The 51,901-nt window shown below is 44.9% G+C and overlaps 1 protein-coding gene across 1 annotated transcript; it reads left to right on the top strand.

Moving 5' to 3' along the window:
* The first annotated feature begins 2,168 nt into the window (after positions 1-2,168).
* ADAMTS8 (ADAM metallopeptidase with thrombospondin type 1 motif 8) lies at positions 2,169-36,459 on the top strand. The gene is made up of 9 exons (XM_083714450.1): positions 2,169-3,342; positions 24,143-24,382; positions 25,877-26,009; positions 27,086-27,253; positions 29,061-29,359; positions 29,818-30,001; positions 31,105-31,280; positions 31,965-32,140; positions 33,834-36,459. Exons 1-9 carry the CDS (start codon positions 2,686-2,688, stop codon positions 34,564-34,566), a joined length of 2,766 nt encoding a protein of 921 aa, XP_083570576.1. The 5' UTR covers positions 2,169-2,685; the 3' UTR covers positions 34,567-36,459.
* Positions 36,460-51,901: the final 15,442 nt, after the last annotated feature.

The raw sequence follows: 51,901 nt of genomic DNA on the forward strand, positions 1-51,901 counted from the left end.
TGTCCAGAGTAAACAGCCTTTAAACACTGACCCTCGTCCTCCATCATTTACCATAAAGCTGATTTCCCAGGTTCCCGGGAGGAAGGTATCTGGAACCTCAAAACACTGCTTACATTATCCTTTCAAATAGTTTGAGGATTAAAGCTTTCAAACAGCACATTTTAAGGGGGAGGAAAGGGGATTCCTCTGTGGCGCTTTGAGAAAAAGGAAAGTACTCTGATCCCTGATAACCTACAACTCCCCTAAGAACTAATGGGGCAACTGTGGGTCCCTTTCCACCATGCAAAATGCATCACTTTGGGTGTGTGGGACTTGGACGAGGCTTGGCAGAATTCCATTGTGGAAGTTACTTCCAGTGTGCATGGCATATGGACCTTTTAAAAAGATTTCTCCTTTCCCCACAATTAGCTGTTCCTTATTCAAAGATTTTTCTCCATTATCAATCGGTTCCTTTTGGTCAAGCACAATGGGATTTCCAGAATCTAGACCAATCATGGTGAGTGTAATGCATCATATGTCCTCTACAGTTAAGAAGAGATACCAGCTCAAATGTTTCCAAACAGTCTGCATCCATACATATAAGCCTGCCCAGTTTAAGCTGGGCCTCAGAGGCCCTTGTTCTCTGTTTGTGCTGCTGTCATGATCTATTATATTGACAGTTATCACAGACAGGGACTTTTTAGTGATGGCCCCACATCATTAGACTTCTCTCCCCTAGGGAATAATAGGCACGGCCCCATCAATATTGGCTTTTAAAAGAACCCTGTACTTGGCTAAGGTGCTAATTCTTGAACTTTCTTTGTTGTTGCTGCTCATTAATTAGAGGATAGTTTAGAAAGCTTGTTTTATGCGATTTTTATAAACAAGTTCATTGTAAACTGCCTTGAGGGGCCTATGCATGGGGAAGTTCAGAAAGTTTTTTTTTGGGGGGGGGGGGGGTTGAAGAATATTTACTAAAATGAAATGAAGGGATGGATGATTATACACACGACTATTTCATTCTGCCCAGAGCTGAAGTGTTTGGAATGTGGAGAGCTATGTAGAGAAGCAAAAGTCCACTGAATGAAATGAAAGGCCACTCTTGGTGTTCTGCAGTGTCATGATGTATACAGGAAGCGAGGCTCCTTAAAATAAAGCGTATCTAGCAGCTACATCAACAATACACCGGAATTAAAAACGGAGACTTTTGTGCAGTGGGTGGTTTGTGAGTAATAAAAGACATGTTGTAAATAAAGACAGTCATGAGACAAAAAATGGTTTATGTTTGGGGTGCTTGTTTTTTGTTTTTAAAAAACCAAATAAGCACAAAATCCAGTCTCTATGTTTCCTTTTATTTTTATTTTTCCTTTCCAAGTTTATCACGTATTTGGAGAAGGGGGACAGAGCTGAATTCTGATTAAAACATTCCTTTTTTAAAAAAAGGAAAGAAAACATGACCAGCTATACTTGTGTGGAAGAACTGAATGCATTGCTTTTCTAATCTTCCAAATGGCCCTGTTAATGCTTTCAATTAGGAAACCTCCCTATGCTTTGTTCTGTATCCTCTGAAGAACATTCTCAGATGAAACGCCCAACTCCCTGGCACAATGATAAGATTCCTGATTTTAGGTAGCAGCAGCTCCTTTAGGGATGATGAAGATATCCTTTGGGAGGACCCGGATGTATGCTAGCATCTGATAAAATGGAGTTTTATCTCTTTAGGATTTGGAACTTTTCCCCATGGCAGACTTATTCCCCCTCCCCAAGAGCCCCTAAAAAAGGAAGGAACAAGTGAAAGTCCTCTTCTTCTTCTTTTACGCCGTACAGTGCAGAATTAATGCAAATGATGACCAATCTCTTGGAATGCAGCCTTTTAAAAGTAAATTTTAAGAAGAATGTCTGATTGCCAAAGGGTGATCAAAGTCCTGGAAAGAGTTAACACAAAGAGAATAAGAACGGGGGGGGGGGTGTTTGAGTTGACACTTAAACAAGAGAGGCGTGTCCTCCTAGCTCCTGATTGGCTTCAAGTTCTATCCAAAAACCTCCCCTCCCCCCCCTTTTCATTCCTCCTCCTCCTGCTGCTCTCTAGGTCTCAGGGGAGAATGTGGAATAGTGAGAGAGATCAGAAATAAACCTCTTATGTCAAAGCAAGGGGGGAAGAAAAGTATAAATACCGAGGACTCTGCAGCCAGATTTGGTGCTTCAAAGGCTTGGGGAGAAGCAGCCCAGGGAGAGAGCGCAGCAGCCTAGGGAGAGAGCTAGAGAGCTTCTTAGGAAGGGAAGGGAGGGAAACTCAGAGAGGCAGAGAGAAAGAGAGAAATCAGGATTCCAACACCCACCCAGCCCAAGCCTCTCTCAACTCGACACACTTTTTTCCAAGTGGACAGCCCGCTTTGCTACTGCATCTTTTGCCCGGAAAGGTGCAAGAGCTCCTTTGGAAGCTATTAACAGAAGGAACCCCACAAACCAGCCTTTGGGGAGAAAAAGGATTTTCCCGCCCGCCCCCTCTACGCTGGGCAAGTTGTTGCTGACTAAACCTGGCATTAAAACCCCAAATTCGTTCACTCTCTCCTATCAATTTCAAGCCACAAGTTTTCCCCTGGGGATCGCGGCTTCCCAATTTGCAGCATACACAGCTGGGGACCTTGCTGTTTCTTCAACCGAGCCTGCTCTTCCCATCCCGTCACTGGCTCCCTGATAGCATCAATGCCCCTTTCTCTGCAAGCACCGCAGCCCTCGGCTGGCAGGCTGGCCGCTGCCCGCACGCTCTTCTTCCCTCTGCTGCTGGTCTTGCGACTGCTGGGCAATGCCTGGGCACTGCCCACCCAGGACAGCGATTCCCAGGGGGTGGTGCCAGTCTGGATGGTCCCTCCGGGAAGCGAAGGGCAGGTTTCCTTCTCCATCCGTGCCTTCAGGAAGGAGTTTGTCCTGCAGTTGGAGCCAGATGCCAGCTTCTTGGCACCTGGGCTGAAGATCCAGCACGTGGGTAAGAAGGAGCTCCTTGCTAAGGAGGACGTGGGGCTCCGGAGCTGCTTCTACTCGGGGACTGTGAACTCCCAGCCAGACTCCCTGGTGGCTGTCAGCCTGTGCCAGGGCATCCGTGGCTCCTTCTTGGTGGATGGAGACAAATATGTCATCCACCCACAAGGTCATGAGAATGGAGATCCTCTGCTGCAGGCCCACCAGCTCCAGAAGAGGGGGTGGGCAAAAGAAGCTGGAGAGGACATCCCAGAAGAGGAATCCCAGGTAGCAGAGTCCAACAGCACCAGCAGAACCAAGAGGTTCATCTCAGAAGCCCGCTATGTGGAGACCCTGCTGGTGGCTGATGCCTCCATGCTCCAGTTCTATGGGGAAGACCTGACGGTAAGCAGCACTTCAACTCTCCTTCTCTTCCTTTTAGATGCTCAGAGCAGGTGCAGGTTGGGCGGTGCATGCCAATATGCATGGAATCTTAAGTGGGAATCTTCGAGCTGTGGGTGGGGTGGTAGATCTGGGGTGATGCAGTCAGGGGCAGGTTATGGTAAAAGCATGAACCTTGAGCAGTACTTCTCCAAATCTCGCTTGCCTTCAACTTCTGGCTGCGTAGACACCATACATTTGATGCACATTAAATTCTGGTTGCGTTCACACAACACATACAAAGCACATTTAAAGCACACACATACCCTAAGAATCTTGAGAACTGTAGTTCACCCCACACAGCTACAATCCCCAGCAAACTACCCTTCCCAGAATTCTTGCGGTGTGTGCATGATGTGCTTTAAATGTGTGGTTTGTTCATTGCTGTCTTTCAGCCTCCTGTCTGTAATTTTATGGGGTAAGGGCCATAATAATTCTGATCCACTTTGCAGGGCTACTTACTGGGAAGAACACTTGTGAAGCACTGTGAACACTTTAAGGCACATGGTAGCAAAAATGATCATAGTGGAAAACATCTGGGGGAATGATGCTCCATGCTGGGGTGTGCACGGGGTCGTTGTGGGACAACACACTTCTTTGAGACTGCTAAAGAAGGGCAGACTTGTTAACAAGGAACTTCCGCTAAACAGCATCTCTGGGTAGAGTTATCCCCTGCTCACCGCCCCACACCCATAACACAAAATTAACACATCCCTCGCAATGTGATGTCATCACGTTCTGCATTTCCCCGCCCCAGCTTCACATCACCGAATATTGCACAGTGTGATGAAGTCATGTTCATGGATGTTCCTAGATGTTATGGGTTTGGGGTAGGGAACTCGACACCCAGATGACATTTCTGGCAGCTGCCTGAGTCTGCAGTAACATGTAGTTGCACCTTGTCTGGTGGAGATGAAACGTCTGTATTTTAACTCATTGTTTTCTTTGTACCTGGTAAAGTGCGCTGCAGAACTTGAAAGCTTGAAAAAATATTTTTCAAAGCATAATTTTGCCCAGAGAGAGGTAAAATTGAACTACGTATTTTGGGGGTTTTTTAAAAAAATATATTGTGGGAAACAAGCACAGCATATTTTGCCTATGCTCAGCTGATGACATGAGAACTGTAAAGCAATTTGATATTACAGCCATTAAGCTAATCTGTGTTCCTCATTATTGTAAGGTCTGCCTCTTTGGTATACTAATTTGGTACCTGATACTACCTTTTGGAGACTAATAGGGGGGGGAGTTGGGGCTTTGTTTAGTAGGAGAAGGGGAAGAGGCACAGTCTTCTATTAGTAGCCACATAAGATTAGTAAAAGTTCTAGAAGTCATGTTTTGATGGGAGCTGCCCTCTCTCTTGGGCTGCATCCCCACCCCCACCCCAAGCCGTGGTTGAAGAGAACCACTTGAACCACGAGACCCACAGATTTCACAAGTACCCTTTACATCAGTAAATTTATGTTCACCGTGTGAAAGTCTTACTCAGCTTTGTTAGCTCTAAAAGGGAAGCTTCTATCCTGGAACTTGTGTGCAAGGAAAATCCTAACTTCTGCTAGGACAGCGGCTTTCACAGTGGTGAAATTAAGCAGAAATTATATGAAGGACATTCTCTTAAAAGGAGAGGGGAACAGAGGTGCATGGGCCATTACAAAAGGTTCTGTTAACAGAGTATTTGTGGGGGGCCATGTTCATCGTCAGTCCTTGCATTTCTAGTGGGGAAGTTACAGTATTTTATCTGAGGTGCTAATAGCAGGAATGGGCTCAGTACAAGTCAGGTTTATTCGGGAGATCTCCTTCTTTCAGCACATAGCAGGTGGAACTTCAGAAATGTTAAATGTGAATATTTATTACCCAGTAAGATGTATGAAACATTTCCATGATAGGCAGGGTGCATGTGGAATCGCACTTTGGTCTCTTCCAGAGTTTTGCTCTTTTGGGGTGGGATTCAACCACATGCCAGCAAACTCAGATTGCACAAATAAAGCTGGTTATTGCTCTGTGCAACAAACTATCCTCCCCACTCAAATCAGACGTTTTGTGATGAGGGAAATGATTGGGAAACGCACCCTTAGAAAGCGAGGGATAATAGTTGCTTGGCACAGGTCGATATACCCTTCCAACAAACAAATCTGAATGTGTGCTCAGTGAACAGCTGGCAGAAATGACATGGAACTGCTGAACCAAGGAAACCTCGGCTCTTAGGGCAGGAAGAGAGAAAAGTTTGTAACAGTTAGAGACTTTGCTTCCTATGGTGTCCACACACACACACGGCATACGTACAAGTGTAACTTTCCTTTATCCTACTTTTGCTCTCGATCAAACAGATTTTGCAGATTTTTTTAAACAATGAAAAAAACTTTCCAGCTCTATTTACCTGAGGTGAAAACCGCACGGCTGTACATATGACACAAGCAGCTATCACTTTTTCAAAACGATTTCAATTCTGTGGGGATAAAAATAACACTCTAGTCCTTTGTCTGGAGAAAGACTAGAGCTGAGTCAATTACATCCATCATCTCCCTATAGAAAGGATTTATTTCAAGCCTTTGGCTTAACCCTTTAATCCTTATCCCCAATTGCGAAGAAGGCTATGTACACAGAACTGCATTTTCTTCAGTCGTCCTGCTGCTCTTGCTTCTTCACTTTCTCCCATCCTTTTCCCTCTGCTGTGTCCTCCATTACTGGAGTTAAAATTGCAGGATCCTTAAGGGTAGGGACCTATATTATTATTATTATTATTATTATTATTATTATTATTATTACTTGTAATCGCTTTACCCCCTGTGTGCCCACTCGACAGTTTCAATCTGTAGAACTGGCAGTCTTACGCACAATACCCATTCCAAACATTTCAGAAATTCTTCCTTTAGCTTGCCATAACTTGCACTTTGGAACTCCTTGCCTATCGATATCAGGCAGACACTTCTACTATTTTTCCTTTGTTTGTGTGCCTGCTTAACACATTTTTATTAGGCCTATCGAGATGTGTATATGTTGCTGTGCTTTTAATCAGTTTTTAGTTAACTGCTGGTTTAATTTTTTTACGTTTTACTTATTTTATCCGCTTTCATTGTTTATTTTAATATTTTTTGTCAACTGCTGGGAGGTTTCGTGACAAACGAAAGCGGTATATTAATTTTGCAAAGTAAGTAAGTAAATAAATATATAAAATTGCCATGTCGCTTTGAAAAATGGTAGACGTTGGATGGTGCTATACGAATACATAATACTTCAGTAGACATCTCACTAGGCTGAACTCTGGCTCAGACGATAGACTCCCTGCTACAGTGCCAAACCTCTGTAATACTAATAACCCCCTTATATCCAGACGTCATGCGGATCTGGGAATCTCGCCAACAGCAGTAGAATGTCTAAACTGGGTAAAATATGAATCGTAAATCTGTACAGTAGTAAAGAAATACAATGGATTTCCCAAAATAGGAAGACATTGAGCGACAATTGTTGTTTTTCCCTAGAAGTGATTTATTTTGGATAGTTGTTTGTCTGTTTGCTATGCCTTTAGACACTTCTTAAGATATTGTAACCATATTTGGATGATGACTGGGGAAAACAAGCATCAGGTTTTTGTCTCTGTTTGGGTACAATTGTTTGCCATTTTGAATCAAGATGGCGGGCTGAACCTTTCAAAGCTGCACTGATTTAAACTTCTGGTTTCAAAGCTGCACTTGTTTTTGGTTTTGGTTTTGTTTCTTAGAATCCCTGAGCAGGGCTGGGCACAAGTGTGCTGATTTCTTAAATTTCTTAACAGTATTGCCTTCATAGCTGTCAACTTTTCCCTTCTCTTGTGAGGAATCCTATTCGGAATAAGGGAATTTCCCTTATAAAAAGGGAAACGTTGACAGCTATGATTGCCTTTCAGAGCAGCATACCTCACGTCCCATGCAGCCGCACATCCAAGCAGTGGCCAAACCCATGTGCTTCACAGTATTCCTAGCCTGGGATTCTGATCTCAAAGCAACAAATGGGAACAGTATGTCCATCTGGAAGCTCCCCCCACCCTTACAGTCCTTCACAGTCCATACATAGTCATAGGAATCCTCTGCACACTGGGAATTTTGGATCTTGCTCAGGTGTGTTTCCACCTGTTGGACCTTAAAGACTTGGGATGATGTTAGAGACAGCCTTGGGGCAGATCCGCATCACACACTTAAAGTCACACATTTAAAACACATGACTTCCCCCAATGAACCCTGGGAACTGTAGTTTGTTAAGGGTGCTGGGAATTGTAGTCCTGTGAGGTTAGAAGCTCCCAGGATTCTTTGGAGGAAAGTCATGTGTTTTAAATGTGCACTGGATCTTGGGCACCTGGGGCGGCGTGCCCAGGGGTGGTGAGAACCATCCATAGGAGCCGGGCGAACTGCCCATAGGGACAGCATGGCCTGTACCTTCCCTATGGGCACCACATGACCTGTCCCTATGGGTGCCGCGCAGCATCCATAGGGACGGCACAGAGCGTGGGTGCCCTTAGGGAGGGACTGGGCATGCCGTAGGGTTACAGATGGGGGGTGTTAAGTTGTGGGTGAACATATCAGACGACACAGCGATTCTTCAAACAGCTCTTATTTATTCACAGGCCAGAACTGAACTGAAGGGTTCAGCCAGCCTGCTTATATACAGCTCCACTACAACGCAACTGTAACAACTTTCTGTAACTATCCAATCACTGAACGTCACTTTCAATCCCTTATTTGCATATGTGGACTTGAGTGAAAACTATCTACAGTATCCCCTGCTAGCCCAGGGTGAGAACTTCAGTACCTAACAGGGGGAGGCAGCCAGCAGACAGTGCGGAGCCTGCAGGTGCCAAGACACGTGGCTCATGCGCGCTGCAGGCCCCGTGGTGAGTGCCGCCGGCCCTTTTGTCACCCCTCATCAGGGTGGCACCTGGGGCGTACTGCACCCCCCTTCCTACACCCCTGCACTGGATGTGCTTTAACTTTATAGTGTGGATTGGTTAGGCATTTGCAACAGGTGCTGGGTACCTGCCCCCAGTCTTGCTCCCTCTACCACCCAACTGACACTCAAATACTGTGCTAAGCGGCTGACCTATGGAGTGCAGGTCTGCAGGGCCTGATGCTCTCCAGATGCCTGGGACTATTACTCTCATCAGCCGCTGCTGGGTGGCATCTGGAACGCATCAGGTCAGGGAAGGCTGTTCCAGGCTACAGATGTCAAATGGAGAAGGCTTATCTCTCTCTCTCAAACTACAATTTCCAAGACTGCTTTGTGGAGAAGTCATAACAGCTGAGAAAGCAAAGCTGTGTAGATCCCCATCAGGTTGTGGAGGGCTAGCCTACAACAGCTACAGGGATATATTTTCCAGACTTCCATGAAGGGAATCCATGATAGCTAAGCACATTTAAAGCTAAGCAGGGATAGCCAATGCTGTGCCCTTCAGATGTTGGGCTCTATCGCTCACCAGCCCCAGCCGTCTTGGCCAGTGGTCAGGGATGATGGGAGCTGAAATGCAGCAAACATCTGAAGGGCTCCACGTTGGCTTCCCCTAGTCTATAGTGTTCAATGAAAGCCTTTTGCCATCTTCCTCACATTTCAGGAGGCCTATATTAGCAGCAGTACATCATTCCAATCTCCTGTGGAAGACTAACCAAACAAAAGCATCCATGTATATCACTTGCCCACAGCTGTTTCTGAAGGCACTGGTGGTGGGGTTAGATGGAGGGGAAATATGTGTGTGTCGGTCTGGTCTGCCTGAAAAGGTACACACATGTCGCAGAAACATTGAGTCAGAAGGATCCATGTTTACTTGGCTTCCTTACAATCCTTGCAGCCGCATTTTCATCACTAAACATTAAAAGGTCAGGCGCGTCCTTTGCAAATTGTTTTCCGACATTAATTGTGGTAGAGGAGGCCCCCGAAATAGCTCAGATTCACACAGATGGACAAAGAGGGAGTGGCTTCTGTTTTACCTCCCAAACAACCATCACAAGATACTGTATTTTTTGCTCTATAAGACTCACTTTTTCCCTCCTAAAAAGTAAGGGGAAATGTGTGTGCGTCCTATGGAGCGAATGCAGGCTGTGCAGCTATCCCAGAAGCCAGAACAGGAAGAGGGATCGCTGCTTTCGCTGCACAGTGATCCCTCTTGCTGTTCTGGCTTCTGAGATTCAGAATATTTTTTTTCTTGTTTTCCTCCTCCAAAAACTAGGTGCGTCTTATGGTCTGGTGCGTCTTATAGAGCGAACAATATGGAGTCTTCCTGCTCGGTTTCGTTGCCTAGGCTGCTCTGTCCCCTGCTCTTCGTTGCCTAGGCTGCTCTGCCTAGGCTGCTCTGTCCCCTGAGTCATATGCCAGCTACACTCAGAGAGGACCCAATAATCCATTGCACAAAGGGAAAATGTATGTTTGTCATTGCCCCCACTTTGACTTCTGGCCCTGCCCACCACTGACATGTGGCTCCCAGAGGGGTCAAGCTGCTTAGACAGATAATGCGGAGGGGCACAATCTGCAAGGCTCAGCTCAGGCCGCATCTGGAGTCTGACTACATCCCTGGAAGAAACCCAAAGGATAAGCAAAATGAGGGTCTAGTTCCATTTGGTCAGGGGTGGGGAACCTTTTCCGAACCACTCCCTCCTGGGCAACCTTCTGCCATCATCAAGGTTCCAGGAGTGGGCGGAACAATGAATATACATTTCACCTTTGTGCAGTAGGCTGCTTTCTACACACAGCCCTCTCTGTCCCAGTCTGGTAAGAAAGAGGCATCATCAGAGTTCAAGGACAGCGGCAGAAACACTCCAGGAAGGAAACGGAAGGAAGAAACAGGGGAAGAGAGTGTGACCTGAGGAGAGTCCCATTTTGCCCCTAGGCCTCAAGTTCTGCAATTCTGATTTAGGTATTTGCCCTTCTCTCTTCCAAAGCACCTGACTAGATGTTTGCTCTCATGCAAAGCAGCTTGAACTGTGTTTGGTATCTGCTTGGAGCCATAAGCCTGAGGAGTTAATATGCAGATTCTGAAACGTATCTCCACACAAAAGCTGTAGGGCTCTTTCCAAGTCTGCAACACACACACACACAGTGGACTGCAGGATTCTTCTCCACTTCCTCCTCTACCTTCTATGTAATGCTAAACAGCTGCCACAGTCCTCCTCTAGAGCAAACATTGGCAAAACAACTGCTGATTATGAAGCACTCTGGTATGAAAAACGCGCCACACAAGTGAACATTGTTATTCTGGAGGCGATGGCTGAGGACCCAGCGTGAGTGGCTTCCAAGGGCTGGGAGGAAAGCAGGCCAGCCCTGGAATAGTATTATGGTTATCAGGTTGTCAAACAATTGCTCATGTCCCACGCTGAAAAGAAACAGGTGACGTTGCTTCAGAATTCATTGTGAAATGTCCCCAGTGTGTCAGTGTTTCCTAAGACTTTGATGGAGGACACACACTCCTTCCCCCAACTCCCATAAAAATTGAACCTCCCAAAAAGGATACTCAAAAAGGGGGCAGGAAAGGGGGAACTGAGATTATCAAGGGGGCTGCAGTGTCTGGCCTATGTGGAGAGGCTACAGTAATTGGGACATTTTAGTTCAGAAAAAGAAAGGTAAGAAGCAGGTGATGTAATCAATCTAGTAGAATTATGCATGTGCATTAGAGAGCTTTTTCTCATTCTGCCATAACACCAGAACTCAGAATCACCCAGTGAGATTGATAGGTGGAAGAGATACGTTCAATGAGGAGGTACGTCCAACTAAACACAATTATGGAACTCCCTGCCATCCATTAGTTTGAAAAAGTGATCAGACAAATTCATAGAAGGTGATTCTGGCAGCTCTAGTCAGCCCCAAGGGGTAAACCAGTTGTTGTAAGTGGGGATACTGCTTTCCGTTTTTACTTGTGGGTTTCCCAGCGACATCTGGTTGGCCATTGTGGGGAAAAGATGCTGGATGTAGACAGACCTTTGATTTGATGCATCAAGGTGCTGCATAAGGTCTAATGATGCATGCCTCGTTCTCACCCCAAAACGGCATATGAGTAAGGGCTCATCCAGACTTCCTTTTGCACTGTGCAAACACTGTGCAAACACACTGTGCAGACACAGTTCGGTGCCTGACTCCTGCATATACACACACAGCACACAGCCCCATCTGGGGCTACCTAATATTGTTTCGAGTGACTGAATACACCAGTCTCCTCCCAGTGGGACAGAATTGCCCGCTCCCAACAAATGGCAGGAGGCAAATCCCAAGCAATGGATAGTGCAGAGATAAATCAGGCAGCCGCCCTGTGGGGAAGAGGGTTGTACTTTTTTACACCATACTAGCAACTGGATGGCATCCAGCTTACAAATAGCTGGTCTACATATTTTAAATGGACAGAGTCAGGGACTCCAGGATTCTGCTTGTGGCAGGAAACATGATCTAAAGGAAGGATGCCTAAGTGGAGGGTCAGGACAGAATCCCCAAATGAGTTATGGGGAGCAGCTTCTGTATGTGGCTCACGGGATATGGCAAAGGTCCACTGGACCATGTTGCATACAATGCAGATAGGCAAATAAGCGTAGAGTCCGGATTTAGGTCAGGGAGAATGATGGACAGGTATGCCCCAGTTTCTAAAGACTCACTGGTGATTTCCAGCAAGATTTTTTGAGGAACCAGGGAACCATCGTTGCAGCAAAAAGTTTTGGAACTGGTCCTCCTCTCGCCTGCTCAGCGGGAGATTTTTGCCAAGATATGCTTCCCATTTTGTGCCTCCCTTTATTCCTGCTGTAATAAGATAGCTTTAAATTCCCTTCTAGGACTCTGGGCCAAGCTCAGGCATTGCAGAAGGAAAACACGTAACATTCTCCGAACACTTTTTTTAAAAAAATGAAATCCAATCGCAAGGGACAGACACCGGAAATGGAAAAGCAGCCATAGGGAGGGATGCCACTTTCCTCCCACAAGTGGGGAATTGGCTTGTGAGGAGGTCTATGTTTGAGCCGAAATACTACAAGATGGAATGAGGACTCAATCCATACTGTTGTTTGACACCTGAGACGTGTTTTAAGGACCCACCCTATACCTGTCACCTGTTTTAACTGTTTTTAATTCTAAATTTTAAATTGCTAAAAGCCATGGTGAAGGGCAGGTGTTAAATTTAATTATTTGATTGCTTTCCTCCCCCACAAACAAAGTCTCAAAGTGACACACAGAAAAGAAGATTTATATGAGACTACTGAAGCAAATTAGAATCAATTAAGAATCTGAAGAAGTGTGCATGCACACGAAAGCTCATACCAAGAACTAACTTAGTTGGTCTTTAAGGAATTTTTTTTGTTTTGACTATGGCAGACCAACACGGCTACCTATCTGTAACTAGAATCAATTAAGTTTTTGTTCTAGTGATGTATGGAAGTGAGAGCTGGACCATAAAGAAGGCTGATCGCCGAAGAATTGATGCTTTTGAATTATGGTGCTGGAGGAGACTCTTGAGAGTCCCATGGACTGCAAGAAGATCAAACGCATCCATTCTTAAGGAAATTAGCCCTGAGTGCTCACTGGAAGGACAGATCGTGAAGCTGAGGCTCCAATACTTTGGCCACCCCAAGAGAAGAGAAGAGAAGACTCCCTGGAAAAGACCCTGATGTTGGGAAAGATGGAGGCACAAGGAGAAGGGGACGACAGAGGACGAGATGGTTGGACAGTGTTCTCGAAGCTACAAACATGAGTCTGTCCAAACTGCGGGAGGCAGTAGAAGACAGGAGTGCCTAGCGTGCTCTGGTCCATGGGGTCACGAAGAGTCGGACACGACTAAATGACTAAACAACAACAAAGTTTTTGTTCAGCTATTAACTTAAAAATACTTACTCAGTGATTGCAGGCAGGCCACTCTCCCTTGGTCTTACTCCCCTTGCCCTAATCTGCAACCTGAGAGATAACAATGCTGACATATTCTACAGGGTTGTTGTTTGGATTACAGCTGGGCATTGGCCACAATCATGGCATACATTTAAAGCACTGTGATACCAAATAAAAACAAAATTACAAAAAAAGACCAATTATCAAAACTAAATGCAGCAAATGCTCCTAGAAATCCATTACTTTCCTGCAATTGAACTTTGAACATATCAAAGAGTGTGACTTTGGACCTTGCTAAATCTTACCTTTTCTCCCTCCACTTCTTTCTTCCTAGTAACTTGTCATGGAAAGCTGATCCAGTGCTTCCAGGCACTTGCCCAGGGTTCAGCTTCCTTGGAATAAGGGACAGTGGAGACTTAGGGTAAATGGCTTATTTACACATATATACAACCTGAGCCAAAGATGGAGGGGCTCACAGCATCAACACCCTAGAAGGTTCAGTATTGCTTCTTCCATAGCTACAGCCTTGGCTTCAAGCAGAAATCAAGTATTACTCTCCTTCTCAGGCTTCTGCCTGCAGCCTGCTTAGAGCCCAGCTCTCTCACACACACTGGCTATTGACCTTCTCACTACCAGCCAAGAGAGGGAAAGGGCCCACCCAGAAGCTTTCTAGCTTTCTTATGCTAGCAACTCACACACAGGGGTCATCATGGCCTTTGCCTGGCTCCTTCAATAATGATTTAAACCCTTTTGATTTTAACCTTTGCAGGATCCAGGAATTAGAAGGAACTTGGGCATTGTACAGCCTAATCTACAGCCCAAACTCACGACAATGGAAATCTATCTTATACCATGTAAGACCAGTGGTCCATCTAACTCAGCACTATCTACACCAGGGGTTGTCGACCTGGTCCCTACCACCCACTAGTGGGCGTTTCAGGATTCTAGGTGGGCAGCAGGGGGTTCTAGGGCACAAGCTGAATCCTCCTTCCATTGAGCACTGGTGGGCAGTAAGGAATTTTTACCATCCAGAAAGATGCATTAGTGGGCGGAAGGTATAAAAAGGTTGACTATCCCTGGTCTACACTGACTAGCAGTGGCGCTCCAGGACTTAAGACAAGGAGTCTCTGTCCCCGTCCTACCTGAAGAAGCCAAGGACTGAACCTGGGACCTTTTGCATGCAAAGCTACAGCCCCTCAGTGCAGGTCTGAAATGATCAAAGTTGTAAAGATGAAATGAGAAGGTGAAAGAATGCAGGAGAGAAAGGGAGAAGGGATTTGTTTTAAGAGGCAAGACAAAGAGGTGGAGAAAGATCTTGGGGAAATGAAATGTGGGTGCAGTCCCAATGGGGGAGAAGGGAAGGAGGAAGCCAAGGAGTGGGGTGATTCAGCCCCTCTCCAGCTATCCAATGCCCAAACACTGCCTGCAGCATCCTTTGACTGCCACTTGGCTTTGCGCAAGGAAATTCCTGGCTCGCACTTTAAACCGCCAACGGAGGTGCTATATTTGAGATGGGAGCCAAGGCCCTTGCAGAAACTACCAGGAATTCTGCTGATAGTCTGGTAAACAGCACAGGCTGCCGGCTTCACTCCCCTTTCCCCAAGGCAAATGATTCCCAACAAGCTGACTCTTATTAGCTTTGCACCACTAGCTCCCGGACGGTGCCTCTTGAGTCTGTTCTGTGTGGCCAGCTACTGTGGTCAGGCCTTCCCTCAGACACAATCTGACCTGATAGTGTCTCCACCGCAAGGCACCAGCGGAGCGTTGATTCTTCCTCCTTGGAGCTGATTCTTCTCCCTTTGCTTTTCTTATTTGTGCGCTTACAATGCATTTGTTGTACACTCCAAAAATGCAATGTGTAGCACAATGCACTCAGTGGGGAGCCAAGATTGGCTGCAGTTCCCAACTGAGCATGCACCTGATGGCAAACCTGGATTTGATACTGTGTAAGTTGTGAAATGGTTCTGAGTGTACACACAATGGAGCTGCAGCCAGTTCTGACTCCCTAATGAGCTTAGATAGGTTTGAAAATATGTTGACGCAGCCACACTTTGGAAGTGTACACTGAACATGCTTGACATGTACCAACACAAGCCTGTGTTTTCAATCAAGGGTAGACTCGACTGGGTTTCTCCTACTAGGTTTTGTTCAATTTCTTCTTTCCCCTTTCTCTTCTTCCTTGAGAAACTACTCTAGAGAATCGTGCGTGTGGAGAGATGGCTCCATGACATCAGAAAAACGAATCAGTCAGCATATGCTAGCTCCATGATGTCACAAAAGCTGGCCATTGTGTGTTGTGTCATAAAGTCTAGCCAATCAGTTCTGCAGGATGGAAATTAATAGAACCCATTTCCTCCTCAGCTTTATCCAGGACTGACACCTCTGATTATGTATGTCTGTACACACCAACAAAAGTGTTTCCTAGCTCAGCTTCTTCCCTAGCTACTTTAGACTCTTTAATTGGAGTTATCAGAGGCTGAACCTGGCACCTTATTCATGCTAAATATTTGCCCTCTGACTGGACCAAAACAATAGACATATTTAACTGAATATTTCAACCAAGAGTCATCAGCAAGCTCTAAGCTACACAGAAGTGCCAAGTGGATTATTTCCACTCTGTTTTACACAGGGGTCCAAGTGAATGCCAAGGATATGAATACAGTTCAGTGAGTCATGTTTTGTGGAGAATCTCTGCACTGTAGATTGTTAATCAGGTGCAACTGAGTCACTATAATAGTTCGGTTATTATTGTTACAAGTGGATTTCTGTTAAAAGAATCAAATGGTGATATTTTAAAGTAGACTCTGACCCAAAGTTCGAGGTCAAACACAGCTCAAACACTCTTTGGGTGGTCCTGAGGAAGCTGCAATTCCTTTGCCTCCATCATCTTTTAAGTGGTTTCAGTGAAGAGCTGCAATTGTTTGAACGCATGGGAAGCTGAGGGACAACCGAGGAAGGAAAGCGGTAAAACATACGCTTTGCAGGTAGGAAGTCCCAGGTTCAAATTCTGGCACCTCCAACTAAAAGTAGCAGGTGGTGGCTAAAAGCTCTACTCCATCAGTTGAAGCAGACAATAGTAGCCTAGATTGGTTCCCTACCCACAATATTTCTCATCCCGAAAGCCATATTCCCTTCTGGGCAACTTTCCTGGGCCCACATGCCAGTGGTGGGTGGGGCAGAAGCAAAGTCTATGCACACTCACACACCCCTCTATGTCCTCCATCCAGTGAAGCAAGAGTTTGACGATACATTCTAGGCAGGAAAAACACTTAAGGGTGTGTGGCTTGGGAAGAGAGACAGAGGGCTCATCCAGACTTCCATTTGTGCCATGATTTGTAAGCATAGGTCCATGCTTTCCAGACACGGGTCTGAGCAGGGTTTCTTGTTTTTGTTTGGTTGTTGTTCTGCCAAACACTGCCACTGTTTACCACTGAATTGGAACAAACACTGATCCACAGAAAAATTGATTGACGTTTGTCCTGATTCAACAGTGAACAGCAGGTTTTCCTGAGGAGACCAAAAAACAAAACCCCCACTCAGACCTGTGCCTGGAAATCACGGACTTGTGCTTACAAATCATGACACAAATCAAAGTTTGGATGAGCCCATAGATGTTTGCCTGCAGGCCTGAGCAACTTCCTTAAATCCTGGCAGGATCAACCTGGAGGTCTATGAATCTGGAAAAGTCAGCTCAAAAGGGTTGGGAAGAAGGATGCAGCAAAGAGGTTGGGAAGCTAGCAGGCAGGCAGGGAAGTGGTAAGGAGCAAGACAGATGAAGAATACATGGAACAAGACTAGCAAGCAGAATGACAACCTGGCTGATGTCATGACCATTAATAACCAGCTTTGGAGAAGTTGCTGGAGACAGAGTTAGGGCTTGTCTACACTGCCCCTTGTCCTATGCCTAGAAAGCATGGGGGCTGAGCAGTTTTCTGCTTGACCCATGCTTTCTAAGCACGGGTCCAAGCTGTTTTCCCCTCACCCTGCTCCTTTCCCAAGGGAAAACCCACTCTTTAGCTCTAAATCGGAACAAATGGCAATCCACAGAAAACCCTATTGCCGTCTGCTCCAACTGAGTGCTAAAGAGTGGCTTTCCCCTGTGGAAAGCAAGAGGAATTCTGCCTGCCTTTGGTGAAGCTCAAAGCCTGTGCAACAGATCTGTCTTCAGTTGAGAAAACAGGGCCAACCTGTCTTGAATCCAACTCCTCAAGAGTCCAGCCTAGTGAAATGTCCCTTCCATCACCAGCCCAAGGGGCTTCTTTACCCAGGTGGCTGTTCTCTCACTCTGGGGCCAGCCGAACTTCTTTGTTCCCCTCCTGAAAGAGAAAAGAGCTGAGGGAAAGGGTGTAAATAGACACCAGATGGTGGAACAAGTGAACCTGACCTCATAATCTTCATCAAATAGCTGTTTGCTCAGTTTAGTTTACATCTTTGCTTTCCAGCTTTTTTATTTGTTTGTGGATTCAAGGCAGGGATAAGGAGCCAGAGCATTTGTATGCAGGGCTGCTGGATGGGTGGAGGACAGGGGATAAGAAGAGGAGAAAAAAATTAAAGGATCTGTGCTGAGAAAAGGGGCTCAGATTATGTAACGAGACATCAGTGACGTGATTGCTATCCACTGTCAGCCTGGAAAGAGCAGGAAGGACATAACCAGCAACCACACCAGTGGCCTATGTGGACACTTGCCCTTTCTCTACTGCTGTGCACACACCATACATTTAAAGCACATTTAAAGCACATGAGTTCCCCCAAATAATCCTGTCTGCCATAGTTTATCTCTTACATAGCTACAATTCCCAGCATCCCTAACAAATTAAGAGTCCCCAGGATTATTTGGGAGAAGACATGTGATTTAAATGCACGTTGTGTACACAGCCTGAGTATATGTTGTATTGTCTTCTGCTCCATACATTAGGGACTTTGGGCCAGCTTCATACAATATTAGGGGTGGGTTCTGGTTGCTTACGGGAAATCAAACCATGCAGCTGCTAAATTGGCTCTTCGTGTGTAGCAAGAGCCATACAATTCAGGTCCATTTTAACAATGCAAAGTTTCATAGGCATAGTCAGCATTGCACAAGCAGCCCATCACATGGAGAGGCCCCACATGGTCTGGGTTCCTCCAGATGGTATCCAAATTCAGACTGCCATAACCTCTGAAAAGGGCCTGATGAAACACATGGTAGGACTTTTTCAGACCAGGAGCCCCCAGATCAGACACTGGCTTTCCTCCTGTTTCACCAGGTTAGTGAAAGGAATAACAGGCATTTGGGCCACAGACCATAATCCTCTTGGCCTGGCAAACCAGGGCTAATCTGTTGCCATGTGTTGATGTCAAGTTCTCAGTCTTCCCGCCTTCCCTTCATCTGGACATGATGTCACTGAGGGAGGCTGTCAGGGCCTTCCTCTGAACACCTTCAGCTTGCCTCCTGACCAAAAGACCCAGCTGCACTTGAACTTCAGAGGAGTAAAAGCCATTCATCCGCAGTCCACATCAGGGCTGGCTAACCTTTGGCTCTCCAACTCCTTGTTAGATTTCTGTTATGCCACTGTGCAGTTTTTGGAGTCACAAGACTCTGTTGACATTCCAGACTGCTGGAAGTCTCACGGGAGACGGATGTTGAAGTTACTGGTTTCCTGTTTCTTTGTTCCTGTTGTTCACTGTCTCTCACAGAGAACAGATGCATATTCTTTTCTGTCCTGCGTAGATAGAAATAAAGGTAGCAATGTAGCACATATTTCCTGGCTCTGTCTGCTGTCCGGGTACTCTGCGTAATGGGGAGCATGCCTGAAGCCTCATTAAAATCTTAGGTTGTTAATCACTGTCGGAGCAGAGGTCGATGGATTCCAAAGATATAACGAGGAGAGCTATTACAGCTTGGTTGTATGGAAGCTCCGACACGCCTATCATCTCTGACTGTTGGCTGTGCTGATGGGGGTTGGAGTCCAACAACAGCTGGATGGCCACAGGTTCCCTATCCCTGGCCTACACAATCATAATCCACTGACTGGTAGCAGATACCATTCATTCAAAAGAAAAGCTGGCTATTTAAGAACTGGGGCCAATGTTCTAATCTCTTCTGCTTTGGTGTTAACTTCCCCAGCTTCAGTTGGCAGAGAAGGTGCATGGAGTAGGGAGTAGAACACAGTCTGCACAGTTGCTTCTAAGTATTATTGGTGTGCCTTAACTGAACAATTATGGTGAAGTCACAAAGGCAAGAAGCTGACACAGGGAAGCACGTCTGGGAATGCAGGGGCCGTTTGCTGTTTCTCAATAGCCGTGTCGTTGTGTAACGCTTGCATTTTTCTATCATGAAGACGGTTCCATGAGCCAGTGCCAAAAGAAGCCAGAATTCTGATAAGATGTTAACATCTGACTTAAACATAGCTGGAGTGTCTGATATATGAGGTCATCTCCCCACTGTCTCGTTTACCCGAGCAGGAGGTGCTGCAGGGTGAAGTCTCAAGAGCACACGCAAATGGACTGTGTAGGAAGACATCCCATTCACAAATGTGTCATTGGTGTGTGTCGTCTACATCTCACAAAGGCAAGGCTTGCCATAGTACTCATTGGAGTCAGCCTTGCTGGGCCTCTTGGAAAAAGTTGCAGAAGAAAAGATCTGACCAAAGGTCCATCTGATCCATTGGCCAACCAGATAGGAGCATAGGAAGCTGCCTTATAGATGGTCCTTCTAGATAAGTATTGTCACTCTATACAAAGATGTGCTCTCCCACATTCTCCTACATTCCCAGCATGTTTGCACTCCTGTCTCAGTGACATCTACACTGGCTTGGTCGTGTCCTCAGAATGGAATATGGCAGGATCCCCAAGGACATGACCTTAGGAGAGCTGGCTTCAGGCACCAGGACAGTTGGCAGATCAACTCTGTGTTACAGAGATGTCTGCAAACATAACATGAAGGCTGGCAACATCAACCCCACCATGTGGGAATCCCTTGCACACAACTGCAGAGCCTGGAGACAGGCAGTCAGGTTGTGCATCCATAGCAGTGCCCAGAGGAGGAATGACCACAAGGAGAAGTGCAGAGAGAAGAAATGCTGTGGTGCATCTGCAGCTTCATCTGTCCCAGCTGCAACAAAACCTATCTCTCCCACATCAGTCTCTACCAGGGTCGGCAAGCTTTTCGGGGGGTGGGCTGGTTCACTTCACCACAAACTTCCTGGTGGGCTGGAGTGCATGTGTGTGCACACGCGCACACAACAGGGGGGGGTTCTCTCTCCTCCCCCCAGTCCCTCCTTGTCCCCCTGCCTACCTAGTGTTCTGCCAAGAGGCAGAGGCTGGTGGCAGCAGTGGCGGAGGAAGAATGAGCAACCTGAAAGGGCTGCTTTAGGGCTGCTCGTTCCTCCAGCGACGGCAACAACAGCCTCTGCCACTCGCAAGGGCAGGCACAGGAGCTGCACTTGGCAGAAGCAGTGGTGGCACAAGCAGTGGGGGCAAACAGCTTGCTCCCACAAGGGGCTGGCTGCTGGAAATGCGGTCGGCCAGCTCAGCCCAGCTCCCTTCCTCCTTCCTCCTCTTGGCCATGCTCAGCCGCTGCTCACCCATTGGCCAGGGTCTCAAACCTTAGCAGGCGATTGGCCAGCGATTTGCTACACCTGGAGGAGGGGGAGGTTCTGCCACAGTGAGGGAACAGGGGGGAAATGTCAGCAGGGGTGCCCATGCCATGAGAAAAAAACCACAGATTCCCCTCATATCCAGCCCATGGGCCTTAGGTTGCAGACCTCTGGTCTCTACAGCCACAGCAGACGCTGTGACCTTCCAACAGTTTGATTTCACCCCCAAAGGCACACACCTCCCTTGTCTCCCAAGACAAATGGATGCCAACCAACACCATGGGTAGCCAACATGGTGTCCTCCAGAGGTGTTGGACTACAACGCCCATCAGCCCCAGCCACCATGGCCAGTAGGAACTGTAGACTGTGGTGTCTTCAGAACACATGGGCAGTCGCTGGTCTACAATGTCTGACAGCAAGTCTCCAGAGTTTCAGGCAGGGTTCTCTCCCAACCCTAGCTTGAGAGGCCAAGGACTGAACCAGGGAGCTTCTGCATGCTAAGCTGATACTCTGCCCCTGGGTCACAGCCCTTCCTTGCAGGTGCCTCTGGAAAACTCACAAGCAGGGTATGAAGGCAACAGCCTTCTTCTGCTGTGCTGTGATTATTCTTTGGCAAGTGAAGCTTGTATTTCTCACTGTTTAAGTTTGGCACCAAAGGCAATCCTGCTGAGATTGCTTCCACTTGGGAGCTCTTGAGTGGAGCCTGTCCCTGCTGAATGTGGGGCTTTAAGTCAGCACCAATCAAGCCCCATTTTTGGCAGAGATCAGCTACTCTCCAGAGTTCCTGACTGGAAACTCTGGAGTGTAGCTAATCCCATGCTGGCTTGAAGTCAACACCAATCAATAAGAGCCCCTCCCACACAATGAAATTAGACTCAAATGAAGCATTCTATTGCAACCAATAGAACAGGTTGGGGTGTGGGTGGGTGGGTGTGGGTGTGGGTGGGTGGGTGTGCGGTGCCCTCAACAGTTTCCCAGCTTTGCAAATATGTCCACAGCCCCCCAATATTGGCAACCCTTATAACCATCTCTCTTTTTTAACTGCTTCTGATCTCGTACTTGTGGTACATTGCAGTTCAGACAGTAGAATTATCAGCATCAGGGGGGGATTAGGGGTGTCAATTATCTTTTGATGCCTTCCATTTCTCTTGCTGTGTTCAACTGTATTTGCCAAGCTAGGGAAAACCATGTCACTAGTAGCTAGAGATGAAGGAGAAACTCAATTCAGTTCACATGCAAGACTCACCTGAAACAATGTGTGGACCAACCCAACACACAGAATTTTGCAATGCTGTTCTCCAGCCAAGCAGCATATATTTGAGTAAAATGTCATGAAATGCACAAATTAGTGAATATATTGTACCAAAATACATATTAGGGAGAATGGCTTTGCAAAAATACAGTTAGGCAAAATTGCATTGAAAATGTGTATATTCAGAGAAATTTGCACCTAAATAGATTAATTTTCAGGAGGACATTATTATTATTATTATTATTATTATTATTATTATTATTATTATTATTGCAAACCAACATAAAAATGTGGAGAACTAAGCTTAAGATTGGAAAAACGAGAAAGGAAGAGAACTGAAATTGCCAGATTCTCCCATCACAACTAGTATCAGACACAAAGTTTCAGGGATGTGGGTGGCACTGTGGTCTAAACCACTGAGCCTCTTGTGCTTGCCGATTGGAAGGTTGGTGGTTTGAATCCATGTGAGCTCCCATTGTTCTGTCCCAGCTTCTGCCAACCTAGCACTTCAAAAGCACACCAGTGCAAGTATATAAATAGGTGCCGCTGTGGCAGGAAGGTAAATGGTTTTTCCGTGTGCTCTGGCATTCATCACAGCCCTCCGTGCGCCAGTAGCTGTTTTAGTCATGCTGGCCACGACCCAGAAAGCTGTCTGTGAACAAACGCCGGCTCCCTCAGCCAGAAAAGTGAGATGAGTGCCACACCCCATCCGTTCAGGGATCCTTTACCTTATGAAGTTTCAACAGGTTATCTTATGCTAGACAATGCATCTTGTTGAGTCATTAAAGAAGAGAGCATCTCGCTGGGGGGTCGCCATACAAAGGCTTCTGGAAAGTGAATAGTCCTCTTTACTGAAGGCAAATTGATCCTGCAAGGCAAACATTTGCTGTCATTGCCTCTGCAAAGCAAACAATCCTATCCGGATTGTTTTGGAGGGGTGGGAAGGAAGTCACAAAAAGAAGGGTGGCTTAAATTATTTGCACCCAGGATTAAGCTGTCTGTTACATGTCTCTGGACATATTTTCTTTGACAGCTCAGTACGCACGTTCTTCGAAACTTTAAATTACCTTTCAGTTAGAGTGAAGGCAAAAATGGCTTGGAATCAATATTTAAAATACGATCTGTGTGGTAACTCCTTCACCCCCTATTCATTGTGTAAAGCACAATTCGTACTCCAGATATGGCTGACTCCAACTCCCATCAGCAGCTGTCATGACTGTCCATGGTCAGGGATGATGGGAGTTACAGTCCAGCAACATCTGGAGCGCCACAGGTTCCCAGTCGCTGCTCTAAGGGATATTTAAGAGCAACCAAAAACACAACTTGCCCCTCTCCTTTTTGTAATGCATTTTGGATACTTCTGTACCAGCTCACGGCTTCCAAACCAAACCCTCAAAATAGATCCCTCTGTTGTTAAGAAACCTTAAGAAACATTTCTACTTGGAATAATAGGATTGGAATTGCCCAAAAAAGATGTTAGATTGTTTTTGTATTCCACTACAGCAGCAAGACTGCTATTAGCTAAAAAATGGAAATCTCAAGAAATACCGACAGTAGAAGATTGGCAGATGAAGATGTTGGACTTTTTGGAGGTAGCTGACCTGACTGGAAGAATCCGCGACCAGAAAGGAGTATCAAGAAGATTGGATGAAATTTAAAGACTATTTAGCCAAATATTGTAATATAAGATAATTTGAAGTCACTTGAAAATATTAAATAGGCTTAGGAATAAAATAAGAATGGTTTGTTAAGCATTATGGATTTTGAACATCAAGAAAAGACTAGAAGATAGTAAACTGAGAGTTAATTTTATGTTTAGAAAGAAGAGGAGCGCTGTTACAAGGGATATAATGAAATTCAGTTAGGGGGGATTCGAGGAAGTCATTTAACAATGGAAATTAAAATGAACTTTAGAAGGAATATGTGTTTATATATTTTTTATTTTTTTATTTTTAGTATTGTAATGTGTTTTCTTTTGTATGTTTTATGTTATATTTGTCAAAATCAATAAAAAAATGAAACAAAAAACAAAATAGATCCCTCTGTAGAATGCAGAGTATCACCCCCCTGAATGAAGAATGAGATATCATTCCCTGCCTTGACTCCCTTGGCTGCTTCTATGTTTCAGAATCACATCCTCACCTTGATGTCTGTGGCTGCTCAGATCTACAAGCACCCCAGCCTGAAGAACTCCATAAGTTTGGTGGTGGTGAAGGTGGTGGTGGTGGAAGATGAGAAGGTTGGGCCAGAAGTGTCTGACAACGGAGGGCTCATGCTACGGAACTTCTGCGAGTGGCAGCAGCAGTTCAACCCTGCAAGTGACCGTCTCCCGGAGCACTATGACACGGCAGTCTTGTTAACGAGACAGGTGTGTAGACGCTTGCAGTCAGGTGTGTAGGCAGAATTGCTCAGAGGCCAACGTTGTCTAATCTCCCTGCAAACAAACCAGGGTGATGGTTCAATAAAGAGGTCATCTGGAAGCACCCTTTGTTACGTTGCCATTTTTTCCTCTTTGCAATAGGCAACCAGAAAAATGACCGTTAGAAGTCTGAACTGTATGCAGAGTGGGAAACAGCATCTGCATTCATATCAAAATGTTTGTGATAAGAGTACACTTGCAGTAAATATCTACAGTCATACCTCAGGTTGAATATGCTTCAGGTTGCGCGATTTCAGGTGATGCTCTGCAGTGACCCGGAAGTAACAGAACGTGTTACTTCCGTGTTTCACCGCTCGCGCATGCCCAGATGCTCAAAATGACATCATGCGCATGTGCGGAAGCGACGAATTGCGACATGCGCAGACGCAGGTTGCATTCGCTTCAGGATGCAAACGGTGCTCCGAAACGGATCCTGTTTGCATCCAGAGGTACCACTGTATTAGGGATGACACACACACACACCAAATACATAAGGCAGGCATCCCCAAACTCAGCCCTCCAGCTGTTTTGGGACTACAACTCCCATCATCCCTAGCTAACAGGACCAGTGGTCAGGGATGATGGGAATTGTCTGACATAAGGGTTTGTTTAGAAGGCTGGACTAACAGGAAGATTGAAAACAATACCATTTGATAAAATAATATAGCAAAGCCAGCAACTGAAACACACAACAAGAGAGGAAGGGAGAGAGTGGTGGACTCTCCTTCACTGGAGGCTATCTGCTAGGAACTCTTGAGCTGCAATTCCTGCATTCCAGGCAGTTGGACTCGATGACCCTTGGGGGTACCGTCCAAATCCAAAATTCTGCAGTTCTATGAAAAAACCCTCACAGTAGCTTAAAAGAATTAACAAATTACAAGAAGTTCAAAAAGCCCTTGGAGAATGACGAGACGTTTCCCTGGCACTAAAAAGATAACAGAATAGCTATTAGGTGGGCCTCTTCACTATTTGCTTTTAAAAACAGGATTTGTATACCGCTTAATTGATGTGGGGGGTTTTAAAAAACCAAAACTCTCAGTGGCTTACATGAAATATACTTAAAATTATTGGTAAAAACCAGAAGTTAAAAAACAAGTTGACCTAAGAAAAACCTCAGGGCTATAGCTTTTTTTAAAAATCCCAATCTGGGATTCAAGGCAACTTACAATTTTAAAAACAATTTTAAAACACAAAGTAATAAAAACAATGTAGGTAAAAACAATAGTTATAATACAATAAAAACACATTTAGAACCAGCATTAAAATACTGATTGCCTTGATGTTGAGGGGAAGGGCAGTTCCAGAAGGCAGGTGCTGCCCCACTGAAACATCAGTTCCTTTCAAGTGTGGAACGATCTGTTCATTTACATTGTTGTGTGAGAGGTCTATTGGTGGCTCTGTTTCCTTTGTGTACTAGTTTCTGTTTCATTTTCTCACTCACAGGATTTCTGTGGACACCAGGGTTGCAGGACCCTTGGAGTGGCTGAGACAGGCACCATGTGCAACCCAAACAAGAGCTGTTCTGTGATCGAAGATGAGGGTCTCCAGGCAGCCTACACCTTGGCCCATGAACTAGGTAGTTACCATGCCCTTATTGATGTGCACAGCAGGCGGGAGGAAGCCCATCATAGTGCCATTCTTAAAAAAAAAAACACCACCACCCTTTTCTAGCCCTCATAGTTGGAAATATTAACTTGCATTTCTTTAAACAATGACTGCCGAAATTTAGGAAGCCAATGGAATCTCAGAAGCTGTCTTTTACGGAGTCTGAACACTGGTCATCTGCTTCAATATTGTCTGCACTGACTGGCAATGGCTGCCAAAATACTTCCCCAGTCCTGTGATGAGAATTGAACCTGAATTGAACATGTCTGCCTGCATGACATGTTCTCAATCACTGAGCTACAGTTGTTTCCCAAGTAGTTGCTGAACAAGTTTTTTATTGCCATGTGCACTGCTGCAAAAATAGAAAACCTGCAGCTTTGCAAAACGCAGGTTTCAAAATTCAGCTTTTCTTATTGCATAATGGGGATAATAGGGACGCGGTGGTGCTGTGGGTTAAACCACAGCGCCTAGGACTTGCCGATCAGAAGGTCAGCAGTTCAAATCCCTGCGACGGGGTGAGCTCCCATTGCTCAGTCCCAGCTCCTGCCAACCTAGCAGTTCAAAAGCACATCAAAGTGCAAGTAGATAAATAGGTACCACTCTGGCGGGATGGTAAACGGCGTTTCCGTGCGCTGCTCTGGTTCACCAGAAGCGGCTTAGTCATGCTGGCCACATGACCCGGAAGCTGTATGCCGGCTCCCTTGGCCAATAAAGTGAGATGAGCGCCACAACCCCAGAGTCTGCCACGACTGGACCTAATGGTCAGGGGTCCATTTACCATTTAATGGGGATCATGGCACTGAAAATCGAAGCTTTGTTTTAGGGTAACTTTTTATTTTCAGTGGCTTTTTTTGTACAGGGTGAGCCCAGCTTTCAGATGGCAGACTTGGAAAAAAGTTTAGTAGGGTATTACAGCACTTTGTTTGGGGATGGAAGAGACAGTTGCAAAGGAATTTAGGGCAATGAAGCCATCTCCAAGGACCATTATCAGTTCAGAAAGGCAGGAATAGCTCATTCACCTCCTGTTTCTATGCTCTTTCATTCCAGGGCATGTACTCAGCATGCCTCATGACGATTCCAAGGCCTGTGAGAAGAACTTTGGGACCTTAGGGAAGCATCACATGATGGCCCCTCTGTTCATCCACTTAAACAAGACTCTGCCATGGTCCCCTTGCAGTGCCATGCACATCACAGAATTTCTGGATGGAGGGCACGGTAGGTATCAAACTTGCTATCCTTTTCAGATGTCTGCTGGGACAGTCCCATTGATGCCTATCAATCTTTTGAGAATGGCTATTAGAAACTCCTTGGTAATGTCAAGATTACATCTCAGGGTACACCCTCCTCTGACAATATTGTGGTTTCTCCCTCTTCAGTTGCACAAGGCATTTAGTCAATGCCAAACTCAAGATCCGCCATGTGTCAGAATCTGAACACTTTTGCAACTTTTCATGTGCTACAGTTTTGTGGTTTTAGGACAGGTAAAGCAAAGTACTTCTTCATGCAGTGCATAGTTAAACAGTGATGGTTGCTCCCACAGGAGGTAGAGATGGCCTCCAGCATGGATGGTTTTAAAAGAGGATTGGGCATTCCCCCCCCCCCCATCAATCAAAAAATCCCATCAATAAAAGAATGGCAAATTAAACTTTGTGAATATATAAATTTGGCAAGATTCACAGCATTCTTAAGCATAGCTGTCAACATTTCCCTTTTTTTAAGGGAAATTCCCTTATTCCAAATAGGATTCCTTGCAAAAAAAGGGAAAGGTTGACAGCTATGTTCTTAAGGGGACAATCAGACCAAAAATTAGCAAAAGAATGGGATTGTGTTAAAGAATATATGAAAAAAACATTGTTCTGGAGTAAGTATATCGGTATGTAACTAATTAAGCTTTGCAGGGTTAAAGAAATTGAAAAACGGTGCAAAGGGTATAAAGACAGAGGTAATTTACATTAGACACAACAATTCAGAAAGATTAAAAAATTTGAGGTCTCAAAACAGAGGAAGGAAGTCAATATGTGTATATGTACAGAAGTAAATATGTGTATATGTACGTAAAGATTATGATGATGATGGTTTTCTCTGTAGGTTTGTGTGTGTGTGCGTTTGTTTCTGTTTGTTTTGTTTTGCTTTATTTTTGTTTGTTTTTTCTGGATTTTATCTTTGTAATTTTTGTTGTAATTTTGCATTGAAAATTAAAAATTAAAAAACAAAGGATTGGGCAAATTTATGGAGGAGAGTACAGTGGTGCCTCGCAAGACGAAATTAATCCGTTCCACGAGTCTCTTCGTCTAGCGGTTTTTTCGTCTTGCGAAGCAAGCCCATTGACGGCTTAGCGGATTAGCGCTATTAGCGGCTTTTAGCGGCTTTTAGCGGCTTAGCGGATAAGCAGATAAGCGGCTTAGAAGAAGGGGGGGGAACCCCGCAGGAACTCGCAAGACATTTTCGTCTTGCGAAGCAAGCCCATAGGAAATTCGTTTTGCGAAGCACCTCCAAAACGGAAAACCCTTTCGTCTAGCGGGTTTTCCGTCTTGCGAGGCATTCGTCTTGCGGGGCACCACTGTAGGTGGCTATTAGCCATTATGGTTGGAGGCATCAATGCTTCTGAACACAGTTACTGGAAACCACAGGAGGGGCAAGTGCCCTTGTGCTCAAGTCCTGCTTGTGAGTTTCCCACAGGCATCTATCTGCTTGGCCACTGTGAGAACAGAATGCTGGACTCATTGGGTCATTGGCCTGATCCAGCAGGTTGTTCTTATGCAAGGAAATCCTTAGCTTCTCTAGATTTGGTGTTATTTCCAATTGGAATACAGACTTTGTTATGTATGCGATTTGACTTTGGCTGTGCAGTAGCTGGGAAGCTGATTCCATACACATTTAAAAGCATACCTACCTGATTCACACTTTCCTAAACAATATGCAAGCCAAAATACAACCATCCTTTGAAATCCTTATTATCCATTATTGAAATGAATAAAAAGCAGCCTTTGGTGTGACCTTCTTTACCTCTCTCCCTCACCAGGTGACTGCCTGCTTGACAAACCTGCCGAACCCATTGCCCTCCCCACAGACCTTCCAGGCCAAGTCCCCCTATACAACCTTGATCATCAGTGCCAGCAGATCTTTGGCAAGGAGTTTCGACACTGCCCAAACACCACGCAGGAGGACATCTGTTCCCAGCTCTGGTGTAAGCTGGAGGCAGGGGAGCGCCTGTGCCACACCAGGAATGGCAGCTTGCCCTGGGCAGATGGGACACCCTGTGGGGCAGAGAAGATGTGTTTGGATGGACACTGTGTGGCCCAAGACACAGTGATGCCTGAGGTAATCATCTAGTGAGAAGCAGGCAGCCCACCTCTTATTAAAGGCCAAATAACACTTGAATAACACAGTTTCTATGACCTCTCCTCCAGACAGGGTTTGTACCCCTTTCTCTTCCTGCCATTTCAAAATTATAAACACAGGAACACCTTCCCACTCACATGGAAAAATATACAGGGATCGTGTATCTTCCCTTCATGCCTGATATCATCATCATCTTATATTTAACGAAAGCATGCAAAAATTTCTAATTGCTATACAAATCCAGTAGACATGATACAAAAGGAAAGAGGACCAGGGAGGGAAGAGGGAAAGCCAGCATTGGAGCAAATTCCTCATTGCTGGCCAATGGATGGGGGCAAGTTGGTCTTCTGTCTGCCATGATGATGGGGGCTGGGGCAGCCTCCCAATGGCAAATCAGCTGGAATCAAGGCCTTAACTCTGGGATTTGTATTTTGCAGCCGGCAGTGGATGGAAACTGGGGCCCCTGGAGCCCATGGAGGCCATGTTCCAGGACATGTGGTGGAGGAGTGCATTTCTCCGAAAGAGGGTGTGACAACCCCACACCCAAGAATGGAGGCAAATACTGCGAAGGCCAAAGAGTCAAGTATGAATCATGCCACACTGAGGAATGCCCACCGAATGGTAATCAGCTGTTTCCCGGCAAACCTTAATTCCCACTGACTCCAGAAGGAAGAAGCAGAGCTGACCCCACCCCAACCAAAGGGAAATAGCTTGTGACAAGAATGCAACCATTGTAAGGATGGGCAGGAAGCCGTTAAGATATCAGCTAATATATTGTAAGGGTTAACTACACTGCAGACATTTGTCAGTTTTATATTGCTTTATCTGTCATCAATCCTGGGATTTTTAGTCTAGTCAGGATGCAGAGAATGACCTGTTAGAGAGCATTAATATTGCCCCCCCCCCGAAAACTACAATACTTGGGGTCCCTGGAATGACAGAATGACTATTAACTTAGTTTAAGGCCAAATTCACACTATACAATTAAAGCAGTATGGTATCACTTTAAACAATCATGGTTTCTCCCAAAGAATTCTGGGAGCTGTAGTCTGCTATTGACTGCTAAGAGTTGCTAGGAGATCCCTATTGCCCTCCCAGAACTACAGTTCCCAAAGTTCCCTGGGAGGAGGGATTGCTTTTAAGCCACTCTGAGGATTGTAGCTCTGGGAGGAGAATAGGAGTCTCTGAATAACACTCAACACACTTAACAAACTGCAGCTCCCAGAATTCCTTGGGGGAAGCTGCGACTGTCCAACACAGAGCTTTCCAAACTGTGTGTAGCGATGCATTAGTGTGTTGGCTGCAGTGTGAAGGTGTGTCGAGCAAGTGCTCCCCGTCCTCCTCCTGGGGCTGGAAAGGGGTTAGTTTAAGCTCTGGTTTGCTAGCAGAATTGAATTACTGTGTCGTGAAATGATGCATGTCTAAAATGTGTGTCACCAACATGAAAAGTTTGGAAAGCTCTGGTCTAACGTGATAGCATAGAGCTTCCAATGTATGATGTGAACATGACCGATGGCTGCAGTCTAGCTATGCCCTTTAACACGAACAAGATCAGGACTTGCTACAGAAGCATGTCACAGAGAACCCTAGATGGCTTTAAAAGAGGATTAGGAAAATTCATGGAGGAGAAAGCTATCAATGGCTACTAGCCAGGATGGCTATGGCTGTTTTTCTGGGCTTCCATGCCTTCATGTGCAATCAGATGCCTTTCCTTTCCTTTCCAGGCAAGAGTTTTCGAGAGCAACAGTGTGAAAAGTATGACAGTTACAACTATACAGACACAAATGGGAATCTGCTGGAGTGGGTCCCCATGTACACAGGGGTGTCACCTCGCGACCGCTGCAAGCTGTTCTGCCGGGCTAAAGGGGGAACCCGTCAATTCAAAGTGTTTGAGTCCAAAGTAAGACTTGCTCTTGCTCTGAAAGTAACCTCAAAATCCCTTTGAGCAGTTACAGCACTTTAAAAAAAAATTATTAGATTTTCCACAATTATAACAAAAAACACAAAGCAGAATGACACACAAAAACAGGAAAAAAAAGAAAAAAAGAAAAATACATGAATGAATGAAAAAAGAAAAAAGGAACAATAAACAAATAAACAATAACAGCAAACTTAATTCTTTACAAATCCAACCTTTTAAACATCTTGGTTGACTTCCTCTAGTCCCTCCCTTCTGAGTTTCCTTGTAGTTGAAAGTAACAGCTTTCCAATATCATTATTAAACTAAAACAATTTCCAATTATAATCCATCTTATTCACTTTTCTTAATATTCTAGTTACAGCACATTTGAGCTTCTTTTTGCAACTAAACGAAGAAGCAAAAAAATGAATTATGTGCAAACTGTATGTACATTTTAGCAGACTGGGATTATCCTAAATCAGGCATCACCAAACTCGGCCCTCCAGATGTTTTGGGACTACAACTCCCATCATCCCTAGCTAACAGGACCAGTGGTCAGGGATGATGGGAGTTGCAGTCCCAAAATGTCTGGAGGGCCGAGTTTGGGGATGCCTGTCCTAAATCATGGTATCACAGAGAAGGGCAATGGAACCTCACTTTGCTCTTGCTTTGTTTTTGTTTCAGGTAGCTGATGGGACCCTCTGTGCACCCGACACCCTCTCTGTTTGCGTGAGTGGGCAGTGCATCAAGGCTGGCTGTGACCACATCATTGGTTCGCCCAAGAAGTTAGACAAGTGTGGGATTTGCGGTGGCAACGGCTCAACTTGCAAGAAAATATCTGGCTCACTCAACAAATCTAAGTACGAGGCAGACCAGGGCAACTGGAGCCAATCCAATCCTAGTATTGTGAAGGAGGGAGATGGTTGGGCGAGGGCAGGGTAGACCAGAGGAAGACTGCATAGGAGGCGATAGCTGACCTGATTCCTTGTTTAATATGGTTCTGGAGCTGGATTTAAAGATGGTGCTGCAGAAGCACAAAAATCATAGATCAAAGGGGAAAGCCCGTAGCTTTGCATGTAGAAGGCCCTGGTTTCAGTTCCTGGCGTCTTCAGGCACAGCTAGGAATGTTCCCTGTCTGTATCCCCCGAGAGGCACTGCCCATCAGTGCAAACAGTAATAAGATAGATCAACCAATGTATAAAGTAGTTTCCCTGCTGAGGACAGGGGAGGGTCTCTTTGCAGAAGGGGCCATGGTCAATTTTGTAGCTGAATAAATTTGTTGTGCTGTTTCTGGAGTTTGTAGGAATGGTGTTATTGTTTTGAGAGCTTGTGTATTATTCCACTTTTATTTTGTATGCTATTTTGATGGCTTTCTGTTGTGAAGTAATAATAACAGCAGCAGCAACAGCAGCTCAGTGACAGCATGCAGAAGATTTCAGGTTCACTTCCCAGCTTCTCCAGGTAGGGCTGGGAGAGAATCCTACCTAAAGCCCAGGAGAGCTGCTGCCATTCAGTGTATGTTCCTACCAGTGGGGCATGGGCTGTGTAAATGAGCTGGGGAATCCACAAACAGCTCTGATGTGCAAGCAAGAACAAGGATCTGCCAGCTACCATTGTTAAGGATATGTCAGCCTAGTTCTCCAACAACCCTCAAGTGAGATACACACCTTGAAGTTCAGGCAGATAGCAATATTCTTTCAATACTTCATCCAGGCATTTGTGATAGGAATATATACAATGGTACCTCAGGTTAAGTACTAAATTCGTTTCGGAGGTCTGTTCTTAACCTGAAACTGTTCTTAACCTGAAGTACCACTTTAGCTAATGGGGCCTACTGCTGCCACCGTACCACCAGAGCACAATTTTCTATTCTCATCCTGAAGCAAAGTTCTTAACCTGAAGCAGTATTTCTGGGTTAGCAGAGTCTGTAACCTGGAGCGTATGTAACCTGAGGTACCACTGTAAAGGAATTGTAAAAAAAAAAATTAAAAAAATTGCATTTATGATCAAAACTCATTGTTTTTGCCCTATCCAATTCCCTCTTTTCTTGGGAAATGAAGTGTCTCTCTGGCTTCTGCTACATTTCTAGGATGCTGCACCTGATGCAGCAACAGCCCTAACAGCTTTTGAATTATCACCCCTCTCTCCCCCACCTCCAAGAATCCTGGGACTTACAGGTTTGGTGAGGGTGCTAGGCATTCCCTTTAGCGGTCCTTTGTCCCCTGACATAGCCACAGTTCCTAAGGGTAGCTTGGGAGAGATGACAACTTAAGCCAATTTCATTCTGTGGTAGACAGAATACATATTAATGGTTTATTTTATTATTTATTTGGAAATATTTACTTCATGCCACTTAATTTTTAAAAGCATTTGCATAAAATGGTATGAAATAATTATTTGAAATTTGAAATAAAAACAAGTCTTTAAAAACCACGGACGTAACAAAATTATCTGACCATGGAGGAATGAATAAATGAATTTTTTTATTGTTTAAAGCCAGAGGCCACCACAGTATTAATACAACAAACAAACATGTCTCTTTGGTCTCCACAGATTTGGATACAACGACATTGTCACAATCCCCGCAGGAGCAACCAATATTGACATCAAGCAACACGGTCGCCGAGGGGTGTGGCCTGACCAAAACTATTTAGCCCTGAAAACCCTGGATGGCAGATACCTCTTGAATGGAAACCTTGCCATTTCAGCTATGGAAGAAGACATTTTCATCAAGGGGACTGTACTGAGATACAGTGGCTCTCTTACCACCCTGGAACGCATCCAAAGTTTCCAGAAGCTCCCGGAGCCACTTACAGTCCAGGTGTTGACCGTTTCCGCTGAGCTGTTCCCCCCAAGGGTGAGATACACCTTCTTTATCCCCAAGGACGTCCACTTCAGCAAACAGAAGAGCAAGGAGAAGAACTTGGCCAACGTAATCAAGCCCATGCTAACGTCACAGTGGGTCCTGGGAGACTGGTCCGAGTGCTCGAAATCGTGCGGCTCTGGCTGGCAGAGACGAGCAGTGGAGTGCCTGGATGTGGAAGGGCAGGCTTCCTCAGCCTGCAACAAATCCCTCAAGCCTGAGGACATCAAGCCCTGCAGTGACTTCCCGTGCCCCATCTGGCAGATGGGGCCTTGGTCCCCCTGTTCTCAAATGTGTGGAGAGGGAATGCGGACACGAAGCCCCTTGTGTGTTGACTACACAGGGAAACCTATCGCCTCAGAGAAATGTGGTTCGCCGCGGCCGCCAGCAGCTACCACCGCCTGCATGCTTCAAGAGTGCTGAGGGCAAAGGGATGGCCGACACATGATCAGAGGCATGTGTAACATAGGCTACTAACCTAACCCGAACCAGGCTTGGCATGGCCAAGCAAGGATGTAGGTTTAAAGGCAAATGTGCACTATTTGACCTGAACAGGCCCTGCTGGGTAGACCTGTTTGAAAGAATAGCAGGCATTGAATACCAACCACTTTCTTTCTCTCTCTCTCTTGCATTGTCTTCCTCCAAATTGGCATCTACCTCAGGGGCGCGAGCGCGGAATAGCATGGGATTTTGGATGAATAATGGTAATTATTTTTTTTAAAAAATATTGGTTTTTTTCCAGGCCACTATTTTACACCTTAGGAGAATTTATAAACCGGTCCTAAGCTGGACCTGAATTTTCCTCACACTTTCCCCAAACTTTTTTGTGGGTCTTATCACAGAAATGGCATCTAAGAACCTATCACTCTTCAAATACAGGGATACCCTCAATCCGTTTTTCAGTAGTATGCAGCTCCTATAATCAGTATAGCAACTATCTACTGTGGGCCCCTAACCCAGCCCCCATGTTGAATATCTGTATATGAATGAGCAGGCCACTTAATCCCACGCTGGCCATGATACTCGTAGCTCCTAATCAAAAGGATTCTGCTGGAGTAACTGACTTTCCGACGGTTGTCTCAGCTGCAAAACAAGGTACACAATTCAAACCTGTTCTGCAGGCTTTCGTCAGGATTAGTCGAAGGCTTATTATATACAGTGTTTATTATATGGTGATGTTTTTCTTGCAGTGATTTGTTGGCCATGGTCTACAATAGACTGGTTCTCCATTAGATCAAAATTCTGCAGCTGACTGATCTGATACCTGCACTCTCGTGTCATTGGGAACAGCAGCATGAGGGACATAGAAACCCTGGGAAGAGCTGTAGCTCAGTGGTAGAACATCTCCTTTGCATGCAAGAGGCCCCAGGCTCAATCAAATGCAAGCTTATCTGAAACCCTGGAGGGCCAGTCAGTGTGGATAAGACTCAGCTAGATGGCTCAAGGCAGCTTCTTTCGCCTCTCTTTTCACCTGCTCTCTGACTAGAGCATCCTGTCATGGTTAAAAGCAGCGTGAGCAGAATGACACAGACATGCAGCATTCAATCCTCACCCCTGGCTTTTAGGGATTGAAAATGGCAGGTGTGGCTCATCCTCCTTTTCGTTGCCATGCAACAACATCTGCCAATTTGGAAGCTTTGTTAAGCTTAATAATAATGCTGTGAGCCAAAGAAAGATGATATAGGTTTAACTCTATGAAAGGTATACCACCACCCCTTATTTTAGTGAAGGAAGACACAATTGGGCTTCAATGAAGTGCTAGTGCTATTCAAAGCAGACCCATTGAAGTTCAAGGACATGACTAACTTGGGTTAATTAATTTCAACTGATCTACTCTGAGTATTGTCCTTGAAAACGGTTCCTTGGTGATGTCACCAAGCAGTGTCCCGCCATGGCCTGAAAATAAAACTCCCTTCCCAGTTGGATCCAGGCTTTGTAAATCAGGAAGTGAGTTCAGCAAACAAACTCTATAAACTGAGACACAACAAAATACGTTGAAAATTGACACAGGCTCATTGATCCAAAACATTTGGACGCCTTTGCTGAGTTGCGTAATACAACCTAAGAAAGGAACCTCAGCCGTCTCTTGGGTTGAGCACAGTTTAGCATTTCCTTTTCTATGGAAACCTTTGTTGCTTCCAGGCCATTATGTGTTTGTCAGCTACATGTTTGGATAAGGCGATTATTCCGAAAAAGAAACCAGAATACCTACTGTGTATTTCATTACTTGTAAATAGTTGGCTCAGTTTCAGTGTATATAATAATATGGATGTGATTATATTTACACATATTTCCCCAGTACTTCTCCCCACCCAACAGCTTGCTTTACTTGTGGATTTATTATACGTACCATGTCTTCATACTGGCTTTCATGCTAAGGTGACTCAAGGTTCATGCACATGAAACAGGGAAACAGTGATTAAATATCACATTACAGCTATTGGATCAAGGAACTAGGCATCAAAGCTAAAGCAATTTCTACTGTCTCTGCTTTAAGTGTATGGCATCATGCTCATAGACAGTGTTAACATTCCCAAAGCTGATAAGGTCATATCCACACCACACATTTAAAGCATTATGATACCCCCAGAGGAACCTGGGAACCTTAGTTTGTTAAAGATGCTGATCTCATAGAGCTACAATTCCCAAACCCCTTAAAAACTACAGTTTCCAGGATTGTCCATGACAGTTAAAAGTGGTATGTGAGTGGTTTAAACATATGATATGAATGTATAATCTATATATTCTAGAAAAATATTGGCGACTTTCACATGCTTTGGCTACTCACAGTTTCTATAAGCACTTTTGGAAAAGCTGAAAAATATCTCCCCTATGGTATTTTTTTGGCATTCCTTATGAAAAAGAATGCAAAAATATTGATGGGCCTTTGATTTGATCCAGCAGGGCCTCTTCTTATGTTCCATTTGCACTTCCTCTCTTAGTTGCGATCAATCTGATTGGATACATGACATTCTAGTGCCATCCTCTTCACCATGTGATCCCTTAAAAACCAAGAAAGGAGAAGTAGCAACTCAGAGAGTGGGAGGACAGGAATGGTGCTGAAGCTATAGCAGCCAGGGAAAATAATGGCAGTATGTAGAACTTCAGAAAATATTTCCGCTGAATCAAAATTGCAAGTTTCCATCCCAAAAAACTAAGAGAATATCCAGCAGATGTTGTTATTTTGCTAAATCTTTCATATCACCCTTGTATTCCAATTCTACCCAAGACTTTGTGCTTAGGATTGTAGCTCTAATGAAAGGTAAAGGTAAAGGTAAAGGTAAAGGTACCCCTGCCCGTACGGGCCAGTCTTGACAGACTCTGGGGTTGTGCGCCCATCTCACTTAAGAGGCCAGGGGCCAGCGCTGTCCGGAGACACTTCCGGGTCACGTGGCCAGCGTGACATCGCTGCTCTGGCGAGCCAGAGCCGCACACGGAAACGCCGTTTACCTTCCCACTGGTAAGCGGTCCCTATTTATCTACTTGCACCCGGAGGTGCTTTCAAACTGCTAGGTTGGCAGGCGCTGGGACCGAGCAGCGGGAGCGCACCCCGCCACAGGGATTCGAACCGCCGACCTTTCGATCGGCAAGTCCTAGGCGCTGAGGCTTTAACCCACAGCGCCACCTGCGTCCCACGTAGCTCTAATTACTGTGCACCAATTAAAAGCCCTACATTCTTCATAATGGCTTATCCATCCTTAAAGTTCAAATCACTATATAGTTTATAAAAAGCACTGGAGAGGCCTCAGGCTTAGGCCTCAGTGCTATTGTTGCCACTGGGACACATGGAAAATGGAGTTCCCAGTCCTTGCTTGTCTCGGTGAATTGAACTGGAATGCATCGTAAACAATATTTCCCATGCTCCCTGGCAGCAAAGGAGATGCTCGAGCACATAGATTGCTGCCGAAAGCAGGAGGAATCTAGTTCCTCATGCTACCTGGTAGTAAAAAGTGAGCACCCAAGCCTGAAGCTTGACACCTTCCCATCTCTCACTAGAGCAAGTTTGCACTGAGCCGTACCAGGCTATAGCAGAGCATATGCTTTAATGGGGAAGGTTCTGAGTTCAATCTCTGGCATTTCCAGGGACAGTGAGAAGAGAACTAGGATGGCCAGAAGCAAAAAAAGGACAGGACTCCTGCACCTTTAATAGTTGTGCAGAAGAGATTTCAGCAGGTGGAGCTTGCGTGACAAGCTGCTTCAGAAAGCAAACCTCAGCTCTATAGAATAGAGTTGCAAGGAGGAAGGGAGGTTGAAGGATGCAGCATTGCTAGTGGATACTCTAGTCAACTGTTCCTGTTCAAGAGGACAGAAATACCTACACTGAGTTCCAGGAACTATCCTCGCTATCCATTGTAATGCGCACTTTGCTCCAATGCTTGGCAGTAACACTATCCGGCAGCCCTAACTATATATCACATTTCCTTCTGAATCTTACACCAGCAGGCACGATCCTGCTAGTTGTTCCAGTATTTAAATACTGGAAGGCAATGAACAAGTTAGTGCAGGAGGCACATGTAAACTTGCACCCCTGTCTCCTAAGCAGTGAGAGTTGGATTCCTCTGAAATTAATGGGATTCAGCATGTAGTAGGAGACGCATGTGGGTTGGGGAGCAAAGACTGGGTTCTCAGATCTCTGGGGAAGGGCCATAGCTCAATGGCAGAATGCATTCTTTGCATGTGAACAGTCCCAGGGTTCAGTTTCCAGGTACGTCTGAAGAAGACTCCCACCTGAAACCCTGGAGAGCTGCCCTCAGCTAGTGCAGACAGGACTATGCTAGTTGGACCAGTACTATAAAGCAGCTTCTTATGTTGATCACACATGCTAATATTCCAGGGGTTGGAAGCAGATGACAGTGGAGAGCTAGCAGGTGTGGAGAGTTATGCACCCCTCCAAGCTGCCACTTCTTTCCTGCACATGCTCCTCCTCACCCTTGCATTTGTGTTAACATATGTGTGAAACATATTTGTACATATTTGTGAAACAAGGGTGCGCCTCCATAACATGTGGTTCCTTCCTCACTTCTGCTTAATCAGGACCATCCTGAGATGTACTGTCTATCAACTGAACATTTTATCTCCCAGTAAAATTCTTTTATATAGAGAAGGCTTTAACATACAACATACTTTCCTCTTTCCACCCTGTATGCACTCAGAAAAACACACAAGCAGTAGTTGCAAGGAGTGATGTGGTACTGACAACAAAATCCTGGGCTTAATATGTGCTTAAAGGTAAAGGTAAAGGGACTTCTGACGGTTAGGTCCAGTTCTGGCCAACTCTGGGGTTTTGGTGCTCATCTCGCTTTATTGGCCGAGGGAGCTGGCATACAGCTTCCAGGTCATGTGGCCAGCATGACTAAGCCACTTCTGGTGAACCAGAGCAGCGCACGGAAACGCTGTTTACCTTCCCGCCAGAGCGGTTCCTATTTATCTACTTGCACTTTGACGTGCTTTCAAACTGCTAGGTTGGCAGGAGCAAGGACCGAGCAACGGGAGCTCACCCCTTCGCAGGGATTCGAACCGCTGACCTTCTGATCGGCAAGCCCTAGGCTCTGTGGTTTAACCCACAGCGCCACCTGTGAACCAATATAGGGGCAGCCTATTCCTTTATCCACCGATACACTCAAAAACCCAGTCTCTATTTTAGTGGAACCTTCAAGTCCTGGAGCCTGCTCATTTCTGCTGTAAGAGTTAGTACTCCAAGGGTAGCCAACATGGTGTTGGTTACCCATGTAGTAGTCTGTACACCATTAGGTCAGTCCTTGTTTGTCTAATGCACCTTTGCCAATCAAGTGCCCTCCAGATGTTTCAGACTACAACTCCCATCAGCACCATCCAGTGCATTAGTTTAGTGAAGGTTGGCCCAACACCTTCCTTTACATTTAGTGCACAACGGGCTTATAACAAGCTTCCTCCTGCATCAAAACCTGTGTGGTCCTCAAATTTCTTTTCTAAGGCCCCCAGTGTCCAAATGACTCAGAATTATATCCTGAATTAACTTGGTGTTGAGGAGGGGGAATAGCTTCTTACTTAAGAATTCACTTGTATGAGAAACTAGGCTGGATTCAACCTTAAGAAAGGCAGATTCACTTTGTTAAAGTTCCATCTTGACACGTTTGGCAAAAGGGTCAGTATGGAGTCTCCGCACAATTAAATGCCTCCACCTTGTAACTTAACATGACATTTGGCACCTTTGCTCAAAGTAAGGCCCCGTGCTGCTCTTCATGTAAACAGACCAAGGAAAGCACTGGGCATTTGGGGACAAAAATAGGATAGTTTGGCTCTTCCTGCTTTGGAAATGTAATACCCATTCCCATGTAGACAAATGGTCCATCTGTACTATACACTGAAAGCAGTATCAAACCACTTTAAACAGGCATGGATTCCCCCAAGAATCCTGGGAACTGCGGTTTGTTAAGCTCACTGAGGCTTGTTATGAGATCCCAACTCTCCTGAGTTACAATTCTTAAGAGTGGTTCAGTAGTCAATTCCTTTTCCCAGGGAACTCTGGGAACTATAACCTTGTGAGGGAACAAGGGCCTTCTATCAACTCTCAGCACCCTTAAAATTAACTATAGTCCCCAGCAGTCTTTTAGGGAATATGTGACTGTTTCAAGTGCTATGATACGGATTTAAATGTATAATGAGGATGGAGGCCAAAGATTTAGAGACATTCTACCGATTGCAAACCTTGAGGTGGTAGAATGCTAGACTGAATCACATCAGACTGTTTATGGAGGGGTCATATTTTCCTGAAATGCTTCACTTGGAAAGCTTCCTGGATCCCAGAGAGGGCTGCCCTACTCTTTTCTCCCTGACGTGCTAGTTCACGGTGTACAGAGAGTTTCTTTACATGAGGGAACATTGGCAATGACCCCATCTACTGTTCAATGGTACAGTCCAGAAGTCTGCCAACTCGTTCTGCGTAACGCATGGAACAACTCTTTGCTGCTGCTGGGCAACATCCATCAGCAGAAGGTTGGTGTGATCAAAGCTGCTGCATGTTTCCTCTTTGCTTTTTCTTGTGGAAACAAGGCACAGGCAGATTTCTGTACCTAGCACATGCAGAATGTTTGATGCCAGCGCTGAAGGTCATTCAGCATCTGGCTGTTGGGAGATTGGGAGATGTGGTGCATTCTTGGGGAAAAGCAATGGAATTCCATGGTGCTACTTGGCTGCTCCCTCTCGGGGCTGAAACAGTGCGGAATGTGCTCTGGCAGCTTTGAGACGGGTGAGTCCAAGGCAAGGATGACCCTGTTTCCTGCGGATGGCAACCTTTCAAACAAAGCCACTCTGCACAGTGGGTGCAGGTTTTAAGATGGGCTCCTCAGCTGTTGCTGCTTCGGCTTTGTGTGAAGGCTGCAGCTTCATTCTGCTTACATGAAAAGGAAAAGAACTTTTCTCAGAGGATCCACCATTACCCAAGGGCTCTGACCCTCAGCACCTTTTTGACAATAAAGGGGAAGCTGTTTTTGTTCCCCTTGAACGGAGCCAGTTAATGACTGCCTAAAAGCTATCCCGCTGGAACGGCCAGAGGGAGGGAACAGCTGCTGGCTGAAACAGATATAGTTGGTAGTGATCAGGGATGGGTGAATCTGCCAATTTAGGTTTCTCTCACTTTCTCACTTTTCCAATTTTAAGTTCAGATCTCCACATTCCACATCTGTTTATGGTCTCTCTCTCTAATCCTGAAACTTCAGCAGCATTTTAGTGCAGGTTTCTCCTAATATACACATTACTGCATACAATTAATATACCTAATTATCTAATATGCATAGTAACTGAAGCATCTTGTTTTCAGTGTTTCTAAATGTTTATCTTTGAAGTACACAGTGACTAAAAAAGCTCCCCTTTCATGCTGAATAGGGCGGCTGTAGAATACTGTGACTCTGCTACAGAAAGAGTAAGGGGTCTCTGATTTCCCACCATGACCCTGGACTACTGCACCAATGCTCCCAGCCCTGCTTTTTTTAACAGGATATGCCAGGCGTTGAACCTAGGGCTACCTGCACACAAAAACCCCATGCTACAGCCCTTCTCCATAAAAGGCGATGCAAATCCTCTAGAGGGACAAAAAAGGAGTAGAGGGTTTATTTAAACCAGGGAGTAAGGTGGTCTGGAGTTTTAGATCCCACTTTAGATAGGAAAGAAAAAGGGTTCCCTCAGTCTTTAACCATCAATTTGAACTTTGTCTGGTCAAAAAACCTTGGATGCTCCCACTGCATTTCAAGGTTCTGGGTGCAACCAGAAGCAGAAATTCCTAAACACCAGGAGGACAAAAAGTAGTTTGAGAGACCTGACCAGTACAGGAAATACTGGAACTCTTAGCCAGAAAGCTTTTCCTTGCCAAACAGCTATCTTAATTTTGTAGACACAAGACATTTGGCAACAACAGTCCCACTCTCCCGTTTTGCAGGATGCAGAGAGCTCCTATAGAAGCCAAGAACATTTATTACCCTATGAAGAAGGTTGAAGAGAAGATAGGGTTCCTTACGACCGAGGGTTAGTTTCCTGAGCCAAACCACAAGTCTTGCACTTCACATTCTTTCAGATATCTGGGATAATCCCTGGATGTTCTCCTTTGTTTGTAAGAAATAATACCTATATTCCTCTCACTATTTTTTGTTCTTGTTTTGCATTAAACTGCAATTTAAAAAAAATATAAAGTATAAATCATTTTACTGGTATAATACCTTTCCCATTAAACAAAAGATGAATCCAAGCCATACACTATTTCTTCTGGGATGTTGTATACAACTAAATTCTACTCAGAGTAGGCCCACTTAAGTTAATGAACCTAAGTTAGTCATGTCCATTAACTTTAATGTGTCTAGTATATGTAGGACTAGCACCAGATTTTCTAATGTGCCCTTTAAAAAAAAGTCAAGGCCAGCTGCAAAATTTGGTATAGTGCTAAATTCTACTCCTGCTGTATGCAAATCAGACCTATCTCTAATAACTGCAGGAAGACTTCATTTATCGGGGGAATATCTGGACTTTTTTGAGAAATAGAATGGGTAGATAAGAAAGGGGAGATTACTAGCTATTTATATTTACATAATGTGAGATCAGGCAAAAGCAGGAGCACTGTGAAAATGAGTTGTGCTATATTCTGAAGATAGAATCGTAGAATTGGAAGGGACCCTGAAAATCATATAATCTAACCCCCTGCAATGCAGGTATATGCAGCTATCCCATATGGGGATCAAACCTGCAACCTTGGTGTTAGCAGCACAACACTCTAACTGAGCTATCCAGTTTAGTCATAACATTCTTAACATCTGTGAGTTCTTTGTTAGCCAGCCAAACTTTGCATCTTGTCTTGCCTGGTAAGTCAAATGCTAGATCAAAGCAGCACATGCATATTTGTTCTTCCATGCATCCATACTTTGCCTTACAAAAAAATAATGAACTCCCAGCAGATTGGGAGAAAGGGAAGAGGTATGCGGCCAGTGTCACAGGCCCAGGCTAATGGGGCACTTGTCAAGAGGTACCCACTCAAGCCAGCCTTTCTCCAACACATCAGAAACTTGCAAACCGTTCCCTCCCCAACTCACTGGAAGAAGTGGCATGTTTTTCCAAGGCAGGAAAAGTGCATTCATACCACATCTACCATGCTTAAAATCCTCTGTGTGTCTTCACCCCATGTATGAGGTCATCTACCGGAAGTGAAATTCCAGTCACTCTAACATGATGCTGGATGCTGTCCTTTCCCCGATTCATTCTTCTCTCTCGCAATGCACTTCCAAAAATTCAAAAGGTCACTGTGTGCGTCTTTTCTGTCGGGCTGTAAGTAACACTTCTTTGGAATCTGCCCGGCATTTTAGCCTGACATTTTCCTGAGGCTGTGTTAGAGATATGTACGCTGTCATAAAGCCTGTGCTAGTCTTGGAATTGGGGAGAGCAACATCTCATCTATCAGTTCTGTCAGTGCAGCCCGCTGTTTGGTTTTCCCTTATACAGAAAAATAGACCATACTCAGTAAGCTGCTCCTTTTAAAGCCCAATTTGGTTCTTCATACTGTTATGCTTTGCTGAAAAAAAGAAAGAAACAGTAAGATGTATACTTGGGAGAGTCCACATATGCCTGAGGTTATTGCTGGATTTCAACTGAAGTGACGTTCACAGCAAATTTGGAGGTTCCTTCTTAGGTGAAACAACTAAGAAACCTCAGAGGATACACACACCCCAACAAATTGGATAAGATTAAATATTTCTCAAAAGGGTTTCACACAATCCCAACTTAAACTACCGTATTTTTCGTTCTATAACACGCATGTAGTTTTTAGAGGAGGAAAATCCATAGGCATGCCACCCGTAGGCATTCCCTCCATAACACGCACAGACATTTCCCCTTACTTTCTAGGAGGAAAAAAGTGAGTGTTATGGTGCAAAAAATACGGTAGTTTAGGGACCCCTCTAGAGTCCTTTTTTATTGTGCATTTATGGTCATTTGTGCTTGTGGTGGTGGTATCTGGGTAGTTATACATGATTCTGCTTTCAATAAAGGGCCAAAAGAGAGCCAGTGTGGTGTAGTCGTTAAGAGCGGTGGACTCATAATCTGGTGAACCGGGTTTGGGTCTCTGCTCCTCTACATGCAGCTGCTGGGTGACCTTGGTCTAGTCACACTTCTTTGAAGTCTCTCAGCCCCACTCACCTCACAGAGTGTTTGTTGTGGGGGAGGAAGGGAAAGGAGAATGTTAGCCGCTTTGAGACTCCTTCGGGTAGTGATAAAGCGGGATATCAAATCCAAATCTAATACTGTTCGTGCCTATAAAGGTTTTGGGACAGACATAACTGCTTTGCTTCCAATCAGTGCATGTCCCATAGCTTTCTGCTGAAATCTTGTAACTTTTCACACCACAAATTTTATGTGGGGGTAGAATGTCCCGCCTTTGGTGCACTACAGCACAAGGGTGCTCCTCCAGAAGTCAATAATGTGGTAACATTGGGGAAGTATCACAAAATAATAAAGCAAAATAATGTGTGGACTGCCCAGTATAATTCCACCACTCATGCACTGTTATTGTGTCAATGACATGTTGTAGAATACATGTCTGCCCCCACCCACGGAAACAAACTTAACACCAGTCTGGAAGGACCTAAGTCTGTAGCATAAAGATGCTTCTTTGGAGACCATTCCACTCAAATTCTGCTGTTTGTCTTCAACCCCATCCTCCTGACTCTGCACTGCCCACTCCTGTAATGCTATTATCTTTTTTGCATTTGGAATGCCTGCCTGAATTAGACCTTTTTTCAAATAAAAACAAACAAACAAACATGTAGCATTGATGGTGATGTACGTAAAGTAAGTTATATACAGGATTTATATGTATATATGTTTCCCTTCAGTGAAGGACTGTAGCATTGTACTGAGCCTCTTGTAAAAGGTATTTATTTTGTGTACAGTAACTGTCTTTGGAGGGGCGGGAGAGAAAGGGTGACCGTGTTACACAATGCTGCTGCCTCTCCCACCTTCTCAATTGCATTTTATGCATGGGGAGGGAAATCTCACTCCTTTCTCTCAACTGCTTACTTGCTCAGCTAGAATATCTGTACAGTTTGGTGTGCAGACCCAGTAAGCTGGTTCTAGTCAAGCTTTGCAGGAAAAAAAAAAACCTTTCTAATTTTTTAATAAATGTTTTGTTTTAACCTTCTTCTCCCCTCCCCTTTAATCTTCTAAAAACAGATAGCCAGATTGTAATGCTAGCATTTAGCTGTGAATAAAAGACTTCCTCAGTTAAGATCCCTTTGTTTGATTTCCTTTTTCTTGTTTTGCATTTGGGATTCATTCCAAATTTCCATAGCTATAAAACCTCAGGGTTATGCATACACCTTTCCTGTTTAAGGTGGAACCCAAAGTTGTATAGTGGACACAGGTCAGGGAAACCCAGCTAATTCTCAACAGCTTAAACGTGTCAGTGTGAGAGCATGCAACCAGGGACAAGCACCTAACTCTCATCACAACTGCTACCACCCTCCTTCCCAAGTTGCTCCTCTCACAGAATCTTTAAATTATTTTGTAACACTTGAGATAAACCACAAGCCACGAGCATAGCTGGCGAAGGTTGGTTCATTCGGGCAAAAGGAGCACAGCTCCACCAACCTCAGTCAGCCTTCATCCAGCCTCCATGTCCGCCTGCCATCTTCCTTACAACCAGCCCAAGCAATGGCACTGGCTGGTCATCCTGGGAAAAAGTGACAAGCAGAGTGCCACAGGATTCTGTCCTTGGCCCATTGTTGTTCAACATCTTTCAAAAGGAATGAGGAGATGCTTACCAATTTTGCAGATGACACCAAACTGAGAGGGGTAGAAGACAGAATTGGGATTCAATACGACCTTAACAAATTGGAGAACCAGGCCCAAACTAACAAAATGAATTTCAATAGGGACAAATGTCAGGTTTCTGCACATAGGCAGGAAGAATGAGCTACACAAATATAAGATGGGGGACACCTGGCTTGTGAAAAGGATCTAAGGCCTTAGTGGACCACAAGCTTAACCTGAGAGAGCCAGTGTGGTGTAGTGGTTAAGAGCAGTAGACTCGTAATCTGGTGAACTGGGTTCGCGTCTCCGCTCCTCCACATGCAGCTGCTGGTGACCTTGGGCTAGTCACACTTCTCTGAAGTCTCTCAGCCCCACTCACCTCACAGAGTGTTTGTTGTGGGGGAGGAAGGGAAAGGAGAATGTTGACCGCTTTGAGACTCCTTCGGGTAGTGATAAAGTGGGATATCAAATCCAAATGCTTCTTCTTCTTCTGAGTTAAGGTAGAGAGACCAACGTGCAAGAGACCAACCTTTTGGCACCATCTCTTGCAATCTACTAACCGTTGACATGGTACAAAGAGTGATGTATGCAACAAGCCGTGGAAAATGCTGCCAGCTTCCTCAACTTAGCAAGAATTGTAGCCTCATACACTTATCTCCTGTGTGTTCTGATGTCTATCCTCTCAACCTATATCCATAGCCAAAATTTAGGTTATTGGCAATAGCTTGTTTTATCAATGTGGGCATTTCAGATCACATGAGCTCTGAGTCTGTAATGCAGCACCTCTGCAAATGCCCCAAACTTAGGTCACATCATGGTTACGTTTTATTTTCAGAGCATGACATGACTGCCGATTTATTATTCTATTTATACACAGAGGCTGAGCCAAATACGTGTCTAGCATTCCACTTGAGGAAGGTAAAAATATAACTAGCGTATACAATACAAGGAAATGTATTTGTTCCTGAAAAACAGTTTCATGTCTTCTTCAGAGAATAGAGAGCAATGGGGCTGGAAAATCAAAAGAGAATGTGAGCAGCATATTCTGTTTCCAAAACAGAATGAACCTATGTGAGATACAGCTGAACACTGTGGCCACTAAATTTCCTCAGATCATGTGACTCCCATGCTTAAATCCCTTCACTGTCTTCCTTTCTACTCTCAGATCTTGCACAGACCATCTATTAGAGATGTGCATCAATAAATCTTCCAAATGAATTTTATCTATAAAATCTCCAGAGAGCCACATAAAAAAGGATTACAAGATGAGATATTGCATAGATTGCAGGGTCCAATGGCCCCTTTCTGTATCAAGCTTTGAGCTCCACAGGACTGTTTCTTAGACTGGATGTTAAATTAGTCACAAGCGGTACTTGACAAATGTATTAAATTCATCAGTCCGCAAATGCTTCTCAAAACATTGCACATCTCTTTGTGAGCACTGGTTGGTTCAAATAAAGGCATCATTTATCACTTCCCTTATCATTTTTGGTCTTTTCCATTTTGAAAATTCTAATAATCAGCAACACACCATTTTTCATTGCTACCTAAGGACCACATCCTGCCAACCACTACAGGACTAGCACTTGAAGTGTTGGATGCAGCATCCAAATCTTCATGGTAGCCTTCATAACAGACCACCATTGAGTGAAATGATAATTCCCGCTGGCATACTTACACAGTATACTTCACTAGGGCCTGATCCACTACACACAAGGATGAATTTCAGAGGGTGGCTGCTTTGAATATAAAATTGTTTTGGAAAGTGGCAATTAGTTAGGTTCACCTTTAAATGTGAATGGAATTTAAATTCTCCCCCATCCCTAGTACCAGTAGGGGGCTTCCATTCCAGTAGCTGCACGTGTCAACTGAAAAACATTGTCTTTGGAATGATAGGCCTGCTTTTACCATCTTGTACTCTTGGGCAGCTGATGGGCCCCAGTACTTGCATAGGACCTGCCAATGCACTGACACCTGTCCTGAACCCACATGCCAGGTGGATGGTGAGCCACCATTTAAATTTTCTGCAATGCTCCAGAACAGCACTCCTGCAGGGGCATTATGGGAAATTTAAATGGAAACTCAGAACCAGTAGTTTGAGTGTCAAACTAGAATCTGGGAGACCAGGGTTCAAATCTCTACTTGACCATGACTGGGTGACCTTGGGCCATTGCTGTCTTTTCACCTAACCTACCTCACAGGGTTGTTGTGTGGATTAAATGAGGAAGGGGAGAACCATGCATGCCACCTTCAGCTCCTTAGAGAAAACTCTGGGATTTAAGTTCAATAAATAAAATAATAAATAGTCACCTAGTGGTGATCACAGCGCTACCACCACCGCTGATAAGCCATTAACACATGTAGGCAGGGCGCCCGCTTCTTTGCCAAGCTTCAGACTAGTGTCTGCTATGTCTCTGTTGTTAAATCTGTGATGACACATTCACACATGACAATAACGCTTGCATTCATCAAGTGATAACAGTGGTGACTTTAAAATAATGAAGAGTTGGCTAGTTTGCAACATCCCTGTGTTACATCCCCCCCTCTTCTGTGCAACAGCACAGCTGATATATACCACTATGAGCTATGCAAGTGGAGGTACAGTTTGGATGTACATCCTAGGGCATGTCCCAGAACTCTCTGCAGCACACAATGGTTCCAACTGCAGGTATGCAAGTTCTGCTTGGCAGAGAAGTTGATGCAGAAAGAGTTCCCTTACTCTGGACATTTTGGGGGGGAAACATACTTTGGAAGGAAAGAAGACACAGCAGGAGCAGAGACAAAGATAAGGAAAATGACTTTCTGGCAAAGGGGTGGTTCCTGTCATTGTCTCTGGGCGTCTGCTTTAAAGAATGAAGGCTCTACATGCTCAAGTCAAAAATAAATCCCAGTCTTGATGGCAGGAAGAACTAAAACTGCCATGAAAGGAAACAGCCTGGGTGGGGAGCGGAATGATGAGAATGGATGGGGTCAATCAATCACAGATCTAGGTTGTCAACAATTATCATGAGAATATTAGTCATCTCCTCCATGGTGATATCAGAAAGGCAATTGTACCACAAGGGCTATCGTGGAGCCAGAAGATACAAATGGGTGTCCACCTTGTGCAGACAGGAAGCTCAAGATTTTGCATCCAGATTTCCCCAGTTCAGGGCTGGTGGACTGCTTTGATGGGAATCATTAATTGAATGATTCCCTATGCTGTGAGGGTTTTTAAATAAAATATGGAGGGGTTATTTCCTGGAGTTGTGATAACACAAAGCATTCCATCGCAAGGCAAAGCTTAGGGTGTTTCACAGGAAGCCATCGTCAAGTGCTACAAGCTGTGAAGAGTGATACAAAACAGTTCCGATAAGCAATGGTGAGCTCCGGGCAATGGCTTCAAAGATGCGGCCAACAAATGTTCTTGCAACTGAGACTTTTGAGAGCAACAACTTGTGATAAAGGCTCTTAGAGGGAGCATGATAAGGACTTTCCAACTAAACATAGGAAAGCGTGCAGCTGAAAACCTCGGCAGCAGTGGCATTTTCATGGGAAGTCTCAGTTAAAATAATAAGCATTCTGCAAGTCTATATGTTTCCAATACACTGTCACACTCCAGTGTGACCAAGAAATAGAACTCAGAAAGGGAATGTGCAAATGAATTGACAATTTTCAAATGCGGGATCACCAAGGCAGAAGATAAGTTTAACCTGGCTTTCACTGTTGCTCACAAGCTGACAAAGTGTGTATAGAATGTACCCCTAGGGATCATTGCAATGTACAACCTTTTATATACAAGAATTGAAACAACAGGTATTTTTCTAGATCTGCACATGCTCAAAACTCTATTTCCAATCAATGGAACTTAAGAATCCTTCGCTTTGGCTGGATGATGCCCACAGTTTGCATAATAGATCCTTGCTGGAATGATAAAAGATGATCCCGTATCTAAGGAAACAGGAACTCAAAATCCCAGCTGGCATAAAGAAGCACAGCCGCTCCAAGCTCTATCAATTGTTATTATGCCAGTTCAGGCTAGCTTGCTAAGGAATCTTTATTTGAAGCATTCAGAGGATATTAATTCTAGATGCCACCTTCCGCTGTGATGGGTTTTAAGAGGGAATAAGGGGAGGCTTACATCAAGGGGCCTCACAATTAAAAGCTCTTGGATGCAAAGATGACAAGCTCAGCTGGAACATATGCAGTGCAGCTGCAGTGTTTTCTTGCAATTACTGGGCAAGGGTTATACAACTCTACCCTTCAAGTACCACACAGTGATGTATAATACGCAGAGAAAAGAGCACCATGGAGTACGCCTCATTAGCCATTTTCTTTCCTAAGTTTCAAACCAAAAATGATCTATTGTATGTGAGCAACCTAATGAGGCAAGCAGAGACTTCAGCCAGGATTTGGGGAACAGGTGTGCCATTCAAGTGTCACTAAGAACAAGAGATAAAACTGAAAAGATTAAAATAAAAAACCCAACAAAAACCTAATAGCTTTTCATAGGACAGATCAAAAGTATAGTAAGGAGGATGTAAATTCTTTGCATCCACATCGTTCCAATCTTCCTTAACAGAAGAAACCATGCAAGAGGATGGGATGCAGACAGGAGAAATGCAAATGTTAGATTTTTGGACCAAACTCTGGGTTAGTGTGGGCTGAAGACAGAGATTACATATTACAGCAGCATGGATCATTGGGGCAGGGGGAATTGCACACACAACAGCTGTGTTCAAATGTACAATTTTCAATCCAGGCAAAATGTGAAAAACGTTTTTGCTGGCCGACAGTGTTTGAATTAGAGAAATGTTACCTGTGGAGGGTGACCATTGGCGAGTTTCCAAGAGTTCAAAAACACAATGGAAGTTTTGCCCAATGGGGTGGTGGTTGTTTTTTGAAGTTTATGATTGTGGTGGGGGAGTGAATGATGGCCATATAATTGAATAGATATATCCAGTGCTTTTTGGTGTGTGTATGTATATGTGCTAGCACTCACATCTCAATAGAAAGTGCTGTGGGTGCCAGCACAAAATGGCTGCCATGGGCAGCAAAAAAAGAAAAGGGGGCCAGTACTCTGTACCAGCGAGTAAAGGTAGAGGTAAAGGGACCCCTGACCATTAGGTCCAGTCGTGGCCAACTCTCGGGTTGCGGCACTCATCTCGCTTTATTGGCCGAGGGAGCCGGCGTACAGCTTCCGGTTCATGTGGCCAGCATGACTAATCCGCTTCTGGCAAGCCAGAGCAGCACACGGAAACGCTGTTTACCTTCCTGCTGGAGCGGTATCTATTTATCTACTTGAACTTTGACATGCTTTCGAACTGCTAGGTTGGCAGGAGCAGGGACCGAGCAACGGGAGCTCACCCCGTTGTGGGGATTCGAACCGCCAACCTTCTGATCAGCAAGCCCTAGGCTCAAAGCCCTTGATACATTTCATTTGCTCTAAAATTATTGTAACAGATAGTCCATCTGGTGAATGTAACAGGTCCATGGGAGTTATTTCTAGTGGGGG

Source organism: Podarcis gaigeae, assembly GCF_964106915.1.
Source record: "Podarcis gaigeae genome assembly, chromosome: 15".
Taxonomy (NCBI): domain Eukaryota; kingdom Metazoa; phylum Chordata; class Lepidosauria; order Squamata; family Lacertidae; genus Podarcis; species Podarcis gaigeae.

Bases quoted from the DNA above. Each gene is read 5' to 3' on its own strand.
- ADAMTS8 (XM_083714450.1), top strand. From the start codon at position 2,686: ATGCCCCTTTCTCTGCAAGCACCGCAGCCCTCGGCTGGCAGGCTGGCC. The intron at 30,002-31,104 runs GTAATCAGCTGT...TTTCCTTTCCAG, and splicing joins TGAGGAATGCCCACCGAATG to GCAAGAGTTTTCGAGAGCAA. The intron at 31,281-31,964 runs GTAAGACTTGCT...TTTTTGTTTCAG, and splicing joins TCAAAGTGTTTGAGTCCAAA to GTAGCTGATGGGACCCTCTG.